Source organism: Pinus tabuliformis, chromosome 7 (assembly GCF_031772625.1).
Source record: "Pinus tabuliformis cultivar Carrire ecotype Pingquan chromosome 7, CPIR1, whole genome shotgun sequence".
Classification (NCBI taxonomy): Eukaryota; Viridiplantae; Streptophyta; class Pinopsida; order Pinales; family Pinaceae; genus Pinus; species Pinus tabuliformis.
This window is the reverse complement of record NC_142293.1, coordinates 1,249,985,323-1,250,057,411: the sequence shown is the minus strand read 5'-3', so window position 1 is coordinate 1,250,057,411 and position 72,089 is coordinate 1,249,985,323. Positions and strand designations below refer to the sequence as shown.

Below are 72,089 nucleotides of genomic sequence, written 5' to 3'. Positions count from 1 at the left end.
TGACTGCTCCATTTGAAACTTTCTTTCTGTTGGAATACCTTTTGTTTCCCACTCCATTTCCAATTCTCTTTCTACTGAAATATATCTTGTTGTCTGCTCCATTTGTAGCTCTCTTTCTACTGAAATATTTCTTCTTTTTCCTTCTACTTGTTGCGCATTTTTTGCTGAAATTTATCTTCCCCTTTACTGCTGAAATTTCTCATTTACAGCTAAAATATCTCTCCTTGTCCTTTTCTATTTGTTATTGAAATTTACTACTGAAATTTTACTATCGAAACTTTATAGCTGCATTTTACTGCTGAAATTTTACTGTTATCATTCTTCCAAGATTCCAAGGAACCCAAGTTATGATAGTAATTAAGGTGTTGCATGTGTTTAATAGTTGTGGTTTTGATACTTATTGATGCATACAAATGCAAAGAGTAATTTTACTTTTGTTTATGCATGTGTAAGACAATGTTGTCTTGAAAAGAAGTATAATGCTTAGAAGTTTATTTATACTGACTGATAGAAATTGAATGTTGAAGATAGGGGGCTTTTGACTCTCTCATATTATATGAGAAAGTTCATAATATTATGGGTTTTGGTAATTTTGGTATTAGAGTTCACTAACAATAGCGACTGTAGGAAAGAATCATGACTTTTGCAAAACATGGAATGATAGTTTTCTAAACTAACCTCTTTTGCGGTGAAAAAATATGGATTATAACTAATACCATTGTAAGAAATCAAGTCAATATGTATAATTATTATTACATGCCCTCACTCTGGGATCAATATTTGAAGATATTTATAAAATCCGATGGAAAACCTATCCATGTATTGGTTCATGATTTGTAAGCATCAATATAAATTGTGGCACCAATAGTTCACTCATCATCACTATTAAGTACTACCTCACGTGAGAAAGATGGTTTCTGAATATCTGATGTTAGGGTGGATCATGATGGGTTTTTCCAAGTGATATTCAAGAAGATACATTTCTTCTACCAATGACATATGAATTATGGAAAATGGTAACCTATAGAGGCCAGATCAAGAGGGAGCTAACAACTTCCTTCAATCCTCAAGTATTATGTTGTTTCTTTATGGCATTGCTCTTATTTAAATTTATATTTATAGATCATTGGTTATTCTTCCTGCATTAGTATTTGAATTATTTTTTCATTAACTTCTTGATAAGGACGCAATCAAGAAAATAAGATCTTAAAGATCATTAAGGTGAAAAATAGTGCAAGAATGGTAGACTCCAAGAGGAAGTTAGTGCAAGGATAATGAAGGATCCTCTCTCATGTCTAGAAAAGAAAGAAATACCTACCTCATCACCGGGTATACTTTAATTATGTTTATTTACGTTTCTACTATTTCTCTTCCTTTTGTTATGGGATCAATAGGTACGTTTGATGAATGTGAGAACCAAGTCCGTTGTATCAATATTAAGGAAGATGCCAAGTCATCTCATGACTTGAGTGGACATGAAGGGGACAAGAGCTCAATAATTCTGCAAGGAAGCTAAAATGAAGAAAGATACCACCGTACCATATAACCCATAAAAAAATGGGCACTTAAGGATCTTTAAATTCCCTTTCTACTTTCATGTGTCAAAGGAAAATAGTACCAATCTGGAAGCTTCGGGATGATCCCTTGGTTTCACAAGAAGGTCTCGAGCCTAATCCTTATCTTTTTGATGAATCCATGGATCCCGTAGACTCCTTGGATCCTTCTCCATGTGCTAGAAGGAAACTTTTATGGCTTCATGACACCCTTCAAGATGTTGATAAACATGATACTCCCAGAGGAACCTTTAGAGAAAGAAAGAAACCGTGCCAATTCCAAGGATATTTTGTACCCATAAGCAACATTATTCAAGTTTAACCATGCAATTTTGAAGAATTTGTGAAGACACAAGTGTGGAAAGATGTAATGGCTGAAGAATATGAGTCCATAATTCATAATGATTGTCGGCCCTTGATTTTGATCAATTTTGCTTATTAAAAATCCACTTAAATTTCATCATATTCCTCCTTACATCATCCATATAAGCCTTATTTTGACCTTATTATGCATATTCAGGTAAATAAATAAATAAAAATTAATTTTTAGATATTTTGCAAAAAAACGTTTTAGGAGTATTTTTGGACAGAACTGGAAATTCCCGTAATAGCTCTGTTAATGTGATATATGCAAGACACCTGGGCTCAATCTGAATACATATTTGGAAAGATTAGGAACCAAGCATGGATGAAAAACTATTGACTCGATGAAATGAGCAAATACAGGTCCAATCAAAGCTGGTCAAACTTGACCTGTCACTCAGAAATCCCTATTAAAAAGGGGCAGTTTTGGGATTTTTTGGAACTTTTACAAATTTCTTGTAACTAATGGATGGCTTCGACCTGATGAAGTGGGATAACATTAATGATGGTATTTTTAGAATTTTTAGCTTATATGGTTATCATTTTACCTATTTAAAGAGAGGCCTTCATAGTTAGAGTTATGTAGAAAAACTTATTATTTTGGGATAATTAAAGACAGAGCTTTTGTTTCATGATTTCTTTGTGTTTTCTGGAGTGAATTAGTTGTTGTAGCTGATTATTTTAGCAATGTACCATCAAGGTTAGAGGGCCCCCATCCAAGCTAAGTACACTTTGTTGTATCATGTTTGTATTTGTGCATATGCTAGCTTAATTCTCCATGTATATTATATTCATTTGCTATAAATATTTGTAAATATATTTAATATGAATTTATTTTATGGAATGTGTTGAGTGAATATTTCTTCCTTTTAGTGATTAGATTGAATGTGGGAAGACAGCCAAGTCTCTATATGAGAGCCTCTTCTCCATGAGCTAGGACTAAGACTGAGCAAAATTCACTTCTTTCAAATTTTCTTAGATTAAGTTTTTATGCTCTCATTACATGATTTTATGCTTACTTAGATATTGGCAATGTAATTATATAATTGTTGAGGAAGGACAACTGGATCTCTTTGAGAGATCCTCTTCCTTGTTTTTCTAAAATAGTCTAATTTCATTGACCAATAATGCATGCTTTTATGGAATAGACTTAGATAGTTTTGCTTAAGTTGTGAGGAGTGATTTATAATATGTATTTCCATTCTTAGTTATGTAGAATGATTTATATTTGTAATATGCACTTCTATTCTCATAACTACTTTCTATATTAGTTCTTATCCAAAAATCCACAAATTGTGGTTTGCTTCTAAGATTACCAACCTGGATTGATAGTAAAATACATGTCTTAATTTACAAAATAAATTGAGCTAACATTTTTGGCGCCATTTTTGGGGAAGCATATTTTGGATATAACTAATTAGGAAGATTATTTGAAAAAACATAGAAAAACATAGATAGGATTTTTCATTATGGTCATTTATGCCTAGATATAGAGATGAAAAGGGTAGATACATAAAACAAGACCCCCCAACTACTAAACCATTGGTAGAAGCAGGTCTGCCTCCATTTGAATTAACTACACCAATTGCTAGAAAACCAACTTTGGAAGATTTAGAAGAAAAAAGCGTTCAAGAAAAAGGTTAAATCCTGTTGAAAGACAAACTTTGTTAGCTTATGAAGTGAAAAGAAGACAAAAACAAACAGAAATATCTTCCATAGGAAAACAAAGAGAAACAAGAAAACCAATTGATCAGCCTATTCTTGAACAAATAGATCAACCTATCTTTGAAAACATAGAACAAGTTGAATCTCAAATTGCTATTGAAACAGTTGAAACTACTGAAAAATGATATGGCAGAAGAAGGGCAAGGATCCACCATCCTCACTCCTAAACAAAGGTTACAATATGAAAAACAACAAAAAGAATGGCAAAGAAGAAGAGAAGAAGAGGAAATAACAGAAGCAGAAAGGAAAAGAGAAGAAGATCTCAAAAGAGAATATGATCATACAAGAATACAAGATGAAGAAAATGATGAAGAAGCTACTTTTGGATTTCCAATTGTAGATACTAGAGAAATTCTAGGAGAAGAAGTAAAAATGAAGAATATTCCACCTTCAATTTTACCAAATTTCTATGGAATGTCTACTGAAGATCCTGATTCGTTCATGTTCAAATTTGATATCTTATGTAGAACTTATGGTTACACTGATGATACATGTAAACTTTGTATTTTTCCTACTACTCTTAAAGAAGCCTTATTAAAATGGTTTATGGGATTACGATAAAACTCTATTACTTCTTAGGACGAAATGAAGACAAATTTTCTTAAGAAATATCAAGCTTATTGCAGGCCTAGATATTTAAAAGAAGATATTTTTAGAATGTCTCAACAAGAAGAAGAGAGTTTGGAGCAATATTTGGAGTGATTCCTTTACAACTTGCAAAAATCCAAACAAAATTCTCTAAATCCTTGTACCATTAGAACAATTTTCTTAAAGGAATAAGAGATGAGTATCTTGATATTCTCAATGTGACAGGTAAAGGAGTTATTTCATACATACCATTTGATGAAATAGTTGAAATATGTCAAAAGTACTCTAGAGATAGATCCAAAATAGGAAAAAGAGATGTAACTTATAGAGCTTCCAAATCTACAGCAGGAGGAGTGACAAGAGCAGAAATAGGGAGTTTGTTAGAAAATTTTAAAATAGATCTTTTGAGTACCTTAGGAACACAAGTTGATGTATTAAAAGCAAAGAAGAAATAACAAGAATAAGAACAAACAATGTCAATTGTTTTTCCTAAGTGTAGGAAGAAGCATATTTTACGAGAATGTCCTTTGGATAATATACATGTTTGTGGACTATGTATAGAAAATCATGTTACAGACGATTGTCCAACATTAAAAGAATTGCAAGCAAGTCAAATAGAATAAACTCAAGGATTTTATTATATGGCACCAAGAAGAGCTTGGAAACCACACTTTGCAGGTACATCTCAACAGTTTCCTCAACAAATTCCCCAAAATTTTCAATATCAAAATTCATGGAATACTCCTATGCCATGGCAGGTTTGGCCTCCTTAGAAAAACCAAAACCAACCTTCATGAAGTTGGTGAGGATATGCTTATGGAACCTAACCTCCTCAATTTTACCCTCAATAATATCAATCTTATCCATCATATCAACAACCATATCTGCAACAATCATTTCCATATCAACAATTCCAGCAATCCATTCAATCAAATCGATTTACACAACAATCAATGCCTGCACTAACTCAACCTTAGCAGCTTCAAATACCTTCTAATCAACCAACACCAAACCAATTCAATTACTAGCCTAGCCAATAGTAAATCCGAGTAATAGAGTGGAAATGCCAGCATATAATATGGAAGAAACAACATTATTTCCTACATATTCTCTTTTTCCTATACAAGATGTCCACTTAAGATCTGGGAAAGTATTACACAAATATTCTCCACCAATCATAGAAGAGAAAATTGAAAAAGGAGAACAATCTGAAAAATCTCATCCAGGAAATCAAATTTAGAAAGGAAAAGCTATTATGACTCAAACACCACCTTATCTAGAGAGGTTAGTAGAGCAGAAAATCAAAATTCCAATTTCTCTTCTTGAATTTGATATTGTAGAATAATCACAGATTGCTTATGTCAAAATTCCCTTGTTGCACATTATTAAAGAAATTCCAATTTATAGAAAAACAATAAAGGAATTATGCATTAAGAAAACTGGCAGAAAGAAAAGAGATCCACCCACAATTCAAGTCATTGGAAAATTAGCTAGTCTCATGTCTACAAAATCAACAATTGAAAAATATATTGATCCAGGGATACCTATGGTTACCATTTCAATCAATAATTTTTCAATTCCTAAAAATTTAATTGATCTAGGAGCTGCTATAAATGTCATGACAATAGAAACAATGAAGTATTTAAAATTTCCAAACATCCGACCTACTACTACAATTTTAGAACTAGCAAATAGATCTAAAGTTGTACCGGAAGGAATACTTGAGGACATCATTATTTCTTTAGACTCATGGGAATATCCTATAGACTTTTTTATCTTGCAACCAAAAAAAAAATTTAGGAGGTCATCCTTTAATTCTTGGTAGACCATGGTTAGCCACAAAAGATGCCTTCATTGGATGCAGATCAGGAAGAATGATCATAACACATGGAGATGAAAAGAAACATATTACACTCTATCCCCCTGCTCAATCTCCTTATTTACTATCATGGCTTGATGATGAACAAGAAAACACTCAGCCTATTTTAAGCATTAATTAAGCCTTTAATTTTAGAGAAGAGGAAGAAGATGAGGATTTAATAGATCTTTTTATCTTAGAACCTGATATTTCTGAACAGCTAAGAATAACACAATATGAAGCTACATATCATCTTTTAAATCAATGTTTTCAAGAAATTTGTATTTTTTAATCACTGCAGAATTCATTTGAAAGCATTTTTCCTATCAACTCAATTACCAATTTTCAAATTAAAACTGTTGAAATCAATCCGGGAAAGAAAACACTCAACCTATTTTAAGCATTAATTAAGCCTTTAATTTTAGAGAAGAGGAAGAAGATGAGGATTTAATAGATATTTTTATCTTAGAACCTGATATTTCTTAACAGCTAAGAATAACACAATATGAAGCTACATATCATCTTTTAAATCAATGTTTTCAAGAAATTTGTATTGTTTAATCACTAAAGAATTCATTTGAAAGCATTTTTCCTATCAACTCAATTACCAATTTTCGAAGTAAAACTGTTGAAATCAATCCAGGAAAGAATCTAAATATTGGTAATAATCTACAATCATCACAAGAACAACAGGTAATTTCATTATTACAGAAATATTCAAAAGCTTTTGCTTGGGACTATACAGACATGTAAGGAATTCATCCAAATACATGTATTCATCATATCTATACTAATGATCATATCAAACCAGTGAGACAACCACAAAGAAGAATGAATCCTATGATGAAATAAATAGTGAAAGAGGAACTACAAAAACTATTACAAGTACGATTCATCTATCTTATTTCAGAAAGTTAATGGGTTTCACCCTTAGTTGTGGTGCCAAATAAAAATGGCAAATGGAGAATGTGTGTAGACTATAGGGAACTAAACAAGGCAACATTAAAAGATCACTTCAAAGAAAAGATTGGTCATAGAAGCTGAATGAAACACTATGGTATTATAGGATAACATGGAAAATTATTACTGGAATTAGAGCCTATCAGCTTGTTTATGGAAAAGAAGTCTTGTTGCAAATTGAATTTGATATTCCTAGATAGAAACTTGCAGCAGAATTGGTACTGGACCTAACAAAAGAACAACAACAGAGGATCATGCAACTCAATGAACTAGATGAGATCAAAAAACAAGCTATGAAACACACATCTCTAGTTCAACAACAGAGGAAAAAATGGCATGACAAATTCATAAAAAAAAAAAATCTTTCATAAAGGAGACTGGGCACTACTTTTTTACTCTAATTTCAAATATTTCAAAGAAAGATTTATTACTCATTGGCTTGGGCCATATGAAATAGAAGAAATCTTTGACAATGGACCAGTAAGGATAAATACAATAGAGGAAGCAACAAATTCTTTTTTGGTTAATGGCCATAGATTAAAAGTTTATCATAAGCCTATAACAGATAAGAATTTTTCAAGACATTTTCTAAAGACAATGATATGGAAGTATTGGAAAACCATAGAAATATGCCTTCCCTACCTCCAGAAAAATTAAAAAAAAAATAAAAAAAAAAACAAAAGTTAAAAAATAATAAAAGAGTTTGGTTGTGAAAACCCAGGATAATGGCATAACACAAACTCAAATTCATATCGGAAAACCAACATGTTTGGCCAATATGAATTCTTTTTCATGTTTTTATTTCCATTTTTGTTTTTACAAGATCACTCTCCAAAACTTAAAAGACTTGAGGACAAGTCTAAAGATAAGCAAGGGGGGTAGATTCACAATAAATCAATAAACAATGCAATGGTTTGATATCAAGCAGTTGTTTATCAGAAGGGAACCAAAACATTCTTATCAATAAGTATCAGAAGGGACCTGAAATAAAACATCATCAACCGGCATCAGAAGGGACCTGTCATCATTAATATATATAAAAGGGACCTGAAACAACATTACATAAGAAACCTGAAATATTATTCAAAAGATCATTGCAGAAGAGACCTGAACAACATGAAAATTCATTAGAAGGGACATGAATCAATATCAAATGCAAAAACATGAAACAACATCAAAGGATTATAAAAGCAGATACAAGTGTCTACATTCCATTAGAATTTATCTTTGAAGTGTTATTATCATTCAAAAGAGTCAAGTATGAATAAACTAGCAACAATCATCATCAATGAACATTGAGCTACTATGTGAAAGAAGAAGTACTGTAACTAAAAAAAAGTGTATTCTTAAAACCTTTGATTTTTCAAAAAAATTATAGAATTGTTAAAATTAATTTTCTTGGATATGCATCCTATTAAATTTATCATTCTACATTTATCATATAACATCCTACATTTATCCTACCTATATTCCACTAACTTCATCCTACCCTCATCATAATCCTATTTATATCCATTACCCTACCATACATTCTACATTAAAAATTTCATAATCCTACATTAACCCATATAAATCCCATATACCCCTACATTATCCTATAAGAATTTTTTATCAAATATTGAGGACTCAATATTTTTTCTCATAAGAATTTTTTTTTTGCCTACAAAACCACAAAGAGTTAGTGTCATTATAAGAAAATTTGACTTTGAAATGACCCATCCTATGGGAATTTAAAAAAAATAATAATAAATGAGCATATAAAAATGATAAATACTAATGTACAGGAATTGAAAGGCAAAACTATATGAAATGCAATACACAAATGCGGAAATGATGAAAAGACATGTATCATTGCACATACAAACAAAAGTGAGCATGCAACAAAATGAATGTGGTCATGAACGAAGGATTTTCTTCTACAGGCATCACAACAAGAGGCTTCAGGATCAGGGACAGTAGGTACATCATCACTCAGAATATCAAAGAGAAGGAAGCAAGCATGAGGACATGCTTGGAGATCAACAAAGGGGAGATGTTGGCCCTCGATTTTGATCAATTTTGCTTATTAAAAATCCACTTAAATTCCATCATATTCCACCTTACATCATCCATATATGCCTTATTTTGACCTTATTATGCATATTCAGGTAAATAAATTATGTTTTTCAATTTTTAGATATTTTTGCAAAAATTTGGTTTTAAGAGTATTTTTGGACAGAACTGGAAATTCCCGTAATAGCTCCGTTAAAGTGATATATGAAGGACACATGGGCTCAAGATGAATACATATTTGGAAATATTAGGAACCAATAATTAATTAATATCTATTAGCTCGGTCAAAATGAGTAAATACAAGCCCGGTCAAAGCTGGTCAAACTTGACCTGTCACCGAGAAATCCCTATTAAAAAGGGGCAATTTTAGGATTTTTTGAAAAATTTCCAGATTTCTTGTAACTAATGGATGGCTTCAACCTGATGAAGTGGGATAACATTAATGATGTTTGTTTCAGACATTTTAGCTTTATGGTTATCATTTTTCCTATATAAAGAGAAGCATTCATAGTTAGAGTTATGTAGAAAAACTTATTATTTTGAGATAATTGAAGACAGAGCTTTTGTTCCATGATTTCTTTGTGTTTTCTAAAGTGAATGAGCTTATGTTGCTGAGATTTTTAGCAATGTACCAACAATGTTGGAGGGCCCCCATCCAAGAGAAGTACACTTTGTTGTATCATGTTTATATTTGTGCATATGCTAGCTTAATTCTCCATGTTTATTATATTCATTTGCTGTAAATAGTTGTCAATATATTTAATATGAATTTATTTTATGGAATGAGTTGAGTGAATATTGCTTCCTTTTAGTGATTAGATTGAATGTGGAAGGACAACTAAGTCTCTTTAAGAGAGCCTCTTCTCTGTGAGCTATGACTAAGACTGAACAAAATTCACTTCTTTCAAGTTTTCTTAGATTAAGTTTTTATGCTCTCATTACATGCTTTTATGCTTACTTAGATATTGGAAATGTCATTATAGAATTGTTGAGGGAGGACAACTAGGTCTCTTTGAGAGAGCCTCTTCCTTGATTTTCTAAAATAGACTAATTTCATTGACCAATAATGCATGCTTTTATGGAATAGACTTAAATAGTTTTGCTTAAGTTATGAGGAGTGATTTATAATATGTATTTCCATTATTAGTTATGTAGAATTATTTATATTTTTAATATGCACTTATGTTCTCATAACTACTTTCTATATTAGTTCTTATCCAAAAATCCATAAATTGTGGTTTGCTTCTAAGATTACCAACTTGGATTGATAGTAAAATACATGTCTTAATTTACACAATAAATTGAGTTGAAAATGATGTATGGGAAATGGTTCTAAGACCACAAGGTAAATCTGTTGTATCTTCTAAATGGTTCTATAATTAAACATGGTGTTGATGGCACACTAGTAGAAAATGAAAAATTAGTGACTAGGTAACTAAAAAAGTTAGTCACCGCAACTTTTCCAAGTGAAATACTACCAAAAATGAGAAATATTAAGTGACCCAACTAAAAATGACTAAAATAAATGACTAATTTAGTCACGGGTTAAAATATATGAATAGCTAATAAGTAATACAACTAAAAATGACTAATGTGAATGACTAATTTATTCTAGTAACAAAAAATTGACTATCTAACAACTACTCCAATAATATGAATCAATTGCTTTTCTTAGTCATTTTAATTGGTTCACCTCAACAATCTAAACTTACAAGTGAGAGGGGATTCAAAGACTATTATAGATTGGCCTTGTATTGTCATGGATAGGATTACCTTTTATTTTTCATTCTATCCATATATTTCTACTAACATCTTTTGCCCTCTCTCTATTTTTGGAGGCACGAAAGTTTTCTTAGCCTAGCTCCTTAAGGTAAAGTTTACATGTTCCAATGTTTTCTCCTAAACAAAAAAGAGTGAGTTAACTACTTCTTTTCAAACATGATAAAGTCCTCTAGCTTTTTTGAGAACTAAAAGGGATTACATCTGAAGAGAAAGAGTCTTGGATCTCAATTTAACTTTAAAATTAAGCTAATAGGTTTGTGATCCAAAAGTGCAGAGAAGATGGTATAAAAATACATTTTCCCCTTATCATTCATGACTGAAGATTAGACCAAAAAGTAATCCAAACACGTTATTTTAAAACCCCACTATTTTCTCTATTGATCTTAATTTTCTTAAAACCTCGTGATTTGTTCTATTGATATTAATGTTTATAAGTCCAATGTTGAGATAATAACTTTTATTCTTGTTTATTTTTCATCTCTAAAATAATTATTTTCTTATTTTTCTTATTTTTATTAACAAAATTTAGGGAACCTTAGCTAAACTATGGAGCCAATGTAGTTGTTGAAATTGTTTTTTTTCTATTTTTATTAACAAAATTTAGGGAACCTTAGCTAAAAAATTGCGCCAACGCAGTTGAAATTGAAATAGAGTTTGTTAGAGCCTAGATTTGTCTCAGGATGAAAAGACAAGGTTCTAGGTCCACATCAAACCACGCTCAGCCTCGTAGCTAGCCCTACGAGGACAGGAAAGGGCTCTCTCAGGGTCAATCTCGGAAAAAGGTAATCGATGAGGCTTGAGATGACTAAATTTACAATTAATCTTAGGCTAGGTATGAATTACGAGTTTGAGGTTGATTTTTGAGGTTTTTTTTGAATCAAAGGGAAAGGCAATTTTGGGTGCAGGGATGAGACACAATTTTTGCAGAGGTCTACTTGGGGCAAGTTAGGTGATCATCTTAATGCTTTTAAAGAGAATGAATGGCTAGATCTGACTGGTGAGAAGCTAAGGAGAGCAAGAAGCTTTCAAGGATTCTCCTTAAACAGATGAAAACATGGAAAATCAAACAAATTCAAAGGCAGAGCATAACAATCTATGGATTCTACCTTAACACTTCATTTGTTCAATTGCAGAAGATGAGAGAAGGAAAATTATACACACAAAAACTTACAAATAATGAAAGAAGCACACCATCAACACATAAAGCCACATGGATCCCAAACAGTGTTGCAAAACCCTGGTCTTTCCTTTGCCAAAAATGCAGAAGTGAATGTACAATAGAGTGTCAAGATTTTCAGAAGAGTCCAACCATGAAAATGACTTAGAAATTACATAATATAGGCAATTCAACCTCTTCCCTTGCCTCTAGGGGTCGAGCTCCTCATTCTAGGAGCTGTTTCAACCAATTCTAAACAAAGCACTAAAATCTAGGCAGTCAAAACAACTTGCCTCTATAAGCTAGGACACTGATTCATTCATTAAATTTTCACTCTTTGGTGAATGAATCTTCTAGAACAAGTAACTAAGTGTCAAAATTACATCATTTTCAGTAAATTACATCAAGAGAAGTCAAAAACTACATCCCAAAGAAAAACTAGTCAAATTGGCTGAAAGATGAAAAATTGGGCAAAAAATCTATATGCACCGTGCTGATTTCTATATGCGCTGCGCTACTTTGCTGCTGATTTTGAGGCACTTACTGAATTCCAAATTGAGCTCAGGTTGACTTGTTGGAAAGCCCTGCCTGTCTACTTTCCAACCCAAGTGGAATTTTCCAATTTGGTGTCCATTTGCCCCTCCAAAAGTGCATGCTCCCAAGACTACTTCCTGTGTGTCAAAATAGGGGCAGTGAGGTCATTTTTTGCATGTTTTTTGACCTTTTGGGGACCCAGAACTTGCCCAAATTTCTTGTCCAAGTACCAAAATTCATAATGTTTCATGAAAAATCCAAAACTGCAAGCCATTTGTAATTTGGACCTCCCAATACTATGCGTCGCGCAAGGTGCACGACGCATATAGGGAAAAAGCCTGTTTTTTAACACAAAAATTCCAAAATGACCAAAAATGCCCCAAATCTCTTTAAATTTGGACTGAAGGTTCTTCATCAAGGGAAATGATGAGCCAAGGATGCCTCAGCCAATATCTAGAGTCCTTCATCCACTTTTTGCCTCCTTGATGCTCTCTTTACCTTTGCTTTCAAACTCCCGATTCTCGCTTTGTACACCAAGTTCCGGGACAAGTAATGATATGTTTGCCACCTCTATGAAGCCTCATGAGTGCATGTCCTTCCAAGGGTGAGTCACTTTGAGTTTCCACTTCATAATCGGATGACATAACTATTGTTTCACCACTGCCTTGGAGAAATAGATGCCGGTGAAAGAATTGTGTTGGATTGCTCTTTTGTAGTGTGATTGAATTCAAATTTCTGCCACCAAGGGAAAAACAAATGCAACAGGGACTGTTAGGGGTTGTTAGGAAGGGGAAACAATATGGAGGAATGGGAATTATTGGGAGAAATTTAATAGGGAAATATGGGAGAGGGTTTGAGGGATTTGATGTATGGGAATAGGGTTTAGGGTTTGGGATTAGTTGTATAGGTTTTGAGGTGTGAGGTTAGAGGATTTGGGATAGAGTATGTAGGAGAAGGGAGTAATGGATTTAGGTTGAAGATAAGGGAACAATGGGAGGGAGACAAAATCTTAGTGGCAAAACAGTGAGTTTTAAACCCTGGCAGCAATTGGGTTGAGGGTCTTTAGAAGTAGGTTTTGAGACTTTTTGTTGCAACCACTATCACCCATAAACCACCGTCTCTTATCATAAAATTTGCTGCAATAGCAAGATAGAAAGCCTACCTGGAAAATCTAGGCAAAGTATTAGCAATTTGGTGAAGTTTCCAACAATTTTCAAGCTTGAGGCTATATGCGCCGCGCACTCTATATGCGCCGCGCCAGTGTAAATTTACACTGGAAATTTTCTCCATGTGCGCCGCGCTCTTTATATGCATCGCGCCTTTTTCCAGGCGACTTTTGGAGGCCTTCCCGGTGTCAAAATTGGGTGAAGGATAGCTCGTTGGAAATTTATTCGAGTCTACTTTCCAACCCAACTTGAATTTTTTAATTTGGACTTCATTTGGCCTATCAAAAATCAAATCTCCCAAGACCGGTCAAAATGTGCCAAATGAGGCTTCCTCAAGGCAGAGTGTTGTTATAGTCAACTTTTGAATGTCTTCCTCAACTCCAAATTGAGCTCATGATAGCTCATTGGATATATATTTGTTTCTAGTTATCATTTGACTCATCAAGAAAGTTATTTGGCCAACCAAGCTAGGAGAAAACTTGATTTTCCGGAGGTCACTTCAGAGGTGCATCAATTCTCCCGAGGCAATTGTATTTTTGACATTTCTCTAAAACCATGACAACTGTGTAAAAAGTGAAGGAGGTTTTTCTTCCTTGGCCTTGGACAAAAACCTCTCTCAATGTTCCCAAATTCATCTTTTATTGCTCAGAAACATGATTTGAGTAAAACCTACCTCAATGTGTGGAACAAGAGATTTGTCGAAATGAAGCGAAATGAAGGGGATAGAGAGCTTCTAAATTCTTGAGGAAATTTTGGGAAGTAGGGAGGGATGTTAGGAAGTAGGGGAAAGTGGAATATCATAAATTGAGTGAGGGGAAGGGGTCCAAAAGGGCAAAACACAGGCCCAACCTAGAAAATTGTCAGGTTGTAGCAAGAAACTAGGGTTTGTGCGAAAATGAGGAATTTCGGGGATCTCAGTGATGGGAAGTGTTTAATAAGGTACATGAAGGATAGGGGAAGGTGTATGAACATCTGGGTACAAGTTTTGCTAATGATTTGACCATTCAAGAGAAATTTCCTTCAAAACCCTAAGAGAGGGAAATGAACCTTACCTAGGCACAACTGAAGCATGAACAAGGTGTAAAATGACTTAATGGAACCTGACATGATGATGACAACCCTATGAATGATGATAGACTCAGCTGAATAGTGACATAGACTGACATTAGGGAAACTTTGAAAGGAGTGAAAGCAAACCCTAGACCTAATGCCTAGTGACCAAATTTTGCTTGAAGACTCACTGAAATGACAAAATTTGACTTTGACACCTTAAAATCACTTTGTAAGAGCATGTTTGATCAGTGGAGGAAGGCTGCAAAGACTAACACTAACAGAGTTATTTGTAACAAGCAAAGTATCATAAACGATTTAGAGATTCAATGTAATTTCACAAGCTCGGACTTTTAAAATTGAGGGGATGATATTCCAGCTGATCCCTTCACAAAGCTCGGTTCAGTATAGAGTGTGGTCATGTGGTATTACTAGTTGTTGAGGCTTGTATTATGTGGACATGTTACAGCTTTCTGCCCACTTTTGATGGAGGTTATCAACGATCCTAGTGAGTAGATGCCGTGAGAGGATTGAAACAAGGTAGTTCAATGGTTTTTTAGTCTATCTCTAAGATATTTATGTCAATTAACTAATATTCTCTATTAGGGTTTGGACGCAATGGGAGGAGTGAAAGAATCAAAGGGCAGGAAAGGGGCAGATGGTAAGGAACAAGTGATTACATAATTGGAACCATAATTCGGGTGAGGAGGAGAAATAGGTTATGGTGGCCCGAAAGAATTCTAGGTAAGAACAGATTCTCTGTCTCATATTATGTCCCCTCGATCTAGAACTCTTGTCAAACTTATTGTTTAGGAAGATGCCAGCATGTCGGTTTTTAGTTTCCCTTCACCTCTTATTTATTTGTTTTATGATATGAATCCCTATAATGGGCTTCTGGTTGCATGCTAATAGGATACAGCACAATAGAGCATACACTTGATTTTTCTGGAGGAAATGCCAAATAAGACAATGTTGGATGCATTCCCCATCTATTTCCAATGCAATAATATAAATCTTTAATGAATAAATCCTCATTAGTAAATATTGCCATGCTTGCATATTTTTCTTTCACTATTGTTTTTGTGCTCAACTTTCTTTGACATCACTTACATGTTCTCAAGTTTAAAATTGAAGAAATGCAGAAAAAGAAGAGGATTCATAGAATAATGTTTTCTTTTGTTTCCAATTCTATATATGCACAATAGCCAAAAATAATAAAAATATCTAGGATTGTCTAAGTGTCGACTAGCATTCAAAGGCATCAGTTTACATTCGATTTTTTGTCATGATGTGTTTTATTTTTTATTTTTTTCGTTTTAAATTAATATTTTCTACGCCAATTAAGTGGAGGGATTAACTAAAACTCAATGCTTATTAGACATCCATATTCTCATAGGAAAGGTACATGCTTTCATAGCAATTTCGTGTGTTGGGTACACACTTTCATAGTGTTAGTGGATTGTGTGTATTTATTTCTATTCAACAATTAAGTAATTCATTATCTCAACAACCAAATTTTGTATAGTGATAAATTGCAGATAATATCAAGTCAATATGTCAATGCATTTAGTTTGTATTTCCATTTGAATCAATGGCTTATCATTTCTAAATGACCTTATGTTTCTTTGATGTATGAATGAAAGGAATCTTCTTTCCCTTGAATATCCAGTGAAAGAATATTGTAACCCAAGGCAAATTTACAACCTCCAAAAAAGCAACTCTAGAATAAAAATACTTGGTTTGAAATATATTTTATTACCTATTTTTCCTTGGCATTGGATGTTTATTTTTTTCAAGTAGTGAGCTAGAGAAGTTTGCACTTTCTCCCTCTCTCTCACCCTCTCACACACACAATATGTATGTGTGTGTATTATATAATTTATTCGAAAGAAACCATGCAGGGAAACCCTTAGGCACTTCCTTGCATTTCATGGATGGTGCATAGTGTAAACTTGTCAATGCTAATTACAACTCCTGGCCTGATGGGGACATTGAGAGAGGCACACAATAAACACAACCAGCCTAAGGAATTGACCCCAAGGCATTTTTCATAACTTAAAGTACCCAACCAGTCAAGTTAGTCCATCAATTTTCTCTCACAACACACACATGTGGGTGCATGTGTGTACATGTGCATGTTTTCACCACACACAAAAAAATGCATATATTAAAAGGTAAAACAAATACATTACATTTCTAAATTTGTACCTCTGCACAACATGATACTTCAGTTCACAAAAAAATCTTGGCCACATTGGAATATACCAACATTATTATCAGAAAGCACCAAACAGATCCATATAAATGATAACTATTCTATTTCATATGCATGATTCCATTACAATCCATACTCCACAGTAAAAGAAAGAATAAACAGGAAGGCTACCAACCAGTATACCATGAACATCATCTACCTATGCCGCCAGAGTAATCAGTCAATGAGAAGATAGAGAAAGACCGGAGAATGTAGAAGAGTGGATGTTTTGAGATAACATCCTCATTTTCCTCCATAAACTTCATCCTTCTAGCCTCCAATGAAGACCAAATTTAGGTAAGAATCAACCTTGGAGTTATGTTTACGAAAAACATGAGAAAAATAGACTGTGTTAAAGCTTATTCTAATTGTTGATATCTGATTCATCACTACTTGAAGACCTAGATTTTTCATGGTTATTTTACCATTGATCCAATCCACTGAAACTTTTCATTTCCCATAGACCTGGACACTACTTACATTCTTGTTAATGGCTAATCCAAGAAGCGCTACTAGGGTTGATATCTTGTCCTAGTTATTGGTCCCTTATCCAAGATCAAATGAAAAAGAGATATAATGAGAGGAACTAAAATAAAAACAATCCCATGCACCATATTACCTAGATTTTCTGGGGAAGCACCCTTAAAGAAGCAACATGGGTGAGAATCATCACTCACAAAATAAATAAGAATAAATCCTAAAAGCTTTCAACTAATTTTATCTAAGAGACAACAAACACATCAACCACTACATTTTTGTCATTGGAAGACTACTAGAAATTAACTCAATATAAACTTCCATTTATAATAGAACATAGATGATTTTGTACTAACAACAAAACATAATACTACTTTGCATAGAAAAATATCACAACAAGACCACTTTTCATAGAAAAATATTATACAATAGTAAATCTAGTATTGCATAAAATATACACAACATTTTACAAATTTAATCAACAACCCAACTTTGTTATATTAATCAAACTGATAATACAACATTCTAGGGCTCTTGTACCAGGGATAATGGCCCTCATGCATCTACTAGTATAAGAATAAAAGATACAAGATACATTGACAATCTAGATGATGTAGCATGAAATCACAACTACTTTGTTGTGTCTTGTATCCATTCTGCATTACCTGCATCTATCAATGCACCAACTCCTTTAGGCCACTGAACTCGGCTATCCAATCTTCCCTTTAGCTGATCACAGATTCATCTACAACCAACACATAGGGTCTTCATGTTCACTAGTTTCTCCTTCGTCCATCAAGGCCACAACACTTTGAGACTTCTTTCCCATTGCTGCTCCTCAGCTACTCAGGGATTTATTCCCACTATAGTCTACCTACGTTGCTCCAATGAAGATTAACATAGGGTAGGAGGGTTACCACCTATAATTTTCAAATGTCACTTCTCCAACAAGGATCACAGACTATCCAAAGTTCTCTTGGCTAGCCAAACTTTGAGCTCTTCGTCTTTGCCTCTCTTAATAGCTAGCTTAGTCCATCAAGGTGTTGCTCTAGGTTACACTTGTTCTAGTCTCGCACTACCCTCAAACAGACCACAAGTGTCCAATATGAAGTCCTTTCCTAGGATTGTGCATCTACTATCATCCAACCATATACAAGAAGTCATCTACAACTCATCGTTGTTGCCTTCTTGTATTGGGATTTGTGCTTCCTTGACCTCTGGTTAGGGTTGAAGTCACACTGCTCTAGCACCTAAACATTGTCCTCATCATTTTATAGCCCTTCTCAAATAATCTGCCTCCTTTTCTACCCTTCCTAGGCCTCCAAACATTGTATTAGGGCTTGAGAAATCTCCTCACAACACCCTACAATGCTCATGACATAAAATAAACACAAAACTTCCTTCAAGCAAGGGTTACACCCTCTATCCACCTATGTTGGCTAGTTTAGGGTCTATGGATTAGTGAAAACCACCTCCACGAGGCCTCACGATCCTCCAAAAATCCTCCAAATAGTATTTTTTCTACAACGCACCCTACGTCCTTGTAAACAGAGACAAAAAACACCAAATATAGCACAAAATTAACCTCACACTTACCTTTGATCTATGGTCTAGGCCTGCAAGAGAATCTTTCCTCAAAATTTGTCCAAGATAATCCTCCAAGTTCCTCTTGGATGTCTCAGACTTGTGGCTCAACTCCTCAAGGAATCTGCACCCTAAAAACATACAAACCCTCTCAAAACTTCTGCTCCTTGCCTTCTACGGCCTTGCCTCATATCTGTTGTCCAATTTCAGAGCTAATCTTTGATGTTGGATTGCACTTGTATGTTATCAAATGCCTCAAACTTCACTTCTATTTATACATTTTCATGTGGTATCAACAAAAATGTCTTGTGGCACCCTCAAACCCTAAGCTTACCTAACTTGTATGCCACAAAACCCACCAAAAACATAGAAAAATTAATTTCTCCACTTCTATAGCTCATATTTGAGTGATTTTTGCTACCGCTTTCTCCTCTAAGGGTACTCTAACACCTCCTTGTATAAAAACACCCAAATTCTTTGTGTTTTCATACCCACCACATTGGATGGAAAGCCCACACTTGGGGTTCCAATACCACAAATAACTTTTGTGGTGCTCCAACTTCCAAACCCCGAACCTTAGGGCTTGGAGTATTTCCCAAGCTAAAAAATATCAACATCACACGCAATGTCCAGTGATAGGATCTTCACAATTTGGTATAATTAATCATTAGTTCATCTAAGCAAACCAAGCTTGTTAGTCAATGGAAATGTGAGTCTTCATATGGGGCTTCTCTTCCAAAATTGGGGATTTGATCACATAATATTGTTGATTCTATTTTTGTTTTAACCAAATTACAAATATTCTAAGACTTAGAAGGAAATATCCTACCTTGTTCTAATTGTTTAGCTTTTTTAGTCATTTTGTGTCTTTTCTTGTATCTCTTTTTTGACCTTAATGTTTTCTATCACTTCTTGAAGCATCTCTCTTTTATGTTTGGACAAGATCTGGCTAAATTCCAATGCTCATGGCACACCTCGCATTTAAAAGGGATGTTCATTATTCTCCTAGTTAATCATCTTTGTTCAAGTGTGTTTTATGAGTTTAAGACTTAAAGTAGCAGGTAGTATGTTCTCTTCCCTGAATCTAGATGGGCACTACTTGTATCATAGCAATAATCTTCCTTTCCTTGGTTTGCAAATATTTGAGATGAATTTTATAAATGAATTTCCAATTGCTACGATTATAATAATGTATCATCATGCAAACAAAATTTTGGTGGCATAATCTGCATGCTGTTTCTAAAAAAATTGGGTCTATATTTCATTTTTGTATCTATTATCTATTTGTATATATGTATAATGTGTCACCTATGTCTTCTTCCTAGGGTTGACTTCTCCTTTTTTGGATATTTGTATTTTTGTGCCTTGTGTCATGTGAATTAGTTGAAGATTAATTTTGGCAAACAAATCATCCTTGTCCACTAAAACAATGTGACTGATCTTGAGATATATTTGGAATCTAAACTTAGCATTGATTATTTGAGGTAAGGCATAGTGCTTTTGGCTATCTATGCTATTTGAATTCAGTATTTAAAATCTCAAAAAAGGTACATCACTTGAGGGACCTTTTGTGGTCTAAATGTTAATAAAGGTAGGTCCATTAATGTGGTGAATTATTTTTTATTATTTTCTGCATACTCAGCAAAAGAAAGACACTCTTGTTCTTGACATATTGCAGCCCTTTTTCATCTTTATAACAACAATAGGTGGGTGCCCCTCAGGTAGAAGGGATTCTATCTTTACCCTTCCTTAAGATCAATAGTTGACTAATAGTGAATGAATAGCCATTTTAGTTTCCTGACATGTTGGAAGATGAATCAATGAATTATTTGATTGCAGGTATGTTTGGTGCATGATTATTAATATAATGGCACACTTTTCTGGTTTATCTTCATCGGTTTTGATTTACATTTACTTCTCAGAATTACTTTCTTTTGCATGCATTATTTTGTTATGTTTTCGACCTCATAACAAAAATTATGAGGGTTCTTCCATTTCTAGTAGTTTAGTTTATTTCCATCTTAGAACAGTAGCTTGAGAGAACATTATTGGTGGTGGGTTTTCCAGAATTGAGATCTCTTTGAAATCAATGTTAAATAATGACTTCCATGTAGCTTTAACTTAACTTCTGATTTTCATATGCCCCAGCTTCCATTCATGTCATGAAGGGTGATCTCTTGTGGAGATTTGCTTGTTATGATGGAAAAATCATCACAACTAATTATTTTACTCCATATCTGAATTTTACATGGAGAAGAGTACCTAGTTTAAAGAAACTTTTAATTATTAATTATTGCATTTGGAGAACTCAAGGCAAGAGGGAGATTGATCTATAATAGATAGCTTTGTGGTTTATGCCTTTCCATCCATTATTCCTTATGCATCTAAAATATTATGTCTAAGAATTGTCATTTCGAGTTTTCATGCTTCCATTTTTCTCTATAGATTTTATCTTTAGAAATTGGAATGCATACAAGAACCATGGCCATGTCTTTAGATCTTTTAGGATCCTTGGTTATTGAACATTTTTTTGAATAATCTAAGTTAAGATGACATTAATGATTCTTATATCTATGATAACTTCTTGTGATGTATTTTTACTTATTATGATTATCTTCTTATTATTATTATTATAGTGTGTTATTCAATCATCAAACAACTACCAAAACAAGAAGATCAACAAGATAGAAGTACACAATATGTAGGCTCCAAGCAAGGGAAAAACCTCTCCTCTTGAGAAGTAAACCCTTCAATCTCTTCTTATATATTCTTTATTGACGAATACCAAGACCCCTGACCAACATTGAAGCCCTTCCAAGGCCAAGATCAACTTCTCAAGAATGTGCTTGCTTCACTTCTTTCCAAAACTAGAAGAATCTCTTTTGGCAACACTACTTCGACCTCCAGCCACAAATTTTCGGCCCTAACTATCGATCTACAACTTCGGCCCCTCGATAGTAGCTTCTACTTTGAACATGTGGACTAGAACTACTTCTTCTTTGCCTCCAGCTACCTCACTTGACCTTATTTGTCTTATGGGTCTAGAAGCCAACTTTGTTAGCTCTTCCTTCAGCTCTTTTTCACTAGATCGAGCCTCCACAATGAAACCCTATCCTGGGAGTAGAAACCATAGAAAAAAACTACATAATTTCAGCCCTCTTCTTCGCATGTGTGGAGAGAAAGAGAGATAGAGGAACCCAAAACACTTATTCTCCTTCTTCTAACTTCTTTTCTTGCTCTTTTTTGCTTCTTCCTTCACATGAGATAGAGAGGAATGAGTGTGTCCAAATGAGTTCGAACTGTATCCTATATATAGGTCTTCCAAGGGTACAAATTCCAGCTTCTAGACTGACTTTATAGTATGGGAGGGCAACTTGGTCTTGGAAGGCTCTGTAAAATACAAAAATAATCCTTTTTACAATTTACAAGATGCCCGATGGGGTCTTCATATCATGACAATGTCCCTATTTGACTTCTTGACCTAGGACAATTCTAGAAGCACTTTCAATTGGTGCTTTACCTATAAAACAAATTTCTTGAGCAAGAAACCCAAGCTCAATAATAATAATAATAATCATTTTTATTTCTTTTACAAAATACAAGAATCAAAAGTACATTTCATATTTATGAAGACCGAACCTAGTTACACTTTCTTCAACACTCCCTCTTAACCACGGAGGTATTCATAAATGGTACATGGCTATTCTCAATACTGAAGAGATCTCATAAGAAGGGTCGGACTATTAATTCATCTGTATAGCATCATCATAACCAACATTGTCACATAGCAAGGCCTTGACTAATAGCTTTATCTCTCAATAGATCATAGCACAATGTTGGCGATACCAATGATTATAGACACCTTCATCATTGTATCTTAAGGTGCATACCCACCCGGGTGTTCACCGAGCATGACCTTCTAGAACTATTCTTATCTTGGGCCCCTAGCCCTCAAAGAATATCGGTCCTCTTTCCTACTCTTTTCTTGGATGTCCTACCACATCCTCAAAGAGTATCAGATGCCAAATTATTACTCAATCCTCCATTCTTTCTTCCAGAATGAAGAAAAGAATGATGTGTCTATCTCTCCCTCTCAATTAGGGAATATATTCAACAAATCCAAGCTTATTTCTAAAATGCACAATCTTCTTATTGGGAAGATATTTTGTCAAAATATCAGCAGTTTGATCATCAGTGGGGATATACTCTAGCTTTAGTACACCATATTTTACCAACTTTATAATGTAGTGGTACTTGTTTTTTATGTGCTTTGTCTTTCCATGAAATACAGGATCCCCAGATAGTCTTATAAATTTGGTATTATCATAGGATCCAACAGTCTTGCAAATAGATCAGATAACATCTTTCTTAGCGAGACCACTTCCCTACTCACTTCATAGACTGCAATGTACTCAGCCCCAGCAATACTCAAAGCCATTGTCTATTATTTTCTTCTCATCCAAGAGACCATGGAGGATCCCAAGCTAAAACATCCTCTTGTAGTGCTTCTTCCATCCTTTTCGTTGCCTTCCCAATCAGACTCAGTAAATCCTTCAAGATGAACATATTTTCCTTTTTCATACTTTAGGCAATAATGGACGGTTCCCTGCTAATATCTTAGTATATTCTTGGAAGCTATCCAATGATCATGTCTTGGCTCCATTTGAAATTGAATGAGAACATTTACTACAAAACATATGTTTGGCCGACTAATCTCCAGATACATCAAGGATCCAATCAGTTTTCTGTAGTTAGTAGGATCAACTGGAATGGATTCAGAATTTCTTAACATTTTCAAGTTTGTTATCATCGAGGTTGTCATGGGTTTGCATTCCATCATATCAAACATTTTCAATAGCCCGATCACATACTTTCCTTGTCCCAAGAAGATTTCATTCGGTTCTTGTAAGACTTCCAGTCCAAGATAATAATGCATAAGTCCTAGATCCTTATTATTGAATTCGGCTGCAATAATTTTCTTACACTCTTGAATTCTTTCTTATTTACCAATTAATATAAGGTCATCTACATATAGAATAATGATGACAAGTTCATCATTCTCTAATTTTATGTATAGATTGAGATATGTCGTGCTTTTCCTGAAACCCAACCTTTGCAAGTAGGCATCCATTCTAGCATACCATGCCCTAGGAGCTTGCTTGAGGCCATAAATTTCCTTCTTCAACATGCAAACATGAGTTTATCTATCCTTTACCTTGAATCCCAATGGTTTCTCTATGTAGACTTCTTCGTTTGTGGTACCATTCAAGAATGTTGTTTTTACATCCATTTGATGTACCTTCCATCCCATTAATGTTTCCAGAGATATCATAGATTTGATCATGGTATACCTTGTTGTGGGAGCAAAGGTTTCTTCATAATCAATGCCTTCTTCCTGAGAGAAGCCTCGAGTCATGAATCTAACCTTGAATTTATCTATGCTTCCATCTGCATCATGCTTGATCTTATACAACCACTTAGAGGTTACCACTGATTTTTTTCCTGGTCTTGGGACAATTTCCCATACTCCATTCTTCATAATAGATTTGTATTCCTCATTCATTGCATTCTTTTATTCTTGGTGATTGGTTGCTTCTTCAAAATTGGAAGTTTCATATTTGATGAGCTTTGACATGTATGATGCATATCCTAAGTATCTTTTCGGTTTCTTGCTCTACCTGAATCGTCCTCTTGCGGTGTGATCTTCTGCTTCTTGAAGTGTAGAAGTTAACAAAATAGGTATCTTTCTTCTTTCAAGGAGAGAGATTGGTTCACTGGGACCCTCTTCTTCATGATGAGAGACTTCTTCTTCCTCAAACATAGGAAGATCCTCCTCATCAAAATCGAATGGGAGATCCTTATATTTCTTGAAGGAAATTCTCTCATCAAAAATTACATCTCTAATTACTTCTATTTGGTGTCCTTCCTTTATGTAGATCCTATTAGCCTTGGAAGAGTTGCTATATCCAACAAATATTCCTTTCTTGCTTGCAGGATCCAGCTTCTTTCTTTTGTCCTTGGGAATGTGAATATATACAGGACACCCAAATATCTGGAGATGATCAATATTTGGTTTCTTCCCAGTGAAGACTTCTTCTATAGTTATATTTCCAAGTGACCAGCGAGGACTTCTATTTTGAAGGTATATTGTAGTCTTCATTGCTTCTCCCCATAGGAATTTCAGTAGATCTTGATCATGTCTCATAGCCTTGACACCTTCTTCTATAGCTCTATTCTTTCATTCATCTACTCCATTACACTCGAGATTTTATGGAACTATAATCTCCCTCTTAATCCCGACCTACTTACAGAAAGAAATGAGTTCTTTGGAAGTATACTCACCTCCATTGTTTGACCTTAGAATCTTTATCTTTCTTTCTATAATATTTTCTACCTCTTCCTTGAATTCCTAAAATTTGTGAATACTTCATCCTTTGATTTAAGTAAATAAACCCAAGTTTTCCTTGAATGATCGTCAATGAAAGTAACATACTATAGATGACCTCCAAGTGATTTATACATGGGACCACATACATCCGAGTGGATGAGATCTAGAATCTCTTGAGCTATATATGTAATATTTTCAAATGGTTTATTTTCATTCTTTCCTAGAGCACAGCCTTTTTAGACTCCTTCATGGTCTTCTTTGAGATTTGGTATCCCATTTATAATGGAGTTTCAAGATGGAAATATCTTGTAATGAAGATGGCCCAATATTCTATGCCAAAGTTCACACATACTTACATCAATGTGGACAAGTTCTTGATTTAGAGGAGATTGGAATATGTAGATTATTCCTTCTCGAACTCCAATGGTTCTAGATTTTTCAATTCTAGAACCTTTAGCCCAAACCACTACTTTACCATATATAAAAGAAACTCTATCTCCTTTTTATTCTAATGATGAAACAGAAATAATATTTTTTCACAAACCTGGAACATATATAATGTTGTTGAGATGAATGCTACCTCCTCTTTCCAGCTCAAATGATGTAGATCTAATTCCTTTTACCAGATAGCTCTTGTTGTTACCAAGTTCCAAAGAGTATGAGGACTTCCCTTTGGATAGGGTTTTGAGTTGCTTGTGATATCCAGTTATGTGTCTTGAAGCTCCACTATCTATCACCCATATATTTTCATCTTGAAATGTCCTGGTGAGGGTTGAGAACAATCCTTCATTATTTGAAGATTTGAGATCTTTGGAAGAGAAGAGACTATTCCATACTCCCTTGAAACTTTGCTTGATGAGACTTGATAATTATGAACACTTCTTTATAATAGGGTTGATATTCTTCATGTGTTGTGCAAACCATAGCTCTAAAACCATGTTGAAGAAGCTAAGGCAAGATGACATTAATGATTCTTCTATCTATGATAACTGCTTGTGATGTCTTTTTACTTATTATGATTATCTTATTATTATTATTATTATTATTATAGTGTGTTCTTCAATCATCAAACAGCTACCAAAAAGAGAATATCAACAAGATACAATTACAAAAGATGTAGGCTCCAAGCCAGGGAAAAACCTCTCCTCTTGAGAGGAAAACCCTTCAATCTCTTCTTATAGATTCTTTATTGACAAATACCAAGACCCTTGACCAACACTGAAACCCTTCGAAGACCAAGATCAACTTCTCAAGAATGTGCTTGTTTCACTTCTATCCAAAACCAGAAGAATCTCTTTCGGAAACACTAATTCAGCCTCTAGCCACAACGTTTCATCCCTAACTACAAATCTGCAACTTCGGCCCCCTGGCAGCAGCTTCTACTTCACACCTGTGGACTAGAACTACTTATTCTTTGCCTCCAGCTGCCTCACTTGACCTTATTTTTCTTCTGGATATAGAAGGGAACTTTGTTGGCCCTTCCTTCAGCTTTTTTTCATGAGATCAAACCTCCACAATGAAACCCTATCCTGGCAGTAGAAAACCTAGTGAAAAATTGCAGAATTTCAGCCCTCTTCTTCGCACATGTGGAGAGAAAGGGAGAGAGAGGAACACAAAACACTTCTTCTCCTTCTTATGCCTTATTTGCTTGCTCTTTTCTACTTCTTCCTTCGCATGAGATAGAGAGGAATGAGCGTTTCCAAATGAGGTCGAATTGTCTCCTATATATAGGTCTTCTAGGGGTACGAATTCCAGCTTCTAGGTCGACTTGGTAGGTTGGCAAGCTAACTTGGCCTTGGAAGGCTCATTAAAATACAAAAATAATCCTTTTACAATTTACAAGATGCGTGATGGAGTCTTCATATTATGATAATGTCATTAGTAGGAAACGGATGTGGACTTCAATCATTCTTTTAAATATAAGGGATATAGTGGTCCAGTGCTAGACTGGATATATTCATTATATTTTTCCATAACTTATTTAATTAGTCAAGTGTTGTGGACATTGAGCCTATTAAACTCATTCCAAATTTGAGATATAATAAACTAGGGGAATTTTGTAAGTTCTAAGAAATTTGATATACTTTTGATCCATGGAAAATTGATACACAAGGTTGAAAGGAACCTATGAAGAGTGGATCCAATAGATCCCCAAACCACATTCCATTTTTTTGGAATTGGGTAAAAATAATCCAAAGTTTGGATCTTTGTTATCACTTAAAAATTGTGCATTCAAATGTTTGTACTAGGCTTGCATTGTGTCAAATATTTTTGAAATAAAAGGTTCTCAAAGGTTAATAAATCATACATTCGCAAATAGAGGATTATTTGTGACTAAATAAATTTTAATCAATATGTGTAAATCCACTCTTTTAGATTTGCACAAATAATTATAGTTATTTCTTCAATAGTTGTACAGATCAGTAGAAAGTAACATTTAAAATATTTATGCGCAAAGTAATCTTAAACTCCCCTTATTAGGTGGAAATACAAGGTCAAGGACTTTAGTCTCAAGCCTCTACACCATTAAGGAAGACTTATGGAGCCTCCAAAGGACTAGGCTTGTCACCCATAAAGAAGAGAGGCTCACTTAAAGGCAAAATCTCATAAATGATCCAAATTGGGACAAAACATGGACATCTTATTTTAAATACCACTAAATTATAGACCACATAGAAGAAATAAGTCATTTCAAGGTTATTCTACCTAAATTTCCTCATTTCCATTGCTTTGTAATCTTGGAGCTCATCATTCAAGATTGTCTAAGAAAATTCTTGAGGAGAGATCATACCTGAGGGTAGAAATGTGAAGTTGCGCTACACTTTTATGAGAATTGGCAGTGGAAAATTCATCATCATGCTTTTTCGGCCAAACTATTATATTTTTCAGTTGAATTGGGTACATTTTTTTGGCCGAACTATTTTGTTTTTGGTCGAACAATTAAACATAATGTTCAGCCGGAAATTTGAATGTTAAAGTTAACGACAACCTGTAACACGTTATTGGTCGGTTGGGGGAAATTTGTGTGAGTTATTTTTTCAACCGAAATATTTTTTTGCCAATTTATTTTTTCAGCTGAACCAGTTTTTCAGTCGAACATTTAGTTTGGCTGAAAAAATGTTTATATATATCTGAGCCGTAATCCTGTTGCAAATTTTCATTGAGTTTTTCTTCGTCAAACGTTGTGTGCGTCGTGTTGAACGTTGTTTGTGTAGTTCTTAGGTCAGGTTAATTTTTAGTAGGCTATGTTGATATTTTCTCTGCAACCTCACTCGGTTACGTTGATATTTTCTCTGCAACCTTCATCGGTTACATTGAGGCTAATTTTTTCTTTGGTTTTACAGGTTTGCTTAGCACTAGAGGAGTTCGACGTCAAGGTGTTCGACTCTAGATGAGTTCAATGCCAAGGAGTTCGAAACTGGCTAGAGGTATGAATTTATATGCTACTCATTAGTAGATAAAATGGTTTTTATTTATGCAATGTGTACTTATTTTTTATTCTATGTAATTATGTTCTCTGTAATAATGTTTAACAACATAATGAATATCTATGATTTTGTCAATGATCGACCTACTGCTTTTTTAAACCTCAATATCAACTCGTTGACAATTAATGTGGGGTACCTAGTGTTCAAATAATTCCACTAACAACCATCATCTCTCTTTTACAACAAAAAAAATGTTTCAAAGGGGCTCCTAACCTTCGTACTGTGATAACATAAAATTAAATATGGAGGGACGGAGATTTCATTCCCCAGTTACCTCCCCATCCAAATGTTGAAACTCTAGGAAGAGCCTGTGTCTTATTCCCTATTTACTCTACCACATGTGCTCTCTCCTTATTATTTGGATCTTAAATTTGTACATGGCCACTTTGGAATTCATCCAAATCACTCTTGTTGCCTCTAGCATTTGTTTATCAGAATTTTAGGGCCATAGAGATTTTCTGTCATGCCATATTTCTAGCCTTTGGTTGCAGAGATATGTTGGATGCATATATTTAGGAATATTATCAGACACATAATTTGGAGGTTTTATCATTTTTTATTAAGTAAATTTTTTATGAGTATTGCATATTTTCAAAACTTTGTTTATATTTAATATTTAGTATTGCATTTAGTATTACTATTACAAATTTTAGTTATTTAGATGAAGATTGTATAATTTTAAAGTCCAAAAACAGTTTTGAGTGTTGAAATATTGAAAAGTTAGTATTTCAACCATAATTATATTGAACTCTAGAGAATAATTCTTATAATTTATTACTCAATATTATAGATTTTACATTAATTTAAAGAGGTCTCATATGTAACTTCTCACATAATCTTGTATCTATGTACTCTACCTTTCTTTCTCCACTTGTTAATTTCTTCACAGATCACTCTTGTTTTTTGAGGAGGTGTTCACTAGCTTATGTCATGTCATTTTATAAGAATACAATTACTTTTGGTGATGTGTGTTTGTAATAGATATAAAAAAAAAACCCATAGAACCATCCAGTATTGTGAATACACTGATCTGACATAATGAAGTAGAAAAACTACTTGGCTGAGTGGTGGAGATACAGATAGACATTTTTTGATGTAACTCTGCAGGTCAAATAGAACACTTCCACTCATATGTTCATTTACACATAAGAGAATCAGTTGCAATGGGATACATTCACAAATTATAGTTTATATGTTTCTACTTCAATACTAGTTAGCTAACATACATGAAATTATCACACATCGGTTGCCCAAGTAATATCGGTCTTCAACTCTGCGGAGAATATAGCTTTAGAACACCAAAAAAGAATTATTGATCTATAATTCCTCGAAAAACTTTATCCTTTTGTGTTATAGCCATTTATTAAAAATGATAAAAAGTATGAGTTAGAAATTATTAAAATCCATTGAAATTGAAATGATGCAATGCTCACGCCGATTCATATCATGAGGGATGTACATCTAAAGATACAAAAAGCCTCTTTAAATCATCCATTGTCTCAACATAGTTTTATACCCTTCGAACCTCTATTCTTCTTTGCACCTTAGCTTCCCCTTCTTCCATGATACTATCCTAATTAAGTAGCTGGATCATTAGCATCTCAGTTACCACAATAAAATTATTGTCTGCAACCTTGGTTCCACCATTCACAGTTGCCTCTATTGCAGAAACCTATACCGAAAGCTTGTCCACTTCAGCCTTGACTGCAAAAATAGTCTGACAAGATTTTGTAATGATTTGATTCCTCTTCATTTCTTACAATGTCCTCTCCTTACTGGCAGGTTCGTCCATCAGAATCACCTTTTCCATTTCTTTGACACTTGATATATGTAGGCACTCATCATTCTCCTTCTCTTTTCCTCTAAACAAAATCCTTTGTTCCTAAGGCTCCAAACCAGTCTCCTTAAACAATAGCTTCTTGAGGTCCCCAAAGGTAGCCTACGTAGGAATCAAAACTTCATGTTGGTATGAGCCATAGGAAACCTTAACCTTAATCATAGGCCCAGTTGTAGCGTCACCATCATCTCTCTTTTGAACCAACATGCCTCTAGCCCTCAATTCCCAATCTATGGCATCACTTATGTCCTTTGTGTTTCTGCTAAAAAAGGTTCTGGAACTGGACCTATTGTTCATTTTATTACTCATGTATCCACCTCTCAACTGCGCTAACAATCATTTTCTCTCATCTACACCTGAAATACCATGACTTTAAACAAAAGTTGTAACTAGATAATGGAACCAATCAAAATTTGTAGGTTTAAGAAAAAAATTGTGGGCATGTGGGGAGGTCCAAAAAGTGGTCAAAGGGATTAAGATAATACATCCAGTTACAATGAAGAAAACACAAATGCATATCAGGAAGCTGAACTACAATATTTGGAGAAGAATGGGTGCATCTTCAATGGTTCATGAATATGGCACTTTAAGTACCAGAAAAGAAGAGCTCCATAAAAGATAAGACGCAAATTGAGCAGGCCAAAATAATAAAAGGTTATATGAAAAATTAACACCCCAAGGTTGTTAAAGTAATCATGTAATATACAATGCAAATCTTAAAGTTATATTCTAATCACTTAAAAGTATATATATTACTTATACGTGAGGATAGTGTAGCACTTATCTGTATGAATATATAAATTTCTCTTGTGCACTAACAGATATCTCCATGCTTCAGATGATCCTTGTAAAAAGGGGAGTCGTTTGCACTTAGTTAGAAATTGGATTGAAATCCTTTGGAAAAGGGAATAATCTGCGTAGAATTGATCCTGGTAGAGTACACAAGTAATAATCATGATATGAAATTCTTTCATCTTCGTCACATTATAGATATAGGAACTACTACCTACTGATTAGTAAATTTTCTTCCATTTTTTTAAATTTCTCTTACAAACTAGAATGAATTAGATTTTATATTCAAGATGTATTTATAAAATAGCCTCAATCTGTTTTCCTTTCAATGTTAAAATTATAAATACATTTTTTAAGAAAATTGTTTTTAATTTAAATTAGTGAAAAACTCTTGGCATTAGCTAATATCAGTGGAAGAACTCATGATTTATCTTGAGTCTCTGAGTGGAAGAACTATAAGTGGGTTGCATCATGCTACTCCAAATTATTATAAATCATATGATTTGTTTCTTATTGATTTCAACTCTATCATCAATCTAATTCAATTTAATATTATATATATTCACCTCTTTTAAAATGATATATTCATCTCTTTTCCCCTTCATATATTCTATAGATAAGTGATAAGTGATCTATATTCACCTCTTTTCCCCTATTTTATTATATTTATTTATGTGATAAGCCATAAGTGATCGGTGATGTTTAAGTGGTAGGATCACTAGCATGTAGTGACACATTTGGATATTTAAGTGATAAGCCATAATAACTCTCGAATTCACATTGTTTCCTTACAAACTTGTCCTATCCATGAATAACATCCAATATGTAGAAATCTTGGTTGATGTTTTAATCCATGGATTTAGGCAAGCAAGCCAACAATCTTATGCATATGAAAATTGTAATGTTTTTTTATCTTAATATTGAAGATAAATATAGGATTTATGGATGTCAGTGTACTTAGTGGCATGATCAACAATCAACCCTTATTGCCTCATAGAAAAGCATTGAATGACTTATATGGAAGATGAAAATTGTAATGTTTTTTATCTTAATATTGAAGATAAATATAGGATTTATGTATGTTAATGTACTTAGTGGCATGAACAAAAATCAACCCTTATTGCCTCATAGAAAAGCATTGAATTACTTATATAGAAGTTGAAAGCCCTTACAAATTAGTTGTTTATTGATTTGAATGTGGGTATAATCTTTTTAAATGTGCAATTTATGCAACAAAATCATACATAACATGATGGTGATAGGTTAACCTTCGATATAGTATAGTCCAAACTTGATAGACATGAAAATATATATCTAATTTCAAGGATTGGTATTCTCATGATAAGTAAAATATTCATTGAATAGTGAAGGAATATCATTAGGCATGGAAGTACAAATAATTATTTTTTTCTTAGGGGTATGGAGATTCATGGGAGTAACTATTACAAGATTAGAGGCCCTAACTTGGGTTGAAAATCACATTAATTTTTCATAATGAAAATATTTTCTCATCATCGAAAATCAATGTAATGTAGCATGTGTTTGAATGTTATTCTAGGGCATTCCAACATGAGAACATTTGTTAAGACGTTTTCCCAATTGCATTGATTTGTAAACTGCCATTATTATTCTACTAGGTCAGTTCATCACAACAAATCATGTAATATTCCATCATTCCATGACAATACATATTTATTTTTCATAATTCTCCCATAATCTAAGGCATTTTCAAAAAAGAAATATATTATTCATTTTATTGAGTTTGTTTTTTACAGGGATTAGAAAACCCTTTAATGGACATTATGCATAGAAGTTGTTTGTTATCCCAATCCAGGGCAAGTTGTGATTACTTATGTTCTATATAGTATTGCGACGAACAAAGTCCTACAAAGGAAAAAGAATTTACCTGGAAGGACAACAAACAATGAAGCATAATATATTGCATTGATATAAGGCTTAGGAATAGTTAGGGAGTATAGATCCAATAGAATTGTAGTAATCACCAATTCTGAACTCGTGTGCAACTAGATGAAAAGTGTGTACCAAGTCAAAAAGGAGAATTTAAAACAACTGCATGGAGAAGAAAAAAATATTTCTAGTCAATTTCAATAATTTAGCACTAGACATTGTTTAAATGTTAATAGGATATCTAGTGATCTATTGTATGGGGAAATACCAATTCAAGGTTTGTGTGTAAAAGATGAATTGGTGTCAAGAAGCTTTCCATGAAAATTTATTGATGGAATTTGTAAGATATCTTTGATATGTGTGTGTTTTTTAGTTATAAATGTGGTGTTTTTAATGACCATGTGTTTCTTTCAATACTATACTAAGTGTGCCCCCACTATGTAAGCAAAACTTGGTGAATTTGACATGTTTTAGAAAATTTTGTATTTAATTCTCAAAATGTGCACTTCGGCATTTGTGTTTTTAGTCTTGAGTATATTTGAAATGAAGAATTTACACAAAATGATTTTGAGGAAACCCTTGGATAATTACATTTATTTGTCTTATTAATTTTCTGATTCTTGATCTTTTTAAATATTTTTAAATGCATGAGGTAACTTGAGTTTTTCTAAAGATCATATATATATCAAGGGCCTAGATCATCACATGAGAAGTTACCACCTGATTCTTCGAGGCGTAAATGGGATAGAGCATCAATTGGGTCTCATGCATTGACTAGAGGGCAACTTTCTATGCATGCAGATGAGATTGGTCATGGATGGAGGAGAGTATCAGATGAATCAGCGAAGGGCCATCATTTGTTACAACATGATCATGGTATGTATATGTTTATGTGCAATTTATTAAATGATATTTGTAGAATCATATCTACATACATATTGAATTGATTTTTTTAAATTTAGTTTTATTAATTTATAATAAATTCTGTCTTTTTAGGAGCATCTCTCACTAGGTCGAAGAGAGTATCAGATCAATCAATGGAGGGCCATCGTTCACATCATCATGGTATGGTATATATATGTTTATGTTCATTTACTTAAATGATAAATTGGTAGAATCATATATACATGTACATATATTGAATAGATTTTTGTCAATTTAACTTAATTAATTTATTATAATTTCTAATTTTTTTTTAAGAATCTCTCACTATGTCGTCATCTGAGGGTGGTCAACATTCTCCCGATGGTCAAAAAGCTCAATCAAATCATGTACTTGGGCGTCATGGTGCTCAACCATCTCTGGGTTGTCATGAATCTCAATTAGATCATCATGATCCTCATCATTTTGGTAAATTATATAATAATAAAAAATATGTTAAAATAAATTTGTACATGTAAATGAATTGTATGTACATATATGTGTACATGTCTATCTTTCATGTGTATAAATACATTCACATGTTTTTATATTTATGTAATTAAATATTGAAGCAGGGGTGAAAATTTTGATCGAAGTAAATATTCAAGAAGAAAACCATATACCAACTACCACCTATCCATCTGATATTCCTAATCAGATTCCTTTGGAAAAAAATATCCAACAATGTACGTTACAGAGGTGCATAACTCATTATTCAAAATTGAAGAAATATCTTGCGAGTTTGGAGCTCCCTGCAAAGAGTTGACAAAGCTTAGAAATAGTTGTGCACTCTCTAAGTTCATTTCTTGATATTTAGAAGAACCTTGGACCAAAAACTGATTGATTTATAGATATGATGAGGTGTAGGAAGGAAACACTGATGGGTCTCAATAAATGGGTCAAAGCAATTAAAAGGGTTACAAAAGAACCTACAAAATATATGTTAATTTTAAAGAAGGGTTGAAAAGAAAGATGTTTAAGGTGCAATATTTCAAGCACCCTGATATAGCCCACCATGTGTATAATAGTTTCCTTGCAGCATATGGAAAGCTTCCATGGAATGATGAGGTTCCACATTATTTTGCAAAATTATCTTTGGGTATGAGACCTGATTATACTGACCTTCCATTTGAATTTTATGGTATTGGTAAATGTCAAACATATGAGCATAGGGGCGCATTAAGGGATACTAAATTGCCACTTTCTTCGCCACCTTTAGTACCTCAACCTCCACGTCTAGTAAATTTGAAGTCATAAATGGATCCCACTTCTCAGATTGGTCGAGAAGCAAGGGATGCCATTATAGACAACATACATATTGCATTGACTAGAATTGGTGTCAGTCTAAATTGACAAAGAGCACGAGATGTTGCATGTGCTAATTTTGTATATAAATCGGATGAGGAGATAGATAATATGAATTATGAAGAGGTTAAATCATATCCAAAGGGTTGTCAAGATGGTTGGAAAGACCTAATTGGTCATGAGGAGGAGGGCATGGGATCGGTATGTGTTAATGTTTAGGGTGGATATTCTAATGTAATGTAATGTATGTGTTAGTGTTGATTCACATACATTTTGTAAATTATTCAGATATAATCTAACACGAATGTATCATATGTTTGCCATTCTCAATTAAGTCGTTTGTTGAATGAAAATTTAAATAATATCATGGTCCCAGGTTTAGGTTCCAATCAAAATATGTTTAGAGATGTTAGTTTTTTTTAAGAGTTCATGTTGATACTATTATTTTAAACTTGTATTATATTGATATTGTGAAGACATATTTGTAAAAGAAATAATTACATATATAATTAAATGTCAACAAATTATATTCCCTCTAACATTCTCGACATAATGCCACTCTCTTCCTCCCTATTAGGAGATTTGTAAAATATTTATTTGTTAGAAGTATTGAATAGTTCACTTTTATTTTCTTATAACTTAAGCAAGTTTCATTAAAAAATGAGATCTTTGTCTTATAGTTTTAAAATTTTTGAATTTTAGGTTTATGGAGATAGATTCCCTTCTCTAGGGACATTAACAATGGAGTTAGCTATGGGGATAGGATCATCTACACAATTTGAAAAAGTTGTAACATTTTTTTAATATTGTGAGTTTATGCATTTTCATGTGCAATTTTAAAATTTTAATATATACTTGTGCATTTATTGTACAGGGCATCCATGAGGGCGCAATGTAGGGGAAAACCATGAGGTATTGCATAGAATTTGAAACCTTTTATAAAAAAAAAAAAAAATAAATAAATAAAAAAATTTAAAAAAAAAAATTGATGATTAAATTCTCACTTAATTTTAAAGTACACAATCTTATTTATATATGCATATTACACATGTTGTGTAGGGCACCCATGATAATAATAAGAGAACGAGGATGTTGATAGATCATATATTTCAGTGAGATTCTCTTTGATGCAAACTTTTATTTGACAATATTTTTATTATATTTAATTTTATCATGATATAAATTTTGGACATATTTTAAATAGAACTCTTTATTATGAATTGATATTTAATATATGCTAATTTTTGAGTTTATGTATGTTTTGCATGAAGATTCTTATAATGTTAGTAGAAGATAATTATTTAACAACTTTTTATTATATTTACTTTTATAATGGTATAACTCTTTGACATATTTTAAATAGAACTTTTTATTATGCATGATACATGGTTTGGTTCATGACACATGGTTTGTTGCATTTTAAATAGAACTCTTTATTTTGCATGATGCATGGTTTTATGCTTAAAGGTTTTACATTTAAGTTCATGAATATAAAAAAATGAAAGTAAATTTGCATTTAGTTGGTACATTTTGCATGATGGTTCTTACAATGTTAGTAGATTCAATTCTTAGGCTTTGTTCAAAGTTGTTTTGTCGAGTTGTTTAATGAATAGTAAAATTGCAAATTACAAAACATGGTACATTTAGCATTCATGAATCTTATCATGATATATAGATGTCTAAAATGTTTAATGATAACTTAAAATTGCATTATAAAATATGGTATACATTTTGCATTCATGAATAGATCAGCATCTTGTATAGAAGAGCTACTATGGATGTGGGTTGATATTTAACTTTTAATATAAAGTTATTCAAGGAAAACATACTATAAAATTGCATTATAAAACATGGTACATTTTCATTATGCATGGTTTGATGATTAAAGGTTTTATATTTAAATTAATGGATATGAAGCATTGAAATTAAATTTGCATGTAGTTGGTACATTTTTCATGATGATTCTTATAATGTTAGTATACATTATTCTTAGGTTTTGTTCAAAGTTTTTTTATGAAGTTGTTTAATGAATACTAAAATTGCAAATTATAAAACATGGTACATTTTGCATTCATGAATCTTATTATGGTGTATATGTCTAAAATGTTTATTCATAACTTAAGACTACATTATAAAATATAATATACATTTTTCATATATGAGTATATCATCATCTTGTATAGAAGAGCTACTATGTACGTGGGTTGATACTTAACTTTTAATATAAAGTTGTTCAAAGCAAACATACTATAAAATTGCATTACAAAACATGTTACATTTTGCATGATGCATGGTTTGATGCTTAAAGGTTTTACATTTAAGGTCATGAATATGAAGCAATGAAAGTAAATTTGCATTTAGTTGGTACATTTTTCATTTGAATTAATATTATAATAGTGTAGATGTCTAAAACAACCATATAGCTATAGATCATTTTGCATTCATGAATAGGTCATCATCTTGTATAGAAGGGCTACTATGGGTGCGGGTTGATACTTTTAACTTTTAATATAAAGTTGCTACCCAACTTTCGATACCCTTTGTAATAGTTACAACTTCCCCATACCATATTTTCAAGTGATGCATGTTTCAAATTAAATGAATGCATGCCATTTTTTATTTCATTATTATCCACCAAAGTTCTCATGGATCCAACTTTTCTTTGTTGTTCTAGTCAACTTCCAACTCTTTCTTTGATGTAAGGTTTCAAGTTATAGTTTATAAGTTTAATCAACAATAAACATTATTTAAAACATGTAACATTTAGAATGATTCATGGTTTGATGCTTAAATGTTTTACACATAACTTCATAAATATGAAACAACGTTTGTAAATTTTCATTTAGTTGGTACATTTCGCATGATGATTCTTATAGTTTTATCTTTTAGGTTTTTGCGATCTTCATAATTGTGTAGATCATCTTTCGAATTCATCGCAAGAACAAATAAAAATAAAAAAATGGTTTAATCCATTATAATTAAAATTAATTATGACCATAATAAAATATAATTTAACAAGAATTTAAAATTAATAATAAAAACTTTAAACAAATTTCAATTTAATATATTAAAATATCTTAACCATATAAATTTCATAACTATGATAACTTATGTATTAATCTTAATAAAAGATTGTAACATACAATTAAAAAACAAAATATAAAGAAAAACAATTATAAGAAAATATAATTAAAAGAATAGGAAATAAATTAAAACAACTATGACCCCATTAAGAAACAAAATATAAATCAAAACAATTATAATAAAATATAATTAAAATAATAGGATATAAATTAAAACAAATATGACCCTAATAAAATAATAATTCAATAATAATTTAATAATCCCTAATATCTATTGGCAATGCATCTCATACATCTATTTATTAAACTGAATAAGAAGAACAGTTTTCCACTAATCTTTCACATCCTGAAGATGAACCATCGTTGCTAGTTTGAAACGTCGATCAAAACAAGACCTAATGCGATGAATCCAGAAGATGATTTACACGATTCTTATAATGTTAGTAGAATATAATAAGGATTTGGGTTGATTCTTAGGTTTTGTGATGTTTTTCAATGAAAATATACTATAAAATTGCATTATAAAACATTCATTCTAAATTGTACCTTCTTTGTCTTAAACTCTACTTTCAGATACTAAATTGCATTTTTCATGAAATTTGAGAAAGCTTAGAGATTAAGAATTAAAAATTGTGATGTTGAACCAATGGAAGTTGCATTAAAGTATTTATGAAATTTTCAAATATTAAAAAATATGTGTGGAGCATGCATTGTTATTTTATTAGGTTTTGAATGCACTACATGTATAGGACAAACACAATAAAATGAATTTCTTTTTAACTTAAGAACAAAGTTGCCATATTAATGAAAACAATTGTAACACTTAGTAAGTTAGCTAGAATGGACAACTTAAGAGTGGACAAAAATAAAGGCTAACAATCTACTTGAACTCTTTCTCAAAGATGAATAAGGAGAATATATTGTTGGACAATTCAATTAAAAAAACTATAATGGAATGCCATCCTCAATGATCCGTTCATGGTTAGATTTTGACATTCTCCATTTTTAACTTTTGATTTTTTCTTGATTGAACTTCTATCAAGTTTGTGTGCACTGCACACACCAAGTGGCTATATTGACAACTTATGGCATCGCGTTGATAGTCTTGAAAGTAAACATGACTCTCGGTTTGATGAGTTTGTTGGAAAAAATATCCTTTTAGTATAATAGATCCTCTTTCATATATAAAATTGTTATCATCATACTCTTCCCATAACTTCATCTTTCATTCAGTGCACCTGCATCAAATAATACTTGACATTTTCTATGTTGTTAATGAGTGCAACTATAGCAAAAACATCTCTTTCATAATAATAAAAAAGTGTAAATTCAGATCATAATTAACAAGAAATTAGTTATCAACATGTACTTGATTTTATTATCTATTCAGATCTATATTTTAACTATTATCTAGATACTTATACACAGTGATTTTAAAAAGATAAAAATTTATATATATACATCCTTTGAAAGCAATTGAAACTTTACCTTCTCTGACAAGATCAGAAACTCGATCACCTTCAAATGACACTATAGTCTCCTTTGATTCCATCTCTTTTAATATTGCAAGTTACATTTTCCCCTTTGTATTAAGTTATGTATGTTGCTAAGCTTTTGCATACATATTTTTTTCACAAACATCATTGAATTGTGTGTCCTCTATGTAAACAGAACAAAAATAAGATTATTTTCTTCTATCAACTACAAATGCATTTTGGTACTCTTTTGTTTTAATTGAATACAATTTCTGAGTCCCTTTCACTATTTTAGCTTCATATGTAATTGATCTATCTACATCTTGGACTCCAATATGCTAAACAAACCTATAGGAAATTCAAACAAGAATTTAAATATGATATTTAAATTACAATTTATATATCAAAGATAATCATTGATCAATTATTTAACTATATAATTTATAAATGTTTAAGATTAGAAAATTAATAAAAATTATCCTATATTAAAAATATATACTTGAGTTAATGTATAGGTACATACCTGCGTACCTCCCTTGATGGGTTAGTCGCATGGCTTAGTGTAGCAATGCACCATTGAACAACTTGTTCAGGTGAGACAATTTAGTTTTCGAAGTGGTCCATTTGATATCTTTGAAGTGATCATTTTATACATGCCCCTGCACCATCATGTTCTCCTTTTCCATGACTAGTCTCAAAGAAATTCCAATAATGTTTAATGTTGGTTTTCATATGAAGACGACACAACCAAAAGAATGATCGTGAAGATTTGAATTGACCTCTGCATCCATCTGCCCATATCCAATGTTCATTGAATTTTATTCCATGACTTTCTAATGAGGCATAAATATTATCAAAGAAATGTTGTACAAAATGTGTATCATGTGTACGATTGTTGCTTATATGAAAATGATATTCTTTAATAACATGTCAATTCTCACTGATGCTTCCTATATGATCAACATTTTTTTCATTATGTTTATATATAACATGGACAAGCATAGAGACTTGGTCAGAATGATAATATTCACTATGTATTTCATTTTTTGCAACAAATGTGTAATTTTCTACAAAATCAACTATTGGCAAAATGGTCCCTGGTGGAATAATTTCACGAGATTTTTTGAATTGCAAGCCTTGCCATTGAATCTATGAGAATTCTTGGTGTAATTATAATTTTTTGTCTCAAAATTCTTCAAAAAATCTATCACGAAAATTTCTCTAAATCACTCCTTTTAGCACTTGTACTACTACTTGAACCAATTGATGTATGGATATATTCATATCTCTTCCATTTCACTTTTATGTTGGACAATGATTGATCATTCATATCACTAGGATATTTTTCATGAAACAAAGTCAAATTTCCACAATGATCACATTTTTTACCACCAACACTTCTTTTGTCATGATTTTCTCTTCCACATAAAATTTCAGATATGAAATCATGGATAGTGGAAGGAGGAGGTGAGTTTTTCCAAAATGTTTTACCAAAATTAAGGAAGGTGTCATAATATAGTTGAAATTCCATATAATAACAACAACAACAACAAGTGTTGTGTACAATGATAGGTTTAACATACCATGGTTTTTGTTGCGCAAAATTACTGATTGTGACATTAATTCCACAATTATCTTCTACGAACTTATTGAAAAAATCTATCTGAGTGGTTTCCAAGATATGTTTTGCATGTTCTTCATATTGATTTCGTGTTATTCTTCACTACATCACATCCCTTACTTCTGTTGAAACACGTGAATTTTTCATCCAATATTCATATATTATTTTTTTAACATCTTCGCCAAGTCTATCTTTGTATGGTTACTTACAACTAATTGTCCAACAAGCAAACTCATCATTTGCATCTATTAGAAATCGAAATTTCCTATGCTTGTGCAATGTTTTTTGTGAGGTCCCTAATGATTTTGTCATATATTTTACTAAACAATTTTCTTTAGTACTTGATGAAACCACTGACATTTGTATTTCTCTACGTGCATCTAGATCACTTTTATTTCTAGATCTTCCAATTGATTTTAGAGCGGTATTTATATTTTGAATCACATTTTCCTTCACCTTTTTATCTTTGGTTGATTTTCGAAAACCCAATAGTGTTGTAGCTTCTTTTAATTTATTTGATGTTAAGAGACCTCTCAAAATTTGAGCTTGAACTATCACATTTTCATTTTTTAAAAACTTATCAATAATGAGCTTAACATGATATCATATAACATGGTCAGCTTTTGTATCTCCATATGTGACACTGTCAAAATTTTCTAATATTTCATCATCAATATTGATTTCATATGTACATATGAGAATTTAATGTAAATGAGTATATACATTAAATAATTAAATTAAAAAATAGATTTCATGAAATTGAAACTAATAAATATGTATAATTTCAATAATGCATGACATATTTATACATACCTAAGGTTGATTCAACTTATTCACTTGAATTTCTTTCAACATCTTCAACAACATCATCAATCATTGGTTCATTTTCTTTTTCACTTTGTCTTTCAACATTTTCAATCTAATCATCGATGTTTTGAGGAAAATTTCTCTCTATTCACATTGCAAAATATTTTTCAAATTAGTTCATCAAATAAAAGCTAAATTCCACAATACACTATAAATTTTAAATATCATTTATAATATTTATATTTACATACCTAGTTCAACTTCTTGTTGAGATTAATTTTCACTTTCAAAATTTAAGTGTTCTTCCTTCTTTCTTTTGTAATAGTTTCTCGAGTATTCTCTATGAACCTCAATGTCTTTAATTCAATCATATTTTGTCTTGCAATTTATTTGATTTCCTATGATAATTCAATCTATGTAAATTTTTAAAATCAAGCCCAAAAATTCACTTTCAAAATCCAACCAAAAAAACTCATTTTCAAAATCCACCAAAAACAATTCACTTTCTAAATTCAACCTAAAAATCCCACTTTCAGAATTCAACACAAAAATCTCACTTTCAAAATTCATCCAAAAAGACAAACTTTCAAAATTCAACCCAAAAAACTCACTTTAAAATCCAGCCCAATTTTTATTTTTTTTCAAAAAATTAGATTCAAAGCTTGGAATTCAAAAGATGCACACGAAGAATATGAGTGCAAAAATAAAATTTTGGCCAACTTTATTTATAGCGTTTGTCTGAGACACTTATATTGGAGGGTCACACCATTTCAATTTCATGGTCAACAAAAATTATGGATATGTTTTTCGTCTGAACTTTTAAAAATGTTTGGCTGAATTTTTTTTTCCATTTATTTTAACGTCTGTTCGAGGAAAAAAGTAATTCGACCGAACTTTTTTTCATCGGAAAACCTGCAACTCTGCAACAGCTCGGCTCTGATCACCTTTCTCCAAATTTGGAATGGTTAAACTCCCTTAAATATGGTGAATTTACTTTTGGAACCAATACCAGCATTTGCAGAATTGAATCTACTTTTAGTACATATAAATTTTATGGAATTTCATAGATATTTGCTAATTTTATTTAATTTCTAGTAAAATGTGTACAAAAAATTTCTAAAGGTCATTATAATTCAGTGAAATCAAAATTTCTACATTCCAAAATACAATGTGAAAAAATATGGAAAATTTATGGTGGATTACATTGGTCTATCTTCTATAATGGGTAGTTTTTAGATTTTTAGTTTTTAACCAATATGTTGAGAAACGTGGTATTATGATAAACATCTTCAAAATCTTCATTTTGTTCATATTTTTTCAATTCAAAAAATTCTAGTAATTATGATGTGCATTTTTTAGTTTCGTAAATATATGCATATCAAAATAGAGTCTGTCTAGATTGTTGCAACATATTTTTTTTTCAAAAACGCAAGATTAACAAAGAATACATTGGTGCCAAAAAACATGACTTGTGATGAATCCCTTGATTTTTAAAGAAAACACAGTCAAACAATTGCTAAGTTGACATAACAAATATGAATAAAAAATTCTAAAAAGTAAACAAAAGAAAGCTAATAAAATTTCTCACAAGTTTTCTTTTTACTGTAAAATGAAATTCTAAACAAAAAAATTACTTTGGTTTGTTGAAAGTTGGAAAACTTCTAAAAACGATATGTTTTCTCAAAAAATGGCCGAAAGTGTAACTAAACTTCACATTTTTCACCAAGACGTAAATGTTGAAACTCTTTAAGAGATCATAAGGTCCATTTCAATAAAGCATGGAGAATTTTAGGGGTGAAATTTTGCCCATGGTAAAATTTTAGGGTTCAAAATTTTGAGTGGGTGAATTTTTATTGAAGAAGTATTTAAGAATGTTTAGCCCAAATATTAAATTAAAAAATATATATATTTTATATAATTCATCCCTCACCAAAATAGAAAGGAAACCAGTGGAGGTAGGGTTCACCCTCCTAATTTAATGACCAAACTTTCAATACGCCTTATGTTTTCGACTCTAATTTTTTTGCTAAGTGATTACCCCAAATTTTCTCAAACTAGGGTGTATTAGGAAATAATTAAGGTGCATTTACTAGCATCAAGGTTTTATGGAAACTATTTCTTCCACATATTTTATTTACAAAATGATTTTTCAATTTCCATGTTCATTTCCAATTTCACCCATGTGATTTCTTTGGGCTTTCATTGGAATGATTTCACCCACAAAATCTAGATTTCCTTTGATGTATTTACAAAATGATTTTTCAATTTCCATGTTCATTTCCAATTTCACCCATGTGATTTCTTTGGGCTTTCATTGGAATGATTTCACCCACAAAATCTAGATTTCCTTTGATGTAGGTATTTTATGGGTTGAGGATTTCTTTTATATATATATATATATATAGATATATATATATATCCCTTCCAATAATTCCATCATTTTTACAAGGTTATACCATTGATGAATCAATTCTCTAGCTATTGCTCCTAAGATGAGAAGAATATTGCGTGGGCAGTGGAATTTTGGGAGTTCTCTTCAACATCTATATTTCTTTTTAATTTGGTTTTTTTTACATAATTAATTTCGACCTATGTTTTCAACATTATTTATTACTCATATAATACCTTCATTTGGATTTTATGTTGTTATGTAGACAGGTGAGACTATGTGTTACAAGGATTAAAATTTCATTACTAATATTTTGAATTCTCCTTATTTCCTATTTATTGGAAAATCCATAGAGTGTTTGCATTTGGATTTCACTTTCATTCCTAAAAACTTCTCCTAGTTTGTAGATCATAGAATTCCAAATTTATTGTATTTATTTTCTTTATGTTATTCTTGACACAAAAATAACTTTTAACCCATTGTCATAGGTTTGAATTTAATTTCCACAAACAAATGTCAAAACGTGAAATTACATAAATAGAATCATTATTTAATATATGGATTGGTGATGTTGCACCACTAAAATCACAAATCATGCCATTAGATTCAAATAATATTGGATCCATTGCAATGATTGAGGGAAATATTGAGATGAAGTTAGAGTTTTCAACTATGCTTTAATGGGAAATTATGTGGGATGATATGCAGTGTTCTATAGGAAACTCGTGAATATTTCTCCTCAGTTTCAAGTCTATTTTCCTATAAAAGGTGAAGGAAAAAGAGTGCTTGGTCCTTTTACCAAGTATTAAATAAGTGTAGGCTGAAGATATTTCATTGATGCCATTAGTATTAAGATTCCCAAGTTAGGGGTTACGTCGTTGCCTATGCAGTTTAGTCGGATAAGAAACCCAATGGAGATAAATATAATAGAAATTACCAGTGATATAAAGCTCATATCAAGGTAGAAGATCTCATCAAGGTTGTAGGAATTCTAGGATTGAATTCCCCTGACGGTATCGCAATGGTAGAAGGATCCATTACAAGAAGAAGCAAGGATGTATGGATATTTTCATCTAGTTGTGGATCTAGGTCTACATCTAGTGGGAAAAAGTCATGGGCTAGTTTGGAACTAGTGTGATGCTCTTGGAAAAGGACCCAATGTTAAAAAATTGGATTTGCAATCTCACAAAGAAATTATCGGTTTAATTCTTAGCCACCTATGGAGAGGGGGGATCTTGAAAGAATTTATTTGAATGCATTTGGCTCCAAATTATATTTATCCCCATATAAGATCTGATATGGCCTCCTTGATTTTGTATCATCATCTGAGGGTTCTACCCAAGGTTTCCCTCTCACGGTCAAGAGGAATTATAATTTTTTCTTATTGATTTTTAATTTTATTTTGTCTCTTTCTAAGGAAATTTTTTCCTTTCATTTTTTGACCCCACGGTCTTTTGACCAAAGCTAAATATGTTGGTATTCTATTGGCTAAGTATATTACCTCAAAGTCAATAAAAATCAAAGTTCCCATTATTCATGTTCTTACTTTCCCTACCATTTTGATGGGTTCTATGATCTTTGTTCTACAAGTTTGAGATAGTTGGTCATTCGTCACAAAGTTGGCCTTCCTAGTTTTATCCTAGTTTCTCTAGGAATCATATTAAATGGTGATCCAAATTTGACTATGACTTTCTTTATCGTATATCCATCTCTCTCAAGATCTACTTAAGGTTCGTGTTCATCAAGATGTTTACCTTAAAATAATTGGCACAAATTCTTGCTTTTATTTTTCTCCTCATTATTGTCTTTTAATATATGGAGGAGATCAATCAAACATTTGACTAAATCTTCTTTTAATAATTCCATAAATTCCTCTAATATATTATCTTTTGTTGCCTTTTGTTGTCCAACCTCATTTTAAAAAAACTCCACTACCTTTTTCATTGTGTCTCTATCTTGTTGCATATTTCGCTATTGGATAGTGATTTTTGATGGTCAAAGAATTTATCAATTTCTTGGACTATTTTCTTAACCTACTCCAAATCTAGTTATGGTATGGAGGTTTTTGGATTTCAAAACCTCCTTCTTTGGGATAGTTTGGAGGAAATTTACAACTCTTTTGTTGATTTTTTTTAACATTTTATGGAAATCTTCTAAAGAATGAGTGTTATATTCACATATAGAAAACCATTTAGGCTTTGCATTCCTTAGATTAAACTAGCACTCTCTGATAGAGTGGCTTGATGCAATTTTACATATGTCACAATATATATCTACCTAAATGTGTCGATCATCCTTATCAAAATAGTTTGCAAATTTGTAATTCTTTTTTGTTTGCCCTTCTATTTTGCAATTGGTACACCTTGTTTTTTTGCAAAAATAAGTTTAATAATTACTATTGCAATTGTTCAATATTTTCTTCTAATCTTTTGTTAGTCATTGAGGATTTTGATTTACACTCATCATTGGTTTCAATAGAGTGGGCCATTTTCAATTATTATTCGCGTGATGTGACTTCATGCATTCTTAGTGGCCCTCAATTTTTTTGTGTGACCCAACAACATACCATTGAACCAACCGATATTCATCAATATTATATGGGATTTGAATTAATAAATCCTTAAATATTTTATTATATTGTCTTACTTTTTCATCTGGTCATTGTTTTATTTCTTTTAAGTTTTGAGCCACAAGATGTCTAGCATCTTGGTCTTTGAAGAAGGAGAAGTTATTTTTGATGTCATTCTTAATTCTAACTTGGATTTCTATAAAATTCATAAACCATGTCAAATATATCTTCTGAAGAGATGATGCAAATTGTTCCATATGTTTGTCCTCATCTATCATATAATTAGTTGTCCAAAATTTCTCACAGCTGAATTAATGTTTTTTAGGGTCTTCATCGTCTTCATAGAGGGGGATATGGTTTAATCTCATATATCTTTGTGTTGATGAATTCTTTGTTATTATCTTTGGAAATGGGTGTTGGCTTGGTAAGATAGGTTGCTTTCTCGATAATCTTGTCATAATTGTTTCATCTAATATATCAGCCTCAACAAGTGGTAATTGAACAACAACTAGGGTACTTTCTTTTTCATTGACTTCAACATTTGCAAGATTTATCAAGCTATCGTCTGTTTGGTTTCTTTTATCTGTGTATTCAATGAACTATTTTCATACTAATTTGTGTTGATTCATCAACTCGACTTCTATTTTGTTCTTCTTCAACATGTATTAATTGCATTTGGCGAGTACATTCATGATATTTCTTATATGGAGAAGTATATATTCATTTTCCTCTTTCTTAATCCAGTTTTGGTTGACTTTTGGTATTTCAATTTTAAGATGATTTCTCAAATTCATGTGATCATCTCATCTATACCAAATTATAAACAACTTTAAATTAATTTGAATTCATTACTGGAATAATTCCCTAATAATATGACTTGATATACTTGTGACAAGGGAATGAAAAATTGCTAGTGAAGAGTCGTCAACTTCCATATTGTCTGCATGCCTAATGGTGCTTAATAATAGACTATTACTTCTCATCAGAGCGGTTGATGCTTCACCTCTCAAATCTCAATGATCTTTGCTGCATTTAGAGGAGTCTTGTGCATCATCGATCTCTCAATATTGAATTTATTTATTTCTTAATATTTGGGTAATTTTTTCATCCTTTATTTCTGGTCACTTTTTTTTCTTTTGTCCCTCTCTATTTTTTTAATGTTGAATCATAAAATAGATTTTACTATTGCATATTCTTTTGGGTCCTCCGTCAGGTTTCCTCATCAAGCATATATTCTTGTGTTCTTGCAACTACAAATTTTCCGGTCATTTTGACTACAAATTTACTTTTAATTCTCTCTTTTTTTATTTCTTATTTATTTCTCATGAACATGTACCCCCCATCATTAAATTGACTTACTCCTTGTCAACAAGGTTGTTTTCAACAAGCATTTCCATTTTCTCAAGAAGTACTCCCACCTTTATTTTTTATTTTTACATTGGGCATCAATGAATTCCATTTAGCATGTCCTTTACTTTAGTAGAAGTTTATTAGCATTTGTAGGGGTGGTCTATATTTAGCTATATGACTGAATCCGCTGTCGAGAAGAAATTTATGTAGTAGAGTAGGTATACTGCTAATGAAACTATTGTGAAAACTGTTAAAGAACCTTGGACATCCTAATTTTTTCAATAGAAGTGCATTTTTATATTGCTTTCTCCTTATAGAAGTTGTCTAATATATTATCCACCCACTCGTGCAAATTTTTTCTTCCTTTTTTATCTAGCTTTAAAGCTAATCAATTGTTGAGTTATGTTTGCCACATTAGGTGAGCAGTCAATATATTTATTTATTTTGGTAGTGACTAATTTGTAAACTTCTCATGTCCTTACATTAAAAAATGTATTCTAGATTATACAATAGGTACGATTTCTTCTCGAATAATTGTTCAAGTAGTTGCTAATCTTTCTCTCCAACTACTCATGTATCTCTTCTAATGTTAACATTTATGTGTGGATATTGTATAAACTCAGTTCGAACACTATTGGTAATAGAAGAATGTTGTAATCTAGCAAAAAGTATGTGTTACAAGTCATTTGTCGCATCCAAACAAATGGCCCTAAACCCGGATCTATCATTATACATTGACACTTTGTAATCATCCCCTACAAAGCCAAAAACATTCCCTTTCTAGAAGTTACAAGAATCATGGATTACATTGGCTAAAAACACTAATTTTGTGCATTATTGCACTTACCTTAAGGAAAAACTACATGGACGCAGGTTTCTCACATAGATACTTCGCTGACCAACATAGGCTACTTTCCCAAAAAGTGGATGACCGTTGGAAATGAGTAAAAGTAAAAAATAAAAATAAAAATAAAAGTTTCTCTCTCTAGAAGCTTCGGAAGTGGTTTAAGCCATTTAGTGGTGGATTAGATCTCGAAATCTTAATATTGAGGTCTTATCTCTTATCTCCTAGAGTTTCCCTCAACCTTATGTGGATTTAAGCCTTAGAATGGTAAACCCAAAACCATCTCTTTTACCCTATAAATTCACTTCCTCCCATAGAGTATGATCTAGTTTTTAGAGACTCTGAATTATGCCCTTATGCTACTCGTTTGAGTCTAGAGCTCCAAAATCCATCCATGTGCTTGATTTTTGCTTAAAGGCTTTCTATTGTGGTAAATTAAGGACAAGATAGTTGGGAAAGATCTACAAGATCAAGGCCTACAAGGTTTGTAATATTTTCCTACTTTTATTAATATAAAAGTCCATTGTTTCTACTATACTTATGTCATATTTATGCATATGTAGAACATGAATCCTTGGCTTATTGTTTAGAGGTATTTGTATGTTGTGGTTCTCTTTCTTGTTTTGGATGATTTGTAGGATTGAATTATAGAAATTGGAATTGGAGCTGAAGCTAACAAGTCAAGAGAAGGAGGAATCTTACATTAAATTCCAATTATGTATTCCTTCCATATTTAAAACATATATAAGAAAAGAGTTGCAATTTTTTCTTGGTTTTTTCTAGATTAATCCACTAGATTTAAGGACATTTCTTTTGCCTGTAGAAGGAATTTATCCATAAAACAATTCTGCAACTCCATTAGGGAACGAGATGTTCTTTAGTGGTTTTATTTTTGTATCCTTTTAGGACCTTTGAAATGACTCTTTTTGGCTTGCACAGACTCTTATTTGACTTAGGTAAGCGTGATTTAAAGCCTGGTTAGGTTTTGGTTTGTGTGTTTTGAGAAACATTAGCCCCATTGCACTTTCTATTATGAGGCAGAGCATCCCAATGCACTTGTCCCCTTACGTACATCTAATGACTCACACTAGTTTCTATATACTAGCTATGATGATCCTATAAATGTAAAAAAAAAAATCATTTACTTGCATTGCTTTGATTTCTATTTTGTTTGCAGTGTCTTCCTGAGCCTTTGGTCTACGCAAGGTCTTTGTAAGGTCAGTGACTTGTTTGAAATTGAGTGTGATTGTCTTTCTTATGAGAGTTTTCTTCTTTTTGTTTCTTAATATCAATTATGGTTTTAATCATTTGGCTTGGTTATTGATTTGTTAAAGAAATTTTCATTACTATAGTGATTTGATTGAATTTTTTGCAATTCAATAATCTTATCATATTTTCATTTTTCTTTGTTTTGAAAATTGGAAAAAGATAGAAAGGAAAATTTCCATTTTCTTATGCATTAGGGATTTGAACTTTTGAATTGGAATAGTAAAATTGAATATCTTGTTTGCAAGTTATTGTTTCCTGCATCATAGTTTGAAACTCCTTCCTTTCTTTAGTTAGATCTTCATTACATGAAAAGAATTCATTTTCTAATGCTAGTTGCATTTTAGGAGTTCAGGAAAATTTGTTTCAAACTTGAAACTAAAACCTTAATCAAGATAACAATTAAAATATATCAATTAACCTAAGGAGAATTTGAAAGATTAAAGACACATTTAGTGGTCTAGGCTAGAAGACATGTTCTGGCATCTCTAAATGTAAGAGTTTTTATTACTTGTGAGTGTTACATCTTGGCGATGGTTGGTTTTCCACATACATCAGAGTATATCGTAACATTATTCCATGTACCTTTTCATATACAGCATGAAACTCCATGTGAAATCAGTATATAAGAACTCCCCCATCAAAACTACTATAGAATGCACTTCCACGTACCTCTGAGTATATTTTGGAAGTCCCCACTAGGTTTCAAACCTGCCAAATGTAACTGATTTAGTTGCCTTGTCAAATTTGATACACCGAAGACAACATTCAAGAAGATTGAATGCACACACTTAATTGTATATCGTGGCTCACAATGTCTTGGTAATCCTTATTTGCCTAGTTACCCCTTTTTATTATTTGTGTTCTTATTTTTCAAAATCAATTAATTAACATAATTTCTAATCCTTACTAGACCTCAGGTTGAGTGTGATGGTAATAGTTCTAGAGTTTTCCAATCAAGGAAACCCTTTGATGGGAATCCTAGCCCTTTCATTCCTTTTAGAAATATAGGTGCTCCTTATATGGCTACTTTTTCCATTCCTAAATTCACGATAAATTTACTAGTTTGGTTGTTTTCAACCTATTTGGTTCCAAATGTCCAAACTGCTTCACAATCGATTCCTTTGCCTGAAAAAAAAAAAAAAAAAAAAAAAAAAAAAAAAAAAAAAAAATCATCCCCAAGTTGATCTTTTTCTTTCTTCACCCATTGTGCCTTCATCCCTTTATTCTTCCTCCTCTGGTTTAATTATTGGTGCTATTAACCAAGAGGCTAATAAGAAGAAGAAAATGAAGAAGAAGAAGAAGAAGAAAAATAAGAAAGAAGGAAACCAAGCAACCATTGCTACAAATGCAGCTAATGTCGAGAAACCTTCCAACAACCCCCATAAAGTTAAATTCCCTAGAAATCTTTGTAAGGGTAACCATCTTCCTAGAGATAGCCTTGGAATTCCCAGAGTATTAGAATTGTGGTCCTCAGGCTCACACAACCTTTGTCATTAGCCTTTAGAGATCATGTTGGTGACAAACCATCAATTAGTGATAATAAGGTTCTTAGGTAAAAAGGAAAAGTTAAGTTTCCATGTATATGTGAAGGGAATCATGAAATTCACCTTTTCCCTTATGTATGAAGCATCCAAAATGTTGGAAAACCTTACTTCTTCTTAGCATCAACTTCCAAGTAGCTACCAAATTTTTCCCCCAATCCTCGATTAGTTGATGAAGTGATTGACCCAATTACAGTCAATCCCACTTTCTCTGAACATGAATCCCATTAGTCTATTTCTAACCAACCATTATTTGATAAAGTGGTCAACCTAATTCCACATTCAATTGATCCCACTCTCCCCTTAGACAGTGGAATTCATACAACTTAGGTTCTTCTTGTTTCTTCAAATTGTACTGAATAAGGGGGGATTCTCCCATTGTCATGGAACCCCCTCCAAGCAATCAAGTCATTTCCTTTGATTGGAAGAAATTGGTAGAACCTCGTCTCCCTTCTTATATGAAATTATAAGTCATGGTGAAGGCTTCTGATAAGGATATATATCATAGTGTTGTAAGTGAGGGTGCTTCAATTAGAATTCTATCCTTGACTGCTTGGAAAGAATTGGGTTCTCCTCACCCTGTGTCTATTACCAAGAATATGTTAGCTTTTAACAGAAGAACTAGTCAACATTTAGGTATCCTTCCTAAATTTTCTATTACCTTAGAAGAAAATACCATACATGTTGAAATTATGGTATTCTTGTGCCCCTTGAATTTCAATTTTCTCCTAGCGCGAGACTATGTTTATGCCATGAGCGTTGTCATGTCCACACTCTTTTGAGTGATGTATTTCTTGCATGATGGAAAAATTGTGACTATCGGTCAGCTTTCATTTGTTGGTCCTTATTTAACTACCAATCATCCAACATCCCTAAATGTTCCAAATATGCAAGTAGTATCTCCTCCACCATAGTTCAATTATGTGGAAACCTATCACATGCCTGCACCTACCAATGAAGAAGAGTTTTTCACTGTTGGCTCAACTTCTTGTAACCTGTATCTAGTAGCTGATATGGTGAATCATTTACTTGGGGCATTGGATCTTGATGTTTCCATTGGATCCCTTGATATGTATCCCTTCCAGAGTGTTGTTCTCCCATATACTAAGAACCTATTAGAAGTCATGGTATCTTGGGGGCCATGATCAAGGTGCTATGAGAAGAGTTCCTTTTCTTGTGTCAATATCATTAAATTATGAATCAAGGTTCCCTAAGAAGAGTTCCTTTTTTTTAGTCAAGATCGTTAAAAAATGAAACAAGGTTCCCAAAGCATAGTTCTTTTACTATGCCAATCTCGTTAAAAAATGAAACAGGTCACCATGACTATAATTTCTTCTATGTTTCAAGCTTACACAATAATGAAACAAAGTCGTTAACATGTTCCTTTTTATGTAACACCTTCATTTCATTCTCACATGATCCTCTTCCTTTCTTCATGGTGAAAATATTTCTATCAATCACTAACAACTTATCTAATTCCATGAGAAGAGTTGGTAGACGAAACAAAGTTGGGGTGGCATGCCTCTATTGTTATGTTGGGGGCAATGTATTTATATCAAGCATAGTTTGTCCATGCTTCAAGTTTGTGTAAAAATGAAACCACTCTCAAGCATAGTTTTCCTTTGTTTCCATCTTCGTAAAAATGAAACCACACACATTGTTAAGCTTTTTTCAAGCTTTTGTAAAAATGAAACCATGCAAACTCTCAAGCATAATTTTTCCTTTGTTTTAAGATTGTATAAAAATGAAACCTATTCTCCTAAATGCCACTTCTTATCAACATCTTTATGCAAGATGAGCCTTGGTTTTCTCATTCCATCATCGCCATTTGCTACGTCGATCATTCGCTTTCACTTGGTGTTTTACCTTTTCCCGGCGAACTATTGTGATGAGTGGTCTTATTAGGCTACCTCTTAACCTATATATGTTTTAAGCAATTCCACCATGACCAGAACAAATTTCTACCCTTTATACCACTCGTTCCTCCAAGTGGATTCTTCTTTAAGCTCTTTTCAAACTCCCAAAATATGAAAATATTTTTGAGCACTTGTCTCTTTCAAACTCGTTAAAGTAAATGAAAGGAATTTTGCCCAATATAAGTTTAACCATTTTCTGGACTAGATGGACTATTTACCAAAAAGGAATACTTTAGTCGAAATTTGATAAAAGGTTCTCTTAGGTATTGTTTTATGCATTTTCAGGCCCAGGGGAATATATTTACAAAAAGGAACCTCTTGGATTTTTCTTTTCTACCTCTTTTTAAAAATCTCTAAATATGGAAAGGAATACAAGTTACACCTTCGTGGACTTATAAAAACATAAACAACATAGCACTCGTCAAGCATGACGAGACCGAACCACTCCTCAAGATTTGTTAAAAATACTTAAAAGGATTCATTTAAAGGATGAACTTATAGATAAATCACATGTTATCATCCTCAAGCTTATCAAAATTAAACAGGTACTTGGTAGAAATGGTGGGGAAATTTAGGAAATAATACATTAAACATATTTATGGGAGCGATTCACTATTGAACATGACACTCTTTCACCCCCACGACTGATTTGGGTTAGCGAATTTGTTGGCCTCTCGGTTGATCACACCGCATTGAAATCATTCATAATGGGTCTTTAATTCAATGTTGTCGACTCCATAAAAGTATCGTCGATATGTTCAAGATAAGTCCCCCCTAATTTGACATCTGCTACAATACCTTAAGCCCTATTTCATGTCTACCACTCCTGAACCATCTTTGAATCAACACATTATGTGTCAAATATTGATACCTATTGTGTGTCATTGATGGGGGATAATTTAATGCCCTCCTGCAATAATTCACTTCCTATTGACATCAGCACATTACCTAGGAAGTTTACTTACAAACTTCCTTCAATGCCTTGTAAATTGCATATCTCAATGGCAAGTCATTAGGGAATTTTGAGGTCTAAGATGGGCCTCTTAAGAAAAATGTACAACCAAAATAAACTTTATAAGAACCAATAGGGTTCAAGATGATGATGTCAACCATGGGGGATGATTCACCACTTTTGGAGTAAAAAAGTAAAAATATTAAAAAATAATAAAATAATAAAACTACTTTTTCAACTCATATTTTCACCTTATCTCCCTAGCCTTTTACTCAAATTTTGAGCGGGAGTACTCATTGGATGCAAAATTTAATTCCTAATCCAAGGAGTAGCCATGTTTCATACTTTGGATGGACCCTTCTACATGAAAAATGAGAAATACATGAAAAACCATGATTGTAATCACGTTTTTCATGTATTTCTCATTTTTCATGTAGCACGGTCCATCGAAAGTATGGAACATTCGATGAGGAATCAAATTCTACATCCAACGAGTGTGGCCACTCGAAATTTGAGTAAACCCATAGGGACATACGTTGAATATACAAGTTGAAAAAATATTTTTCCTTTTTTTCCCTCTAAAATTTGATACCGTAATCTAATCTTATTTTATTATTTCCACTATTATTTTATAATTTCCTTAGCAGGCCCATTGTAGACCTCTAAATTCCCCTAATGCTCCTTTCTTTCATCATCAGGTTCTCGTCATTGGCCTTCAACCGAGATATTTTTTGTGGTGTTTAACTTCAACTCATTTATTCACACCTCATAGATTGCATTGTAGTTCATTGAGAGCCATTATCATCATTGAGGGTTCCTCTCGCATCTCTTAACAATTTTCATTATTGGGCGGTAATCAGATGGTGTCTAACATGTTTGACTCCTACGCATCTATTCACATGGTTAAACTTGTACTATTAAGTGATGAGGTAGAAGGCCTTGGATCTAGTTTCATCCATCTCGGCTGCGATTTCAAGATTTGTACAAGATATACAAGGTATGATGGCTATGGTCATACAAAAAGTCATCCAAACATCGGTCCACTATATGTAATCAATGGATGTGACTTTGATCATTGTACATATAAAATGGCTTATATGTTGAGTATGGGTATGCCTACCTCAGCGATGATATCATCATGATAATGTATTGTAATAGTCAATTATTTATCTCAATGTGTCGATTCTTTATCCAAACTTTTCACATGGTAAATCACTTTAGCCCCCAGTCAAAGCTTCTAAATTTGTACTTTAGGAGGGAATCTAATACAGGTCAATTTTTCACATCCAAAAAAATGACCCTAAACCCAAATCTATCATCATCCATTGACAATTTGTAATCATCCCCTACAAATCCAAAAGCATTCCCTTTCTAGAAGTTACAATAATCTTGGATTACATTGGCTAAAAGCCCTAATTTTTTGGGTATCACATTTACCTTCAGGAAAAGCTACGTTGATGTAGGTTGCACACATAAATATTGCGTTGGCCAACATAGGTTTCTTTCCCAAAAAGTGTTATGGTAGCTATAAATGAGTAAAAAAAAAATAACTTTGAAGTTTCTCTCTCTAGAAGATTTGGAAGTGGTTTTAACCATTTACCAGTGGATCAGATCTCGAACTCCTAATATTGAGGTTATATCTCTTATCTCCTAGAACTTGCCTCCCCCTTGTGTGTATCTAAGCCCTAGAATGACAAATCCAAAACCACCTCTTTTACCCTATAAATTTATTGTCTCCCATAGACTTTGGGTTGGCTTTTGGAGACTCTAAATTATGCCCTTATGCTTCTCATTTGTGTCTAGAGGTCCATAATCCATCCGTGTGCTTGATGTATGATTGAAGGCTTATTATTGTGGCAAAGGAAGGACAAGATAATTGGGAGATATCTACAAGGTCAAGGCCAACAACATTTGTAATCCTTTCTTGATTTTAATAATACAAAAATGCATTGTTTCTCCTATACTCATGTCTTATTTATTCACATGTGGAACATGAATCCTTGGCTTCTTGTTTAGAGTTATTTTTATATGTTATTTATATGTTTTGGTTCTCTTGCTTTTTTTGGATGATTTGAACATTCCCCTTATACAAATTAGAATCAGAGTTGGAGCTAACAAGTCAAGAGAAGGAGGAAGCTTAGATCGGATTCCAGGTAGGTATTCCTTCCATATTTCAAACATCTCCAAGGAGAGCATTGCAATTTTTTCTTAGTTGTTTCTAGATTAAACCACTAGCTCTAGGGAGATTCCTTATATCCGCTAAAGGAATTTATCCATAAAATAACTTGGCGATTCCAATGGGGAATGAGATGTTATTTATTGGTTTTTTATTCTTAGCCTTTTAGGACCTTTGGAATCAACTCTTTTTGGCCTGTTCAAAGTGTTATTAGACTTAGGTAAGCTTGACTTTGAGCTTGGTTAAGGTTTTCTTTGCTCATTTTTAGCAAAATTAGTCCCAACGTATTTTATGTTATGATACAAAGCATCTTGGTGTACTTGTACCCTTCAATACGTGCGATGGCTCTCATTGGTTTCTACATATTGGTGCGATGATCGTGTAAATGCAAAAAAATTGTATTTACTTGCCTTGCTTTGAATTTTTTTTGTTTGCAGTGTCTTTCCGAGTCTCTAGTATATGCAAGGTCTTTATAAAGTCAACACTTGTTCTAAATTGAGTGTGATTGTCTTTTTTATGAGAGTTTTCTTATTTTATTTTTTCTTATCAATTAGGGTTTTAATCATTTGGCTTGGTTATTGATTTTTTAAAGAAAAATTCATTATAGTAGTGATCTGATTGAATTCTTTGTGATTCAATAATCTTGTCATATTTTCATTTTTCTTTATTTTGAAAACTTAAAAAAGAAGAAAATAAAATTTCCAATTTCTCATGCATTAGGCCTTTGAACTTTTGAATTGGTATAGTAAAATTGAATATCTTACTTGGAAGTTCTTGTTTTTGGGATCATTATTTGAAACTCTTTCCCTTCTTTAGTTAGATCTTCATTGAATGAAAAGAGTTCATTTTCTCATGCTAGTTTCATTTTAGGAGTTCAGGTGAATTCATTTTGATCCTTGAAATTGAAAGCTCAATTAACCTAAGGAGCTTTTGAAACATTAAAGATACATTTAGTGGTATAGGCTAGAAGACATGTCCCAACATATCTAAACGTAGGAGTTGTCGTTACTTGTCTGTGTTACATCTTGGGGATGGTTGGTTTTCCATGTACATCGGAGTATATCAGAACATTCTTCCATGTATCTTTTGGTATATAGGACAACGCACCATGTAAAATGAGTATATAGGGATGCCCCCATAGTAAAATTACACATTAGAGAACACTACTATGAACTGCATGTCCACCTACCTCCGGGTATATTTTGGAAGTCGCCACTAGGTTGTAAACCTTCCATAGGTAATCGAGTTGGTCACCTTGTTAACTATGATACACCAAACACAAAATCATGGACATTCCCTGCACATATTAACTGTATATTGCAGTTCATAGTGGCTTGGTAATCCTTATATGCCTAGTTACCACTTTTTTATTTATTTGTTTTTTACTTGTCAAAATCAATTAATTGACTCACTTTCTACTCCTTAGTAGACCTTAGGTTGAGTCCGATGGAAATAGTTCTACAATTTTCCACTCAAGGAAACCCCTTTGATGGGAATCCTGGTCCTTTTCCTCCTTTTGGAAATATTGGTGATTCTTATATGGCTACTTTGTCCCTTCTAAGATTCACGATAGATTTACTAGTTTGGTTTTGTTCAAACTCTTTGGTTCGAAATGTTGAAACTGATTCACAACCGTGTCCTCTCCTTGAATAACATCAACCCCAAGTTGATCCTCATGTTGATACTTTTACTTCTTCACCTATTGTGTCTTCCTTCCTTTCTTCTTCCTGACAAGGTGAAAGTATTGGTTCTAATAACGAGGAGGCTAAGAAGAAGAAGAAATGGATGAAGAAGAAGAAGCAAAATAAGAAAGGGGGAAACCAAGCAACCATTGCTACGAATCAAACTAATGTCGACAAATGTTCCAGTAAGCCCCGTAAAGATAAATTCCCTTGAAATCTTTGTAAGGGTAATTGTCTTCTTAGAGATTGCCCTAGAATTCCCAGAATATTAGAAGTATTTTCCATAGGCTCACATCACCCCTTGTCATCGACCTATAGAAATCATGCTAGTGAAAAACCATCAACTAGTGATAATAAGGTTCCCAGTAAAAAGGAAAAAGCTAAGTTTTCTTGTAGGTTATGTGAAGGGAATCATTCAATTAATTGTTTCCCTTATATGGATGACGCATCCAAAGTGTTTGAAAAACTCACTGCTTCTTAGCAGTGACTTCCAACTGGATACCGAAAGTTTTCCCCCAATCCTCCATTAGTTGATGAAATGATTGACCTGATTAAATTCAATCCAACTCTCTGTGAACGTGAATTCCATGATTCTATTCCTAAGGCTCAACCATTAGTTGAGAAAGTGGTTGACCCTATTCCACCTTCAATTGATCCCACCCTCCTCTTACAAAGCGACATTCATACCAGTCAGGTTAATCTTGTTTCTTCATATTATATTGAATAAGGGGGAATTTATGATGTTGTCATGGAACCCCCTCCAAGTAATCAGGTAATTTCCTTTGATTGGAATCAATTGACAAAGCCTTTTCTCCCTCCTTATATGTCATTCCAAATCATGTTGGTCTTGGAATAAGGACATATACCGTATTGTTCTAGATGAGGGTGATTTAGTTAGCATTCTATCCTTGACTGTTTGGCAAGCTTTGGGTTCTCTTAAACGTGTGTCCATTACCCAGAATTTGTTAAATTTTAAAAGAAGAACCACTCAACATTTAGGGATCTTTCCTCAGCTACCTATTACCTTGAAAGAAAAAATCGTATTTGTTGACATTACGTTATTCTTATGGCCCTTAGATTTCAATTTTCTCCTAAGGAAATATTATGTTTATGACATGGGCGTTGTCATGTCCACACTCTTTTGAATGATGTCTTTCCCGCATGATAGAAAAATTTTAACTATATACCAGCTTTCATTCATTTGTCTTAATTTGATTGGAAATCATCCAAACTCCCTAAATGTTCCAAATATTCAAGCAGTATCTCAACAGCCACATGTTAATTAGGTGACAACCTGTCCCATGCGTGCACCTACTGATAAAGAAAAACCTTTCACTATTTTCTCTACTTCTTGTAACCTAGATCTAGTAGGTAATCTAGTGAATCATTTGTTGGGGATGTTAGGGCCTGATATTTCCATTGGATCCCTTGATATGTATCCCTTCCAAAGTGTTGTTCTCCCATCTGATGAGAACCTCTTAGAATCCATGGCCTCTTTAGGGGCATGATCAAGGTGATATGAGAAGAGTTCATTTTCTTGTGTCAAGCTCATTAAAAAATGAAACAGGTCACCAAAAGTATAGTTTCTTCTATGTTTCAAGCTCGCATAATAATGAAACAAACCCATGAACACAGTTATTCTTCTAGGACAACTTCATTTCATCCTCACATGATCCTCTTCCTGGTGAGCATATTTCTATTAATCATCAGCAACCTATCTAATTCCATGAGAAGATTTGGTAGATGAAATGAAGCTATGGGGCATGGCTCCAACATTATGTTGGGGGTGATGTATTTATCTCAAACACAGCTTTTCCATGTTTCTAGCTTGTGTAAAAGTGAAACAACTTTCAAGAAAAAAAATTCCTTTGTTTCAATATTGTGTAAAAATGAAACCTATTCTTTCAACAACCACTTTTTATCAACATATCTCTACAATATGAACCTTTTTTTATCATTCCATTGTCACCATAGACTTGGCCAATCATTTGCTTTCACTTGGTTTTTTACCTTTTCATGAGGAACGATTGTGATGAGTGGTATTAATAGCATGCCTCTTGACCTATATATGTTTCGAGTAGTTCCACCATGACCAAAACCAGTTGCTACCCTTTATACCACTCATTCCTCCAGGTGGACTCTTCTTTAAGCTCTTTTTAAACTACCAAAATATGAAAAGTTTTTTAGCACTTGTCTATTTTGAACACATTAAAGTAAATGAAATGAAATCTTCCTAGTATAAGTTTAACCCTTTTCTGGACTAGATGGACTAATTACGAGAAAGGAATACTTTAGTCGAACATGGCTAAAATGTTTTCCTCAATATCTTTTTATTCATTTTAAGGCCCAAGGGAGTAAATTTATGAAAAGGAACCTCTTGGAGTTCTCTTTTCTGCCTCTTTTCCAAAATCTCTAAATATGAAAAAGAAGTTGAGTTACACCTTCACTAGACTCGTAAAAACATAAACAATGTATCACTCATTAATCATGATGAGACCAAAACACTCCTTCTCAGGGTTTGTTAAAAATAATGAGAAGGATTCATCCCATGAATGAAACTATAGATCAAGCATATGTTATCCTCCTCAATATTGTCAAAAAAAGGAGGTACTTGCCAGAAATGTTCGGGAAATTGGGGAAATCATACATGAAACCTATTTATGGAAGCAAGTCACTCTTGAACATGGCACTCTTTATCCTCTGTGATTTCTTTCGGTTGGGGAATTCACTTGCCTCTCTATTGATCACACCCCATTGAAAACCTTCATGAGGGGTATTTGAGTCAATGCTTCCAACTCCCTAAAAGTGTTATCGATATGTTCAAGAGAAGTCCAACCTTAGTTAACATATGCTACAATACCTTAAGCCTTATTTCACATATGTCACCCATGAACCAGCTCTGAATCATGACATTATATCTCAAATATTGATACCTATTCCATTTCATTGATGGGGGATACTTTAAGGCCCTCCTTCAAGGAGTTGCTTCCTATCGACATCAGCAAATTATCTAGCAAGTTGTCTTAGAAACTCCCTTCAGTGCCTTGGAACTTTCATACCTCAATGGAAATTATCCTCACTTTCGACATCACATACTCATCATTGGCTTTCGACTGAGATATTTTATGTGTGTAGATTTTAACCATGTACAGAAATTACTTGCATACGAATTCTAAAACACAGAAAATAAACAATGCGAGAGCATAACACATAAAACACATATACACAGAGATTTTCCCCTAGATCCCAAAACCGAGACTACCAGCTTGATTTTTCATTATGTTCCTTTCAATGTTACAATACATATTTATACATGTCGAAGCATCCAATACCATGGACCGAAAACCATGTGTGAAAATCATGCACAAAACCATAGGTGGCTCCACCCAACCTAGCATAGGGTCCAAAACCAAAATTTTCTAAGGCACTGCCCTGAACCCCATAGAGTGGGGTCACTTGCACCCCTCAAACCCCCTATGACCAACCCCCACCCCCGCTACACAATCGGCACAACAAAGGGGGGGCTCCACCCCTCCTCTAACCCCCTGGTTAACTACGTGGGCTAGTCGTGGAAAGAATATAACACAAACCAACGTTATCCCACTTGTTGTTTTCTTTCCACAGGGGGCCACAAGAGAGCTTAGTCATTTATATAGCCCTGCAACGCCCATTGTTTCTCTACACCAAGAGAACTTCTCAGAGCTCACAGATTTTGTCAATGCATCTGCAGTATTCTTCAAAGTGTCCACCTTTACCAGCAACACCTTTTTGTCTCCTATCATATCCCTCACAAAGTGATACTGAACATCGATGTGCTTTGTCTTTGAATGATATGTAGGGTTCTTTGCCAAGAAAATTGCACTTTGGCTGTCACAGTCTATCCTTATAGCTCCCTATACTAACCCGATACTTGAACACAATATTTGCAACCAAACTGCTTCCTTGCTTGCATGAGTGGCTACCATGTATTCTGCCTCTGTAGTTGATAGTGCCACTACAGATTGTTTCTTACTCATCCAACTGACTGCACATCCAAATAGGTTAAACACATACCCACTTGTAGATCTTCTCTGATCCAAATATCCAGCCCAGTCTGCATCAACAAAGCCACATATATCCAAAAATTTGTCCACTCCTGGTCTTCCTTGGTAGCACAAACCATAATCACTAGTGCCACGCAAATACCTGAAAACCTGCTTCACTATTGTCCAATGCTCCTTCCCTGGTTTTGACATAAGCCTGCTCAATACTCCCATTGCATGTGCAATGTCTAGTCTAGTATAGAGCATTGCATATATCAGGCTACCAACTACACTTGCATATGGAACATGGGACATATCCTCTTCTTCTTCTTGTGTCTTGGGACACTGTTTAGTAGATAGCTTTACACCTACAGGAATAGGAACCTTCACCGGTTTACTATCCTGCATATTAAACCTTTGCAGTATTGTCTCGACATACTTCCTCTGGTTTAACCCAAGCTTCCTCTTTGCCTGATCTCTTTTAATTTCCATGCACAAAATATAGTTTGCAGCACCAAGATCTTTCATGTCGAATTTGGAGGACAATTGGGTCTTCAAATCCTAGATAATTTCTTTGTCATTTCCAACCAGCAACATATCATCCACATACAAGACCAGATAAATAACATGGTCACCAATTAATTTAAAATACACACAGTGATCTGCTTTGCTTCTGGTGAAAGCCAAGTCCCCATATAAATGTATCAAATTTGTGATACGACATCATTGGTGACTGTTTTAACCCATACAGCGACTTCTTTAACTTGCATACCAGTTATTTCTTACCCTTCACCGTAAAGCCTTCAGGTTGCTTCATGTATATCTCCTCTTCCAAATCCCCATGAAGAAATTTTGTCTTCACATCCATCTGTTCTACCTCAAAATCAAAAATAGCAGCAACAGATAAAAGTAATCTAATAGAAGTTACCTTGGAAACAGGAGAAAAAAATATCACCAAAATCAATTCTCGGCACCTGGGAATAACCTTTTGCTACCAACCAATCTTTGTATTTCTTCACCTTTCCTTTTGCGTTTATCTTCTTCTTGAACACCCATTTGTTGCCAATGGGTTTCCTTCCACCCGGCAACTCCACTAGATCCCAAGCCTCATTTTTGTGCAAAGATGCCATTTCATCAACCATGGCCTCTTTCCAGAGTTTTTCATCCTCTGAATCTACCACTTCCTTCATAGTTATGGGATCATCATCAGTAATAGATAAAGAAAATTTTGAACAAAAAGCAGATGGACTATACCTTTCTGGCTGTCTGCTTTCTCGAACTAGTCTTCTTACACCCGGAGTTTGTGGCTCTTCATCTTTTGATTCCTCCTCTGCTGTTGAGTCTAATTCTTCCTCCTTTAGCTCAAACTCTATCTTCTCAGGTTCCTTTGGTCAAACTTCATGTTTAATAACATCTTTCACCTCTCTGAACACCACATCTTGGTTGTACACAACCTTCCTTATCGCTGGGTTCCAATGCTTATAACCCTTTAAACCATCCTTATACCCAATAAAGATGCACTTTTCATATTTACCATCCAACTTGGTTTGTTTCTCCTTTGGAACATGTGCATATGCATCACATCAAATACCCTCAGATGTGTAAGAGAGGGTTTCTTACCAGTCCATACCTCTTGTGGAGTCTTATCCTCCAATGTTGATGAAGGTGATTTGTTGACCAGGTAACATGTTGTCTCCACCGCCTCTACCCAGAATTCCTATCCTAACCCGGCACCACTGAGCATGCTTCTTGCCTTTTCCATCAATGTCTTGTTCATTTTCTGCAACTCCATTTTTCTGAGGTGTATATGGAGTAGTCTTCTATCATGCTATACCACACTTCTTACAAAATTCTTCAAATTCCTTACTGCAAAAGTCTCTACCGTTATCTGTCCTGAATTCTTTAAACCTGTTAAAGAATTCATATTTCTTCTTAAGGAAATATATCCATGTATTCCTTGAGAAGTCATCTATAAATGATACATAGTACACAGACTTACCCAATGATGGAACCTTCACAGGTCCAAACACATCACTGTGCACAAGCTCTAATATCTGTTTCACCCTCTTACCACCAGAGGGGAAACTCACCTGATTATGCTTCCCATATACACAATTTTCATAGGAATCAAAATCCAGAGAGCTATTACTCATACCTTCTACCATACCTTTACCATGAAGTATTCGAAGGCCCTTCTCTCTAATATGTCCAAGCCTTTGATGCCATAGCATGGTCTTCTCTCCAGAGACCACTATATTTTCTGCTCCACTTTCAGGAACCACAGAACTGTTGCACCCATCAACAACAATGCTACCTTGCAAATTGTACAGATTTCCAAACTGAACTCCCAGCATCAATACCAGTGCTCCTCGAACCATCTTGCAGGTATCCTTCTAGAACACTATTTTTACACCTGCACCATCTAGCTTGCTTACAAAAATCAGATTTCTGGCTAATGCAGGAATATGCAGAACACCCGGAAGTGTTCTAACCCTTCCACCTTGTAACTTCAACTTTACTTTTCCGCGACAAACGATTCTAGCCTTCTTATCATCCCCTAAGAAGACATCACCACCATCGTATTTATCATACTCGCAAAACTACTCTCTATGGAGAGTGAAGTGAAAGGATGCACTTGAGTCAATCAACCATGCCTCGTGATCTACATGTGTACTTGAAGAATCCAAGTACACATCCCCACCTTCATCTGAGGTGGTTTTCACCTGTGCAGAAGAAACATCATCATATCCCTTTCCTTTATCAGGAGCTTTAGATTTACAGTCCCTTTTCTAGTGCCCTTCCTTTCCACATTTCCAGCACACCACCTTTACAGGTTTTCCTGGAGATTTAGATCTACCTCTAGATTTAGATCTCCCACTCGATGACTTATTTTTGTTTTTGTTCTGGAACCGTCCACGTACAGACAAGGGATCACCATTCTAGCTCTCAATATTTTTTCATCTCATCTCCTCCATCAGGAAGGATGAGACTATTTCATCAAACTACAAGGAATTTGCATTGCTACCTATTGCAATAACCAAACTATCCCACGAATCTCGTAGAGAACACAACAAACTGATGCACTTATCTTCATCTAAAATTTTAATATCAACAGATGCTAACTGGCTTACCACAGTATTAAATGTGTTCAGATGCTATGTCACCAAGTCTCCATCTTTCATCCTCAAGTTATACAGCTTTTTCCGCAGGAACAATTTATTCACCAGAGACTTAGATTGGTACAAAGTCCCTAACTTATCCCACAAAGCCTTCACCGTAGCTTCCCCTGATACATTCAGCAATACTGAATCTGAGACACACAATCGTGTTGTGCTCTTTGCCTTTCGATCTAACTTCTTCCATTCTTCATCAAACAGTCCCATTGGTTTAGTACTCAGATCTACCGTGATCCACTGATCTTTATCCACCAACAGATCCTCCATCTTGAGTTTCCACAACTCAAAACTCTAACTATTAAATTTCTCAATCTCTATCTTTCCACTGCTCACCATCTTCTTTCACCACTAGAATCAATCTCGCAGATCTCCCGCTGAACAGGGTCTACCACAGGCCCGAGCGAAACCCCTTAGCAACAAAGGCATCCCCTTGAAGCCAAAACAGCACTGTTACTAAATGTAGGTTTTAACCCTGTATAGAAATTACCTGCATATGAATTTTAAACACAGAAAATAAACAATGTGAGAGCATAACACATAAAACACATATACACAGAGATTTTTCGTTGGATCCCAAAACCGGGACTACCAGCTTGATTTTTCATTATGTTCCTTTCAATGTTACAATGCATATTTATACATTCCGAAGCATCCAATACCATGGACCGAAAACCATCGCATCCAAAACCATGTGCGAAAATTTTCCCAACCTAACATAGGGTCCAAAAACAAAATTTTGAAGGGCGCTGCCCCAGACCCCATAGAGTGGGGTTACCTGCACCCCTCAAAACCCCTGTGACACCCCCCCCCCCCGCTATGCAATCGACACAACGAAGAGGGGGCTCTGCCCCCCCTCTAACCCCTTGATTAACTACGTGGGCTAGTCATGGAAAGAATATAACACAACCCAACAATGTGGTGTTTGACTTCATCTCATTTATTCACACCTCATAGATTAGGATGTAACGCCTTGAGAGCCATTACCATTATTGATGGTTACTCTTGCATTTGTAAACAGTTTTCATTATTGGTCAGTAATCAGATGGTGTCTACCGTGTTCGACTCCAACACTTCTATTCACATGGTTAGACTCATACTATCAAGTGATGAGGTAGAAGACCCCGGAACTAGTTTCATCCATTTGGGTTGTGGTTTTAGGATTCATACAAAGATCAACACAATATGATGGCTATGGTCATACAGAAATTCATCTAAACATGGGTCCACTATATGTAATCAATGGACATGATTTTGATCATTATACATGTAAAATGGCTTATATGTTGAGTATGGTTATACCTAAATCAATGATGATATCATGACGATAATGTATTGTAACAGTTAATTGATGATCTCAATGTGATCCATACTTTTCACATGATAAAGCACTTTAGTACTCAGCTACAACTTTTGACTTTGTACTTTAGAGGGAAATATGTTACATGTCATTTTGTTGCATCCAAGCAAATGGGCCTAAACCCGGATCTATCATCACCCATTGACACTTTCCAAGCATCCCCTACAAATCCAAAATCATTCCCTTTCAAGAAGTTACAAGAATCCTGGATTACATTGGTTAAAAACCCTAATTTTGTGGGTCATCGCACTTACCTTCAGGACAAACTGTGTTGACATAGGTTGCACACATAGAGACTATGTTGGCCAGTGCAAGTTATTTTCCCAAAAAGTGTGATCATAATCGGAATTGAGTAAAAATGAAAAATTAATTTTTAGGTTTCTCTCTTTAGAAGCTTCGGAAGTGGTTTTAACCATTTACTGGTGAATTAGATCTTTAACTCCTAATATTTTGGTCTTATCTCTTATCTCCTAGAACTTTCCTCCCCACTATGTGGATCTAAGCCCTAGAATAGTAAATCCAAAACCACCACTTTTACCCTGTAAATTCACTATCTCTCATAGAGTCTGGGTTGGCATCTAGAGACTCTAAATTATACCCTTATGTTTCTCATTTGTGTCTAGAGGTCCATAATCCATCCATGTGCGTGAGGTGTGATTGAAGGCTTACTATTGTGGCAAATGAAGGATAAGATAGTTGGAAGAGATCTACAAGGTCAAGGCCTACAAGGATTATAATATTTTCCTACTTTTATTAATACAAAAATGCATTGTTTCTCCTACACTTATGTCTTATTTATGCATATGTAGAACATGAATCCTTGACTTCTTCTTTAGAGTTGATTTTATATGTTATTTGTATGTTTTGGTTCACTTTCTTGTTTTGGATGATTTGCAAGTTCCACTTAAAGAAATTGGAATTGTAGTTGGAGCTAACAAGTCAAGAGAAGGAGGGTGAAAAACATTTTTCTGAGCGCTGCTCCTCGGCCCTGCTCGGACTTTTCTTGAGCCCGCTCCCTGCGCATCTTGTTGACTGCATGTGAGCCCGCAACCGCTGCGGGTCTGTCCGCACAACGTCCCTCTCCTTCCTGTGGTTGGCCTGGCCATGGGTGATTGATTTGCCCAAGAGCAGCTGACAAGCTTGGTTTAGCGTCCATGGAGGTGCTGGGCACCCCCCATGCCCCTTCTTCTCCTCCACCGTCGACGATCTCCTCAGCTGAGGCGTTCAGCCGGCTTCTGGAAGGGCTCCCTAAGAAGAAAAATGTTGAAGCGGCGAAATTCGTCAAGAAACTCGATGATATTCCAGAGATCTCACTTCCTTCGGAAACTCCAATTCAGGTTGCTTTGTCCTTATCCGAGTGAGCCCTCATAGGCCAGTTCACTGGTTTATGGCCATCCACCAAATCCATAGAGAGCTGGGTCAAAAGAAACTGGACACCGCTGATCAAAGAAAATGTGACCTCATACTTTTTGGGGCGAGGATTCTTCATCTTTGAATACACCTCCAAAGACGACAAAGATCTAGTTTTCTGAAATGGTCCTTATTTCATGGGCCCCCAGGGTTTGTATCTGAATAAATGAACTCCTGACTTCGATCCAGCAGTAGATGTACCCAAAGTTGTCCCAGTGTGGGTTAGGCTTCCAAATCTCCCAGTTCATTGCTGGAAGTGGGATTCTTTGATGCACATCGGAAATGCCTTGGGGAAATTTATAGACTGAGAAAACAGCAAGGGTCAATATGACTCTGCCAGGATCTGCGTTGAGGTGGATCTGGAGGAGGGGCTCCTAGAGGCCATCAAAATCAAGGTAGGAAGCTGAACGCATGTGCAGAAGCTAGATTATGAACAGCTGCCCTTCAAATGCCAGAAATGCCAGGTTTATGGGCACTTCTCCAGAAACTGCCCAACTGCCAATGAAGTTGTATAAGGGAAGGAGGTCAGCTGGAACCAGTTACACAATCCAAAATTTCTTCTAAGACCCAGAAGGTGGGAGGAACTAGTCGCAAAGGCCCTCAGCAGGATCCATCTTAGCAGATCCAGCAGACCCAGCCCAAGTTCAACCCAGAGTACAGGTTCGATCCTCTCAGCTCCCAACCAAAGGATTCTCATGAAGTTGCAGTCCAAAAGCCAGTGTCCCCAGACAAAGGTTCCCTACCCCCCTCCTTTAAAGACACGGGGGTTGCAGAAAGCTCAAAAGGAACCCCCGTTGAAGTCGAGGATGAGGATCAAGAATCAGAAGACTCGGAGGAGGAAGGAGAAATAGGAGAATCCCAATCCTCTGTAAGGAGATCTACAAGAGGGCGCAAAATGGATCGGGAGAAAAGAGAGCACGAAACGTACAAGGATAAACTACAGGGAAGTCAACCAACTTTGGAGAAGTTGTTAGCAAAAAAGCCGAAGATGGCAAGAAATCCGCATCAAGGCTCCAAGGGAGCCCAGCCGAGCAAAGGTAATAATGAATATAATCTCCTGGAACTGTAGGGGTATGGGTAGCAAAACCAAAGAAGAGGCTATAAGAAATCTAATAAGAATAGAGGCCCCTGATATACTCCTTCTCCAGGAGACTAAGATGGAGGAAATAGATTTCCTTCAGGTAAGTAAAAAGCTTTGGAAAAAGAGTAATGCAACAATTGTCTCAGCCCGAGGAGCCTCCGGAGGGTTGGGTACACTTTGGAATGATAGCATGTTTTCGTTGGTGTCTGAGGCATCAAATATCCATTGGGCAATGTTAAAGATGCAGCATCTAATCACAAAATAAATCTTTTGTCTTTTCAATGTTTATGTACCGGTCAATGCAGGGGAAAAAAAGATCTGCTGGGACTCATTAAGGCAGCAAGCAGATCTGGGCAATATGGAAAATGTCATCATAGCAGGTGACTTGAACATCACGCTGCACTCTTCTGAAAAGTGAGGAGGCTGCATTGTGTGAGATCCAGAAAGGGAACGGGTAGAGGATCTCCTCCAAGACTGGGATCTGTTAGATATCAAGCCTGTCTCAAGTAAGTTTACATGGTCCAATAAAAGAATAGGTCTTGGACATATTGCAGCAATGCTGGATAGATTCTTTGTGCATAGCTCCTTTATTTTTCTTGGTTTAGACGCTAGCATGCACATTCTTTCTTGTAGCACCTCTGATCATAAGCCTATTAAGCTAAATCTTAGAGCTCATACTGACCTTGGCCCCATACCATTCAAGTTTAGTCCTTTGTGGACCAAGGAACCCAGCTTCTTGCAGATTGTCAAAGAAAGCTGGTCACAGCCAGTCAGCGGATCTCCATTCTACATATGGGAAGAAAAACTCAGAAGATTGAAATCTGTTCTAAAGTGTTGGGCCAAATCTCTTGCTAAACCAGTAGCTGAAAGAAAAAATATCCAAAGTCAGCTTGATGCTCATCATTTTCTCACGAAAGAGGCATATATGTCTAGAGAAATTCTAGCTAAAGGTGTTCATCTCCAATAGCATTATCATAAAGCATGCCTGGCCGAAGAGGAAACGTGGAGGATCAAATCGTGTTGTCTTTGGCTTAAGGCAGGAGACAGAAATACCTCATTTTTTCACAAACACACTGAAGCTAGAAAAGGTTTCGATTCCATAACTAAAATTAAAGAAGACTCTACCATACAAAAAGACTTTGCAAGTATTAAACATGCAGCCCACCTTCATTTCAAATTCCTGTATAGTGAAGAGGTGAATACACATTAGAATTTTTGTCTGCTGGACGGGGTTCCCACTTCAATATCTGCTGAGATGAATCATCATCTAGAAAACAAAGTCACAATGGAAGAGGTCAAAAGTGCCCTCTATGCTATGGACCCAGATAAATCCCCAGGTCCTGATGGTTTTTCCACCAGATTTCTCCAAACTTGCTGGCACATAGTGGGGAAAGATCTCTATAAAATGGTTCAAAAATCGCAAGCCTGTCAGAAATTAGGAGGAAGCACAAACTCCTCTTTCCTTGCTCTCATTCCCAAGGAAAAGGGTGCCAATTCTTTTAATAGATTTCGCCCCATCTCCCTTTGTAACATTGGTTACAAGCTGATCACAAAAATTATTGCTAACAGGCTGAAGCATATTCTCCCTAAAATCATTCCAGAGAACCAAGGAGGCTTTATCCATGGAA

At 34.0% G+C, this 72,089-nt stretch overlaps 1 pseudogene; it reads right to left on the bottom strand.

The window, feature by feature from the left end:
• Positions 1 to 30,422: 30,422 nt before the first annotated feature.
• On the bottom strand, positions 30,423 to 39,820 carry LOC149251904 (BAG family molecular chaperone regulator 1 pseudogene; annotated as a pseudogene).
• Between the last annotated feature and the right edge of the window lie 32,269 nt (positions 39,821 to 72,089).